The 63,251-nt window shown below is 40.1% G+C and overlaps 2 protein-coding genes across 4 annotated transcripts in view; both read right to left on the bottom strand.

Annotated features, from left to right (window-relative positions):
• Positions 1-10,986: 10,986 nt before the first annotated feature.
• On the bottom strand, positions 10,987-30,316 carry LOC306988918 (bactericidal permeability-increasing protein-like). Its single transcript, XM_079594129.1, has 8 exons — positions 30,236-30,316; positions 17,824-17,936; positions 13,576-13,672; positions 13,344-13,457; positions 12,700-12,840; positions 12,404-12,467; positions 12,259-12,319; positions 10,987-11,657 (listed from the first exon to the last, which is right to left on the bottom strand). Exons 2-8 carry the CDS (start codon positions 17,924-17,926, stop codon positions 11,512-11,514), a joined length of 726 nt encoding a protein of 241 aa, XP_079450255.1. The 5' UTR covers positions 17,927-17,936; positions 30,236-30,316; the 3' UTR covers positions 10,987-11,511.
• Positions 30,317-60,062: 29,746 nt separating this feature from the next.
• LOC306988641 (bactericidal permeability-increasing protein-like) overlaps positions 60,063-63,251 on the bottom strand; it is a 10,779-nt gene continuing 7,590 nt past the window's right edge. Inside the window, exons 3-8 of one of the 3 annotated variants that reach the window (XM_079593733.1) lie at positions 62,356-62,452; positions 62,123-62,233; positions 61,144-61,290; positions 60,849-60,909; positions 60,700-60,760; positions 60,063-60,584 (exon numbers count right to left, since the gene is read on the bottom strand). In XM_079593733.1, the coding sequence (XP_079449859.1) occupies positions 60,469-60,584; positions 60,700-60,760; positions 60,849-60,909; positions 61,144-61,290; positions 62,123-62,233; positions 62,356-62,452 (593 nt within the window). In that variant the 3' untranslated portion in view covers positions 60,063-60,468. The remainder of the gene's footprint in view (positions 60,585-60,699; positions 60,761-60,848; positions 60,910-61,143; positions 61,291-62,122; positions 62,234-62,355; positions 62,453-63,251) is intronic. The other 2 variants (XM_079593734.1, XM_079593735.1) reach the window with 2 other exon arrangements.

The following is a 63,251-nucleotide window of genomic DNA, read 5'->3' as shown; positions in this document are numbered from 1 at the left end:
GATAAAAGAGGAGAAAAATGTTGTTTGGAGGGCACAGTGTGGGCATAACTAATGCCAAAAAGGCACTTGAGTGGCAAAAGGTTGTAGACGCCGTAAATGCTGTAGCTCGGACCGTGGCCAAAATAAAAAAGAAATGGTTGGACAAGATCAGCCATTGTGCGTCATTACGCATTGAGATGGGGCATTTTATTTCCATCCATTTATTGCATCTGACAAGCTACAGATGTCGGTTATAATCTACGTGGAAATGGGAAATAGTTCAGTGCAAATGTCATTTCTTGCAGCTTTCTGAATGGTTGAGACATATACGTCATATTATTTTATCAAAAATAAAACAAACTAAAGGCATGTGCATGATAGGCTATCTATCTATCTATCTATCTATCTATCTATCTATCTATCTATCTATCTATCTATCTATCTATCTATCTATCTACCATATTATTTATGAGGATGAATTGCATAACATGCCAATATTATTGCAGAACATATTTCACTTTTTTGCAAATATGTGTTAATTTGCATTTCTTTTGTAATTTTCGTTTGATTTTGTTTGTTTTACACTACAGATCGATCAAACGGGTGTTCGTGTAGGCTACAGTTAATTGTAGGACTTGCGAGGTCTCATGTTATTTATGAGAGGCAATATTGCCATTTCTTTTACACAACGGTCTACAGTTTCACACACTTTCACGTGTTTCTTCTGCTGACGGTGTCGCCATATCTCATTTCACCCGTTTTTGTGCGTACGCCTGGGTCAGAGCTTGCGTGAAGGACCGCACATTTTCCTGTGAAGTTTGCTTTTTATAAATACCAATTATTGCGTAGAGAGCGGCGTACGCCTTCTTTTGTGCGTACGCAACGTTTATAAATGAGGCCCCAGGTCTGTAAATACGCTGTCTCGATTCAGCATAGTCTTCTTCTGTATAGCCAGCATCCCTCAGTGTCTGATGGTCGCTGAAAGGAGAGGGTGTCATCTTGGTTGCTCCCTCCTCATGCGAATATAACTCCTCTTCTTGCCCATGCCTACTGATTCTTGATTCAGATGAATGTCGTGGCGGCGTAATTATATACATGGAGAGTAATGACAATAAACGAGGTGATTAGCACAATAACTCTCTCATATAACACACAAACACGATTATCTTAAACATTAAATAACAGATGAAGACAGATACACTTACTATTCAGCAGTGACACACACAATATTAGTATAAACACTTTCCAAATGGTGAATAATCTCAGCAGTGTCGTCCTGTCACACACTTGCTTCCCCATCGTCCTTGATTTTTTTTTAAACATTTGTTTATGCTTTATTTGAACACTCTGTTCAGTTTACAGTGTGAAACAACATAATTAGAACACAGCAATAATTATTAAGAATAACAAAAATATAAAGAATAGTGAAAGAAAACACTTCAACAACATCAGCTCAAAACAAAAAACAGTTAGACAGTGATATAAACAAAAAAGGAAGAAAGAAAGAGGGCATTACTTAAATGAAAAGAAATCTAAACATTTATTAAGATAAAAAGTTTGTAGGTCTTGCAAATTGTTCTGAGTGCTTTTGGGTTAAGAGGGGATGACATTGTAATCAAGTAATGTTTTATCTCATAAGAATACCAAAATAATTGGTTTACAATTTGAAAACTTACATTTGTGAATATGAAATCTACATAGGAAAATAATTAGATTTATTAGAAAGCAGAGATTTATAAGATTTATAAATCCGCTAAAAAAAAATCTGAAGTTTTGGGATTCATAGAGAAATTTTGCAAGATATTGCTTGAGATAAACCAACTAACATCTTTCAAAAGTTGCAGAGTATAACTGCACGACAAACAAGTGAAGAAGAGGTTAATTCTGACAGAAAGAGGAATTAGTGTCAAAATTAAATGACTGGGTAAATACTATGAATTAATTTAAAATATATTTATTTTGCTTTGTTTGTGAGTATGGACCATATATTTTTTCCAATTTAAATGATCAAAAAGTTCATTCCAATATGAGATTGCAGCAGGAACAGAAATAATGTTCTCAAGGAATAGAACTCTTACTTTATAATTTCTTCCTTTTTTTCAGTGAAACATATCTCACCAATAGGAGTGTTGAAAAGCATGAGTATGGAATAGCATCCATAACTGTGGCAAACTCTTTGGGAGTTACCATAGGCTATATTATATTCTGAAAGAAACTCTGCATACATAAAAAGCACACCTTCATTATTAAAGAGCTGTCTAACATGAAATATTCCATTACTGAACCAGTGATTATAGAACAAAGACTTATTCTTGAATAAAATGTTCGGTCACACTTTACTTTAAGGTGTCTGTGTTACAGTGTAAGTACTGAGAAATATTAATTAACTACATGCACTTACTATAAGGTTAGGGTAGGATTAGGATTTGGTTGAGGGTTAGTTACATGTAATTATGCATAATTTTTAGGGCCCAAGCCTTGAAAAGGCGAAGGCCCTATTGTTTTCCTTCGGATTATTAGGGCCCAAGCCTTGAAAAGGCGAAGGCCCTATTGTTTTCCTTCGGATTATTCTTCTTTATTATTTATTATTTATTATTATTATTATATTACTACCTTTTGGGCACTTTTGGGGGCCTTAACGTGCTCAAAAACTCTTGAAACTTTGCACAAATGTCAGAACCCGCGGCCATTAGAGCCGGACTGAAGCTGGGACCCGGGCGTGGCAGGGGGGCTCGACAGCGCCCCCTGGAACGCGGTCCGAAAACTTGGTCCATAAATCAAACACGCTTGCGTGTAATAATATGAAACTCGGTACACTTATAGATCTCATCGGTTCATATATCCTTCGTGCTCTGACTTTTTACCCCAGCCCAACAGGAAGTCGGCTATTTGGCGTAGTTTAAAAAACACATGCAATGGAATTTAAAATACTCCTCCTAGACGATTCAACCAATCACCACGAAACTCGGTGTGCATGAAGTCAAGACATGGAGGATGAAAAATTGCGAGGGGATTTTTGATATCTCGAACGGTTTGGCCGTGGCGAGGAAACGAATTTATGGCGAATATTGGAAACAGGAAGTGTGTTATAACATCCTCATACATTAATTGATCTTGATGAAACTTCAGCAGTGTGTTCGCTGTAAGAGGCCGATCACATGGATGTGACTATTGTGAGTCAAAGTTATAGCGCCACCAACTGGCAGCAGGAAGTGTGTCACTTTCAAAATGCTTTGAATTCACCCTCTTATTTTTACCCGATTTGCTTCAAACTTTATGTGTATAATGTAAACACACGGCAGATGTAGACCTGTGAAAGAATTATTGATATCTTAAATACTGTTGCCATGGCAACGCTTTAAACTGTTATATTCTTTTTGGGTGCATTTGAGGCTCTTAACATGCTTCAAATTGCATGAAACTCAACATGCATATCAGATTTATTAGGTACTAGGTATGTGTGAAGTTTCAGAAACGGGCGCGGTGGAGGGGCTCAGTAGCGCCACCTTTAGTCAAAAATGGGGTATTAGTTTTACCTACAGTAACAAAAATCGGTATCTATATTTATCTCCCCGAGCCGGACAACTTTCTAATTTACAGTCATTAGCTCCGACCAACAGGAAGTCAGATATTTTGGTTTGAATGTGATTTGATGGGAATTTTGCCAGTCTCTCTCAGTGTCTGTGTGTGTGAGAGAGGAGGGGGGCTTTATTTTAACCCTTTCTCTGCTGTGTGGGACTTCTCGGGCACTTTTGGGGCCCTTAACGTGCTCGAAAACTCTTGAAACTTTGCACACAGGTCAGAACCTGCGGCCATCAGGGCTGGGCTGAAGCTGGTACCCGGGCGTGGCAGGGGAGCTCAACAGCGCCCCCTTGAACGTGGTCCGAAAAACTTGGTCCATATATCAAACACGTTTGCATGTAATAATATGAAACTCGGTACACATATAGATTTAATCGGGCCGAACAACTTTCGTGCTCTAAGTTTTACGCCAGTCCAACAGGAAGTCGGCTATTATGGGCTGTATGAAAATGCATGCCCCTGGAATTTGATATACTCGTCCAAGAAAAATTATCCTATCGCCACCAAACTCGGTCAGCATGAAGTCAAGACATTGAGGACGGTAAATTGCGGACGGATTTTTGATATCTCGAACGGTTTGGCCGTGGCGAGGAAACGAAGTTATGGCGAGAAAAGAAAAACACATTGTGTTATAACGTCTTCATACATTTATTGATCTTGATGAAACTTCAGCAGTGTGTTTGTTGTAAGAGGGCGATCACATGGATGTGACTATTGTGAGTCAAAGTTATAGCGCCACCAACTGGCAGCAGGAAGTGTGTTACTTTCAAGATACTTTTGACTAAAGTGGGTGGGTTATTTTTACCTACAGTCACAAAACTCGGTATGTAAATTGTGCTTATCGATCCGGACAACTTTCTCATTTACAGTCATTAGCTCCGACCAACAGGAAGTCAGATATTTTGGTTTGAATGTGGTTTTGTCTCTCTCTGACAGAGTTCCCCCTGCCATTCTCTGTGTGTGTGTGTGTGTGTGTGTGTGTGTGTGTGTGTGTGTGTGTGTGTGTGGGGAGGGAGGGAGGGCACACACACAGACAGCCCCCCCCCCTTTTCTGTGTGTGTTTGGAGGGGAGCAGAAAGACTCACACTGATGCAAGCTCTAAAGCAGACTTCTTCTCGACAGTCAAAGCGGGGTTACGTTATTGCCCGTCGTGCACAGGAACCCGAAAGGCAACGGGGTGGCGGCTTTTTATATATATATATATATATATATATATATATATATATATATATATATATATATAAATAAATATAGCTGCAAGCAGCGATGGAGGGCCCAAGCCGGTGGCAGCGCCAGCCCGGTGCCTTTAGTGTAACTAAAGGCACCAGGGTGGCGGTGCCACCGGCTTGGGCCCGTAATCGCTGCTTGCAGCTATATTTATTTATATTTCTTCTTCTTCTTCTTTATTATTATTATTATTTTACTACCTTTTGGGCACTTTTGGGGGCCTTAACGTGCTCAAAAACTCTTGAAACTTTGCACAAATGTCAGAACTCGCGGCCATCAGAGCCGGACTGAAGCTGGTACCCGGGCGTGGCAGGGGGGCTCGCCAGCGCCCCCTGGAATGGGATTCAAAAACATGTCCATATATCAAACACGCTTGCATGTAATAATATGAAACTCGGTACACATATAGATCTCATCGGGCCGAACAACTTTCGTGCTCTAAGTTTTACGCCAGTCCAACAGGAAGTCGGCTATTATGGGTTGTATGGAAACTCATGTTCTGGCATTTGAAACACTTCTCCTAGAGAATTCATCGGATGACCACGAAACTCGGTCAGCATGAAGCCAAGACATGGAGGATGCTAAATTGCGAGGGGATTTTTGATATCTCGAACGGTTTGGCCGTGGCGAGGAAACAAATTTATGGCGAATATTGGAAACAGGAAGTGTGTTATAACATCCTCATACATTAATTGATCTTGATGAAACTTCAGCAGTGTGTTCGCTGTAAGAGGCCGATCACATGGATGTGACTATTGTGAGTCAAAGTTATAGCGCCACCAACTGGCAGCAGGAAGTGTGTCACTTTCAAAATGCTTTGAAATCACCCTCTTATTTTTACCGATTTGCTTCAAACTTCATCTGTATAATGTAAACACACGACAGATGTAGACCTGTGAAAGGATTATTGATATCTTAAATACTGTTGCCATGGCAACGCATCAAACTTTAATATTCTTTTTTAAAGTTTTTGAGACTCTTAGCATACTTGAAATTGCATGAAACTCAACAGACACTTTACATGTATTGCCTAGTACACTTGTGCAAAGTTTCAGAAACGGGCGTGGTAAGGGGCTCAGTAGCGCCACCTTTAGTCAAAAATGAGGTATTAGTTTTACCTACAGTAACAAAAATCGGTATTTATATTTATCTCCCCGAGCCGGACAACTTTCTAATTTACAGTCATTAGCTCCGACCAACAGGAAGTCAGATATTTTGGTTTGAATGTGATTTGATGGGAATTTTGCCAGTCTCTCTCAGTGTCTGTGTGTGTGAGAGAGGAGGGGGGCTTTATTTTAACCCTTTCTCTGCTGTGTGGGACTTCTCGGGCACTTTTGGGGCCCTTAACGTGCTCGAAAACTCTTGAAACTTTGCACACAGGTCAGAACCTGCGGCCGTCAGGGCCGGCCTGAAGCTGGTACCCGGGCGTGGCAGGGGAGCTCAACAGCGCCCCCTTGAACGTGGTCCGAAAACTTGGTCCATATATCAAACACGTTTGCATGTAATAATATGAAACTCGGTACACATATAGATTTAATCGGGCCGAACAACTTTCGTGCTCTAAGTTTTACGCCAGTCCAACAGGAAGTCGGCTATTATGGGTTGTTTAAAAAATGAATCCCCCCGGAATTTTATATACTCATCCTAAAAAATTCTTTTGGTCGCCACCAAACTCAGTCAACATGAAGTCAAGACATGGAGGATGCTAAATTGCGGACGGATTTTTGATATCTCGAACGGTTTGGCCGTGGCGAGGAAACGAATTTATGGCGAGAAAAGAGAAACACGATGTGTTATAACGTCTTCATACATTAACTGATCTTGATGAAACTTCAGTAGTGTGTTTTTTGTAAGAGGCCGATCACATGGATGTAACTAATGTGAGTCAAAGTTATAGCGCCACCAACTGGCAGCAGGAAGTGTGTTACTTTCAAGATGCTTTTGACTAAAGTGGGGGGGTTATTTTTACCTACAGTCACAAAACTCGGTCTGTATTTTGTGCACATCGAGCCGGACAACTTTCTCATTTACAGTCATTAGCTCCGACCAACAGGAAGTCAGATATTTTGGTTTGAATGTGGTTTTGTCTCTCTCCGACAGAGTTCCCCCTGCCATTCTGTGTGTGTGTGTGCGTGTGTGCGTGTGTCTGTCTGTCTGTCTGACACCCCCCCCCCCCCCCCCCCGTGTGTGTCTGTGTGGGGAGGGGAGGGAGGGCACACACACAGACAGCCCCCCTGTCTCTGTGTGTGTGGGGAGGGGGGCAGAAAGACTCTATTAAAAATAGGTATATTGTGCCATCTTGTTTTATACTATGTATACATGTGTTTTTTCTTTTAAACAAGTGTTTTAAAGTACAGTAATTTCAATGAATATATATACCACACTTCATATGAATTTTTGGTCTTGTGTACTTACAATGGCTGCTGATTTCATGTGTCCGTTAAGTCCATGAGACTGTAGGGTGTCTAATTTTTCATTTTAGGTTTCAGAAGGGTGCTCACGCATACTTTGTGGTTGATATGTGCCCTCGATGTGTACTTTTGCAGATCCCACACTGATGCAAGCTCTAAAGCAGACTTCTTCTCGACAGTCAAAGCGGAGTTACGTTATTGCCCGTAATGCACAGGAACCCTAAAGGCACCGGGGTGGCGGTTTTTTTTATATATATATATATATATATTATATATATATAAATAAATATAGCTGCAAGCAGCGATGGAGGGCCCAAGCCGGTGGCACCGCCACCTCGGTGCCTTTAGTGCCACTAAAGGCACCGGGGTGGCGGTGCCACCGGCTTGGGCCCGTAATCGCTGCTTGCAGCTATATTTCTTCATTATTATTATATTACTACCTTTTGGGCACTTTTGGGGGCCTTAACGTGCTCAAAAACTCTTGAAACTTTGCACAAATGTCAGAAGCCGCGGCCATTAGAGCCGGACTGAAGCTGGTACCCGGGCGTGGCAGGGGGGCTCGACAGCGCCCCCTGGAACGTGGTCCGAAAACTTGGTCCATAAATCAAACACGCTTGCGTGTAATAATATGAAACTCGGTACACTTATAGATCTCATCGGTTCATATATCCTTCGTGCTCTGACTTTTTACCCCAGCCCAACAGGAAGTCGGCTATTTGGCGTAGTTTAAAAAACACATGCAATGGAATTTAAAATACTCCTCCTAGACGATTCAACCAATCACCACGAAACTCGGTGTGCATGAAGTCAAGACATGGAGGATGATAAATTGCGAGGGGATTTTTGATATCTCGAACGGTTTGGCCGTGGCGAGGAAACGAATTTATGGCGAATATTGGAAACAGGAAGTGTGTTATAACATCCTCATACATTAATTGATCTTGATGAAACTTCAGCAGTGTGTTCGTTGTAAGAGGCCGATCGCATGGATGTGACTATTGTGAGTCAAAGTTATAGCGCCACCAACTGGCAGCAGGAAGTGTGTCACTTTCAAAATGCTTTGAATTCACCCTCTTATTTTTACCCGATTTGCTTCAAACTTTATGTGTATAATGTAAACACACGGCAGATGTAGACCTGTGAAAGAATTATTGATATCTTAAATACTGTTGCCATGGCAACGCTTTAAACTTTTATATTCTTTTTGGGTGCATTTGAGGCTCTTAACATGCTTCAAATTGCATGAAACTCAACATGCATATCAGATTTATTAGGTACTAGGCATGTGTGAAGTTTCAGAAACGGGCGTGGTAAGGGGCTCAGTAGTGCCACCTTTAGTCAAAAATGGGGTATTAGTTTTACCTACAGTAACAAAAATCGGTATTTATATTTATCTCCCCGAGCCGGACAACTTTCTAATTTACAGTCATTAGCTCCGACCAACAGGAAGTCAGATATTTTGGTTTGAATGTGATTTGATGGGAATTTTGCCAGTCTCTCTCAGTGTCTGTGTGTGTGAGAGAGGAGGGGGGCTTTATTTTAACCCTTTCTCTGCTGTGTGGGACTTCTCTGGCACATTTGGGGCCCTTAACGTGCTCGAAAACTCTTGAAACTTTGCACACAGGTCAGAACCTGCGACCATCAGGGCTGGGCTGAAGCTGGTACCCGGGCGTGGCAGGGGAGCTCAACAGCGCCCCCTTGAACGTGGTCCGAAAAACTTGGTCCATATATCAAACACGTTTGCATGTAATAATATGAAACTCGGTACACATATAGATTTAATCGGGCCGAACAACTTTCGTGCTCTAAGTTTTACGCCAGTCCAACAGGAAGTCGGCTATCATGGGCTGTATGAAAATGCATGCCCCTGGAATTTGATATACTCCTCCAAGAAAAATTATCCTATCGCCACCAAACTCGGTCAGCATGAAGTCAAGACATTGAGGACGCTAAATTGCAGACGGATTTTTGATATCTCGAACGGTTTGGCTGTGGCGAGGAAACGAAGTTATGGCGAGAAAAGAAAAACACAATGTGTTATAACGTCTTCATACATTTATTGATCTTGATGAAACTTCAGCAGTGTGTTTGTTGTAAGAGGGCGATCACATGGATGTGACTATTGTGAGTCAAAGTTATAGCGCCACCAACTGGCAGCAGGAAGTGTGTTACTTTCAAGATACTTTTGACTAAAGTGGGTGGGTTATTTTTACCTACAGTCACAAAACTCGGTCTCTATATTGTGCTTATCGATCCGGACAACTTTCTCATTTACAGTCATAAGCTCCGACCAACAGGAAGTCAGATATTTTGGTTTGAATTTGGTTTTGTCTCTCTCTGACAGAGTTCCCCCTGCCATTCTCTGTGTGTGTGTGTGTGTGTGTGTGTGTGTGTGTGTGTGGGTGTGTGTGTGGGTGTGTGTGTGGGTGTGGGTGTGGGGGGTGTGGGGGAGGGGGGGGGGGAGGGAGGGAGGGCACACACACAGACAGCCCCCCCCTTTTCTGTGTGTGTTTGAAGGGGAGCAGAAAGACTCACACTGATGCAAGCTCTAAAGCAGACTTCTTCTCGACAGTCAAAGCGGGGTTACGTTATTGCCCGTCGTGCACAGGAACCCGAAAGGCAACGGGGTGGCGGCTTTTTATATATATATATATATATATATATATATATAAATAAATATAGCTGCAAGCAGCGATGGAGGGCCCAAGCCGGTGGCAGCGCCAGCCCGGTGCCTTTAGTGTAACTAAAGGCACCAGGGTGGCGGTGCCACCGGCTTGGGCCCGTAATCGCTGCTTGCAGCTATATTTGTTATTACTATTGTAAGTACATGTAATATATGTAACAAGGACACTGTAAAATAAAGTGTTACCAAATATTCCTATTGTTCCATATGTGTAACGTCCCTGAATCTGCAAAGAGCAGAGCGCTGCTCGATGCGGCAAACACGCCTAGAATTTGGTTTAAATAACCTCTTATGATGACGTTATCTGTAGGTTACAAAAACCCTAAATATTATAGCCTATTTTATTATTTTTTATTTATTTTTGGTACATTGTTCAGTATTATATTGAGAGCACTTCTTGATAAACTTCTGTGAATAAAATACTTCAAGTAGGCAACAGGATGTCTACCAGTTGTGAAGTTGTGTGACAGTTTTATCATTTTTATTTGCACTAAAGAGTGTATGTATATATTTATTTATTATTATTTATTAATTTGTGGAAGAAATTTAAGAAGCATAATTTATTTTTAGACTTAATTGTTGGCCAGTTGTGGTCTGTGCAATAAATATAAAAAGTTCTAAACCATATATTGTGTTTTATTGTTCCACTGTAGTAATGATAATATTAACAATATACAGTATATTGAATTTAATAGGTGTCTCTTACAATGTCCCACAGCAACATTAAAATAGTGTAGTGTACAATGTTTTATAATTATTCTATTTAGTGTCCATTTCATTAATTGAACATATATTTAATATATTTAAATCAATATTTAATATTGGGGGCATCCTAGTTATTTGACATATTTGAACATACAACAACAACAAAAAAAAGTAACACAATAGTTACTTTCCCAGATAATTAGTTATAATTATGTCATTATTACTGAGTTACTTGTTAACAACTCAGTTATTTGTGAGAAGTAACTAGTAACTATAACTAATTACTTTTGTAAAGTAACATGCCCAACACTGCTAGTATGTAACCCTGGACGCAGCTTTGCGGTAACAATACATACAACATAAACTACTAAAGTTAATAATTTCAGAGTAAGTCAGAATAAATCCAAATGTAACAATTTATTATTAGTCAGGTAAATGTATCATGCCAATTACATAATCAGCTCAAAGATAATCAATACAATAACATCAAACGCTCAGAGATAAAGAGTAAAGGATGCATTCCTGACATTAGATAAAATACATAATGCTGAGCGTCCAATTACGGACTGATCCGACTACAAAATCACACTGAGCCTCTTGCAACATCTCTTTAAATAATCAGCCCGAGACAGAAACCTCTTTCAAATAAACGTGCTAACAATGGGGATGCAATGCAACAACTGCTTTGCTTCTGTGGGGATGAGACCGTTGTACCAGTCGCACTGAGATATTTTAAAATACCAAACATGTGTAGTGTTGTATGATAATTGTTCACATGAAACCATATCGATTTTGGGGTGGATTTCAGGGTATCCCAGTATGAGGAGAGAAGGGAGATGAGGAGACTGTAAGGGTGAGCTGTGAACTGCTCGGTGTGGTTCGCCTCGGATGCCGTTGGTATTTGTGTAAGAGAGTGTTTAAATGTTAATTCCCCGGAGAGTCCTTTGTTTCTTCAATGAGTCGTCGTTTCTTCCGTCGTTCAAGGCTTATCAAACTTAGCTCAATGCTGTCACCAGAGATGACAGGAGGCTCCATGGAGAATTCAATCCCAATAAATTCACGTATACTGTCTAAAATGAAACAGTCACAACAGAAAGAACAATTATTTTGAATGGATGATTTTGAATTATGATTTGGTGGATAAATTAAAAACCTGTCCAAATATAATTCATTTCAAATATCGGTTTAATTATTATTATTTTTTTTTTGAAATATGTACAGGACAGAGAATCCTGCCTCAGCATGAAGCCAGTGGTGAGAGGGTGTAGGGGCAGAGAGTGTTTGGGCCAGTGTCTTTTGTAAGTGTGTGTGTTGTGTGTGCGTTGGTTTGTCTTGTCTGTCTTATACCATTTTGACAATTGTTCTACTGTATGTATTGTGCAAGAATTTGTTGTTCTTGAATTATTTTGTTTGTATATTTTTTGTATTTTGTTTGTATTGTATTTTGTGTTGAATGTGAGGGGGTTTGGAATCATATAAGCGTTTGCTTCGTCCACCTCCTTTTCAAACCATGCACTTATTTGTTTGTTATGTTGCCTGTGATGTTGATTTGTGAGAAAATTAGAGTGCAGGTTTGAAATAAACATCATCATCATCAATGTCATGAATGCTGTCACGAAATTATTTTTGTAATCATCGCAGTCAGTGGTTAATAGTGTTTATTCATAGTACCATGTAATGTTGCCAGCCGGGGGTTCAGATCAGCAAGTTGGGTTTTCATCTTGGAGCAGATCTGAAACAGCAGATAGTTAATACTGACATGGAATGAGACTCTTGGTTTCTGTTGTGAACGGTGAAGGTTCAGTGATTGTCTTACCGTACTGCTAGCAAAGGGGCTCAAAAATGAAAAAATCTTGGCACCTACATCCAATGACGTCGATCTGTAAATTCAATATTTTAAAGTGTTTAGTTATCATGAACTGTACACTAATTTGTTGAAAATTCTTTGACATACACTCTGGGAACATAATCCAGAATAAATAGGTTATGTGATATTTGCAGAACATGCAACTCAATGGATAAACATAGACTTTATTATTGAACATACTAATCCTGATTCAGCCAGTTATTAGCCAGCTGCTATTTGTGATGTGGTGAGCTGAACAAAATTACCCGGTGTCGAAATGGAAAGGTCCCATTTTTGTTTTACATTTTTTTATTTTGAGTTTTAGGTGGCCAGCATCAACTTTGACTGCAACAGTGGCACTGATGGCCAGTGTCTCCAAATCCATGTTCGACGGACTACTGCTTTTTCTGTGGAATAGAGTTCAGGGCATTATTTCCTCTTCAGAATCTTCATTTAACTCACTCTGTATTATCCTCTATATATGTGTCTTTCAGACTTGTTGAGGCTGCTCTGAGCAGGCACTGTGTTGGCTCCAGATACTTGAGACATTCACAATAACCCAGGTAGGTTTAATAGTATTTTGTATAGTTGATGTATCATGGACGTAACCAAAATGACAAGGCAGTTATTTAAAAAAAAAGGGTATTAAAAAGTATTAAATTGGAAGTGCGGATACCCTAAAAATAACATGAGGAAGACATTCAAAATCGTTTGCACCTTCCACATTAACCAGTTTATTTTTTTTTTCATGTGTTAAATTAAGCAAACAAATTTTTGTTGTTGTTGTTGTCTGTTTATTGTGTTTTTATTAAAAATAGAATTGTGTGAGGAATTTTACCAGTTTGTTACTACTATTCTTTTTTCTAATGATTTCTTTGATGAAAATGTGTGATATGAGCATTATACTAACCCCGATAATGTGTTTCCAGTCACATGAATGTTGGCACTCTTCATTTTTATACGGACTCCAGTGTTTGGAACAAACTTCTGCTCCGAATGAAGTGTATCTATATGCATCTTCATTCTGTCAAGAAAATATACACAATTTATTATAAAATATACATCCATAAAACAATTATATGAAGTAATATAAAATATCAATTTTATTTAGCAGGAGGATATTGTGGGAACACTGGACTCACCCTGTGACTGTATACTTTTTGAGAATCCTAAAGGTTAGGTCTGGAATATCCATTTGTTCGATAAGCGGTTTGAACATCTCAGTAGCCTTACCTGCAACTGTCAAAACAAACAAACTTTTGTACTGCTTATACTTAAAGATGAGGGTTTTGGATCTGTTCCTTTATTTTTATGACATGAAAGATGCAAACCCATCAGGGATCTATATTCTTATTCAATGAAAATGTGTAGCCATGTGATCGATCTCCATGTCCATGTAGTGTTTTGACCCGGGGCCGGGGGTTCCCTTTTGTTTCCAACGTGCGGGTGATTTGACTGCGGCTGTACGCCAGCTTTTTCGTGCTCCTGAAATGACGATTTCTTTCGGTAAGCTGTTACTGTAGTAAGTTGTAGGAACTGTGTTTAGGCAATAATCTGACGACTGGGTATGATTTTAGCTTTTTTCAGGCATATGTAAATCAGTTTATGCAATGCTGCAGGATCAAAACGAGACCAAGCGATCTAGAAGTGTTACGGTTCAGAGTGCTTGACTTATTTTATCGTCGGGTAAGTCTTTATCATAGGAAATTACGGGTACTGTGTGTTTAGGCATTAATCTGGAATATGGGTATGGTTTTAGCTTGTTTCAGGCATATGGACACCAGTTCATGTAGCGCTGCAGGATTAAAACGAAACCGAACCTGATTCTATCGTCGGGTAAGTTTTTCCTGATTGGGTTGAGAACATTGGTTCATTCCTGCGGGTGTTTAACCATTGTGTTCCCCTTTTTAAGGTGTTCGAGATTCTTCCCCTCTGCCTTTTTGTCAGTATTTAATGCGAGGAATCACCGTTGTTCTCCAGAAATCCGATTACAATACATCTTTTCTTTTTTTCTTTTATGTAGATCACAAGCAAGAAGAACAATTAATAAAGCAAAAAGGGAGCAAAGAAAAATGTATAAGAAAAAATCAGCCGCCTTCCTGCCTTTCAAACCTTTCTGAAAAACAAAGGAAATGGTTAACTTTTTTAAAATATGGAACCATATACAGTAATCAGCCTTTATCCATAAAAGACGAGCCAGAAAAAGTCCGCAATAAGCTTTTTAAAGAATCTACCTCACACTATTTTAATAATTGTTCTTCAAATGTTTACCTGTAACTGGATATTGGGAAAATTCCACTCTCTTGGCAGGAAGCAGAAATTATACATATTCCAAAGCCAAAGAAAGATCATAATGATCCTAACCTTTGATGTGCCCGGTCAAAAATCAGCCTTTTAAAATTGTCTATAATCACTCATGTCATTATCACAAAATATTGCTTTCAGTCTATTTGTTAACTTTTTATTCACTTTTTTTATTAGCACCGGTTTTGTATTTATTTTTGGAACTGATTTATTGTTGGCCTCTAACTTGAACTTATGCACCTTATATTAATATAATTTTTTTTATTAAAAAACGCCTGACTCCACGCTCGACACCACGCTCTACACTTTATACACAGGATGCATAGTCAGGATACTCTGCAACCTGATAAAGTTCCCTTGGTCTTTGGAATTATAGCTGCACATCATCACATACCCTTCATCATACCTTGATTGGCATGGTTTTATTTCAGTTTGCCTATTTGCTGGTTTGATTTGCATTGAGAGATGATCGTTGGGAAAGTACCCCATGCCAATATCTAGGTATGGTGAAGGGTGTGTGATGATGTGGGGCTATTTTAATTCTAGTGGCCAAGGGAACTTTATCAGGATGCATAGTATCCTGCATCCATGACATAACTGCCTATAAAAATAAAAATATGCCTCTATGGGAATTTAACATAGGGGTGTCCTGACTTATGCACCCTGTATTTTAAGGAAGAACATTTGTGACCGGTCACGGAAAGTAGGGACACAAGTCGGTTCTGGAGCATTTTGAGTTATTCACAGATTCTGAAAGTGTAGTCTCAATAGGGCTCATTTACATCTCATTTAGATAAGCCATACCCCCTGTAAAGCTGTAAAGCACATGTTGTTTTATTAACATTAAATGGATAATTCTCCCCAAATGTTTAGTTGTCATCATTTACTCTCTCAAGTTGTTTTAAACCTGAATATGTTTCTTTATTCTGTTGAAGTTATTTGGAAGAATGTGGGTAACCAAACAGTTGATGTTCCCCAGTGACTTCTATATTTATTTCCTATGGAAGTCAATGGGGACCAACAACTGTCTGGTTACCCACATTCTTCCAAATATCTTCTTTTGTGTTCAGCACAAGAAATAAATAAATACAGGTTTGGAACAACATTAGAGTGAGTAAAGAATGACGAAATGTTTATTTTTGGGTGAACAATCCCTTTAAGGACAAGCGGCTGCATGTTTACTATAAGGTCTACTGTCTATTTAAGACCTGAAAGCAACGCGTCTAATATGTACGCATAATATGACACGCAGATTTCTCTCAATTTAGACATAACCAACTTTCTTTATGTAAACCTTGAGTGTATTTGACAGTATTAGCTCAAAAAGACTCGAAAGATAACTTAGTCCAGTATCCAGGCGCTGTTAGACAGTAGTGCATGCGCGCATCGGGTGTTTGTGCTCAGAAAAGCGCATTAGAACAGCGCTTCAGCAGCGAATGACATGTTTAACCGGCAAGGCTTTAAAGCACATGCAAATAATGAACTTTTGAGAACTGCAGTGTCCTGTTCCTCTGCGTAAACATTTAATGTGAGTATTTGTCGCGTTGTACACTGGGCTGTTGAGACGCAGACTGCTTCAAAAGCACGCAGCAGCTTGCTTGCATCAAGGATCACAGCGCAACTTTGAACTATATCGATGCGATATGGTCTAATTCCATATCCCATTTAAAAAATATATCAATATATTTTTTATATCGATATTATATCGCCCAGTCCTACCACGCTGTTCCCTTGGAGGGCGGGGGCAATAACAAAAGAAACAAAAGCCGGCTTATCCAGTATGGAAATACACACAGACAATGACACGCCCCTACTGCGAGCTAGAATCTCACAAAACAAGCCGATTTCAACCTAAAAATGTACGATTTTAAATATACCAATATTGATATCTAAAACATGGAGAGGCTTCTTCGTGATCTCAACTAACAGATTCTGCAAAAAAGCGAAAATCACCAGTTTTGAAAAAAAACGCTTCTTTCTCATTTTGCTCAAAAGTTGTGCTGCCGACTTGTGTCCTTACTTTCCGTGGCGGGTCACATTTATTTATTTACGATACATTATTCATTCACAAAGAAAATTGGTGTCCTTAAAGGTTGGATTTTTCCTCATATTTTAAATTAAGGCATTAAGATCAATTTCCAAAAGATTTTTTTTTTTCTCTTTTTAGGCAACTTTAGCATGGGTGTCCATACTTATTCACATCACTATATCAAAAGAAAGAAAATCGAAGGACATCAGCACTTTATCAACACTTGGATGTGGAATGCTTTCATAAAAAATAAATAAAAAAAACGTTTTTGTCAAAGACTACCCGGACCGGATTCGAAAGATGATCAAAACATAGATTGAGTAGATCAAGTCCATCAACACACCCAACGCTTGTGCTGTGTCTTACTACTTTGTGGGTTTGACATTTCATTTAGTAACTTTAGGCAGTTTTGATTTTTATGCTGTTTTATGTTTAAAGATCACATTAGCTTACATGTGCGTAAACAATGCTTCTATCGCTTGTTTCTAATTAGCTTTATGCACAGCTGCACTACTTCCTGAACTTCAGGCAGCTCCTTTGTTTCCTGTCTGCCATTATTGGACAAACTGATTAATCCAGGTGTGTCTGATTATTGTTATTGGTCAAGCACACCTGTATTAATCAGTTTGTTCAATAATGGCAGACAGGAAACAAAAGAGCTGCCTGAAGTTCAGGAAGTAGTGCAGCTGTGCATAAAGCCCATTCTTCTTTGATTGGATTAGGTAGGCTACTATTTCAGAAAATGCGTAATAGTGCCCCCTTACTGTAAAACAGTGAAAACATAGATTACCCGGAAATTCAATCAACAAGTGTCATAAAGTATGGTACATTCCGTCAACCATAGGGAAAGAGTTAATAAAACTGCATTTTGATCACAGCAGTACCACTGCTAACTCACAGCATATCACTATGAGAGCACGATAAAAGGATGCGACGTTACATTGTTGCAATGCCATTATAAGAACCGTTACGGACAGTGACATAACCTCTACCAAAATCATACTTTCAGATTTATTTGAAATATCACAGGGCACAGTTATATTTTGCTCACACTTACCTATATCAAGTCCCCTCTGGGTTAGTTTGACTTTAACTCCAGAATTGTCACCTGTGACCACTGGAACCAGAGTCAACAGCACTAGAGTACACGTATAGAACATCCTCACAGACCTATAAGAGAGACACATGAGTATTTGGTAAGACAAAATAATATGTTTTTCCTTGACAGGATACAAGACACAAGTAATATTTTTCAGTCTAACTGTTTTCTCTTGAAATCATCTGCAGACTTGTTTTTTGCATTCCACCATGTAGCACTGTTTCGACGTGGGGACAAGACAATGGTGACAAATTTGTTGTCAAAACCACATAAGCTGTAGAGATTGCCTTGACAATCCACCTACTGATTGTACGTTTGGAAGCTGGGGACCCCTTCTTGGGTGACCCGAAGCATTCCAGCAACTGGTCAGACTTCCTTCCACTGGGAAGATCTGAGGACATACATCTTAAGAGCCTTCACAGGGCAAAGTAAGTGAAGCCTCTCTTGGTCTGCCGACACATGTAAAAACAGGGAAAGCCTGAAAAACTATAGCTACATTAGTTGGTACTTTAGGCACATACCTCAGTCTCAGGTGTAAGAAGGATTTTACTGCAACTGGGGCAAACTCCAAGCAGGAGGAGGCAACTGACAGGGCCTGCAAATCTCTTACTCTCTTTAGGGAGGGTAATTGCCAAAAGGAATGCAATTTTGAGCGTGGATATTTTGAATGGAGCCAGGGACAGCCTTTCCAGAACCATAATGTTGTGTTGGCTTAAAATTTTATGCTGGGTTAATATGCTCTGCCCACTAGGGGTCGCTACTATCCTGGAGTGTTGAGGGAAAGGAGTAGAATAAAAAGATGGAGTGTTGAGCTACTGAACGCTTGTTACTGCTGCATTTTCTTTTATAAATACAAATGTAAGATACAACACATGGTCAAATCCCAGGCCAGGACCTTCTCGTAAGCTGAAGGCCTCATCCTCAAAATGCAAGCAGGAAACAAATAACCAAGTGGTGTCTATCCAAAGACCCATAGCTTAGAATAAAAAAAATGTATTCACTTTGGTACTATTTTCACAAGAAAAGTGTACTGTGGCAAGGAGGGTGTGGTTCAACGAGGTCTGTGACAGGAGAGAGAGAAAGGAGACGAGTGGTGCAAGTAGGTCAAGTGCAAATAACAAACACCTGTGTCTCGATTCAGTAATTAGCGTGAGGAGACCGGATAAAAGCCAACTAGGAAACGTGAAGCGGCAGAGAGGGACTGCCTGAGACTCGCGGGCGAAAGACAGCGGAATGAGTTTAACTGTTTTTCATGAGTTGAGCACCTCCGACATCCGCTAATTTTGGATACAAATTGGCCTTCTTTTAGTGAATTAATGAGGTATTTATGTGTGGATGTCTCTTGTGGAGATAAAAAGCAGGAAAGGGGCGTGGCAGTGCAGCTTGGAGAGGCAGAGCCAGGACCACTGCCATCTGATTCAGGGGAACCGAACGCCATAGAGAGGCTGATCCTCTTGGAGCGTGATGACTTTCCCCTGGAGCAGTCGCAGGATGAGTCATTAAAACATGCATTTGAACAGGTCCATTCTATTGACGGTCAACCCCTCCAACCTGCTCGTCCACTCTCTTATCCATATTTAGCTATTTTAAAAGATCGGTTGTATCGCGTGACACAAGACGCTCAGACTAAACAAGATACAATCCAGTTATTAGTAACAAAAAGCCATCGGGAAATGCATCCTGAGCCGGGAAATGACCAACAGCTTGGTCGAAAGATTCAATCGCACGTTAAAGACCATGATTCGTAAGTTCGTTCACGAAGACGGCAAAAATTGGGATAAGTTGCTGGAACCCCTCTTGTCTGCGGTACGCGAGGTTCCACATGCCTCCACGGGATTTTTCCCCTTCGAGCTATTTTATGGACGTCAGCCCCGCGGGGTGCTAGATGTCCTGAAGGAAACTTGGGAGGAGGAACCTTCGGAAAGTTGAAATGAAATTCAATATGTCCTGGACCTAAGAACAAAACTTTGGGGCAGCTCTCCAACGAGAATTTGTTACAGGCCGAGGACAGACAGTCCTGGTTATACAACAGGGGAACCAGACTGAGAGAATTTTCACCGGGAGATAAAGTCCTTGTATTTCTCCCTACATCGAGTTCAAATTACTTGCGAAGTGGCAAGGGCCCATTGAGGTCACACAGCGAGTCGGGGATCTCAATTATGAGGTAATTCGAACAGATAGAAAACGGGTCACATCAAATTTACTACCTTAACCTCCTTAAAAAATGGTGTGAGTCGGAATCAGTGATGCTGGCGACGGTAATTGGTACCATATTGAGACCGAGCCAGGCATGGTGGTGCGCAGCCAGCCGTATAGATTACCTGAACACAAGAAAAAAGTGGTTTTGACGCGTATCCAATGCCGCGGGTTGATGAACTGCTTGATCGGCTAGGCACCGCTCGTTTTTATTCAACACTGGATTTAACTAAAGGTTATTGGCAGATACCCTTATCGCCTCTATGCAAAGAAAAGACAGCCTTCACAACGTTGTTTGGATTACACCAATTCGTAACACTTTCTTTCGGGTTGTTCGGGGCTCCGGCCACGTTTCAGCGCCTCATGGACCGAATTCTCCGGCCGCATGCTACTGTAGTGAAGTGCTGCTGGTTGGTGGCGTCCTCTCTGCGTGTGTTGACTCCGCCCTCGATGCACGCAGGTAATCAGCGTCTCATTCCAGCGGGTATGTTACGGTGGCTGTTTTGCCACCAGACATGGCGTCAATGGGCGACCGGCTCTTTTGGAGCATCATTATTCTTCCGTCTCTCTGGTGACCAAACAAGACCAAAAAAGGCTCCTCGTCCTGAGTCAATGGGGGTATCCCAGCAAACACATTTACGTTGTGGCAACGTCTGTGGCACGTTGCATTTCTACTAATGGCAACGTCGCTGTCTACGTGCTCGCAACATTGTAACAACATATAATTGTAAGACGCACCAGGGCTGTAGCAACGTTGTTGCGTGACGTTCAGCAACTGAGAGACGATCGGCGTTCTGACAATTACATTTTTTAATATGCTATACAGATATCCCCCATTTAGCATGTTATGTTTTATGGTTAATTTTTAATTAGTCATATGTTAGATAATTGTATACTTTTAAAATATTGTGTATCCTTATTATTTACGAGCCTAACAGTAGGCCTACATTCATTATAATCAACACCTGTAGGTATACTCTTTGAAGAGTAAAAATTACGTAGAAGGTTATAATTCAACTTTATTAAAACTGCATATGGTAATCAAATTGCACTTCCAAAAGTCATACATTTGTGAGAAGAAAAAATATATATACAGGGAGTGACTAACGTTAACTAGCATGAGGAGACATAAGAAAATCTAGCAAAGAAACTAATGATACGACAAATCAAAGGAAAAATAAACAGGTGCGCAGTTACAAAAAATAAAAAGAAGATATTTAAAAGGCTGATTTTCGTGCCTCAGGGCAGTGACAAGTACCAAGTGTAATCAGTTTGGAATTTGGTACTAAGAGTTTTGAAAATGTACATGTAAGTTCAGTTCAATATGTGAAGGAAGAAGATGGGGTTGACTTGTCTGAGACTCGTTATGTTTATTGATAATAACAGTAGATCCACAAAATAACATATATCCGCTCTGCAGGTGCTTCTCAAACCACAAAATCACTCTTTCCAACAGCATAAAAAGAATTCAACTAATTCCGCTGTCTTTCACCCACGAGTCTCAGGCAGTCCCACTCTGCCGCTTCACGTTTCCCAGGTGGCTTTTATTTAGGCAATTACTGAAACGAGACATTTGTCATTTGCACTTGACCTACTTACACCACTCGTCTGCTTTCTCTCTCTCCCGTCACAGACCTCGTTGAACCACACCCCCCTTGCCACATCCCAGCAAACACAGAACGTTGGCACAACGTAACCAACCTTCTAACAACGTTTTAACAACATGGCCAAAAGGTTGCTATAACTACGTTGTGTGGTAAAGGTTGTTACAGCGTTGTCACAATGTTGACATTGAACCACGGTTCAGGGCCATTCTTCACACATGTCTTTTCAAAGTATATAATACAAAAATTCAGATGAGCAGTTTGCGGTTCTCTGTCTTGAACATTAAACTCCAGCTGGTCCTTTTTGCAACCTGATTCAGTTAAAATCACAACGCTATGGCATGCTGCAGACCTTTTACCATTATGAATGCATCCAGATATTATTTAATAATATCTGAAGTAATTCATCCAGTAGCTTTTTTTTCTCTGTGATAACAAAAGTAGACTACTCTACAGTTGTAGAACTAGCACGAAGCATTATCAACAAGACAGGGTGGGGCTCTGGTGAGGGGCTAAGTAAATTAAGATATCTTAAAATATAATTGTAACTAGTCGAAACTAAATTCGAGATCTTTAATTATCTTTGCGTATATGATGTGTCAATTGAAGAAATCAATGACATCATTACAGATATCTTTAATGGAGTTTTGACTAGTCAAAATGTATTTAGAAATATCTCAAATCAAATTTCTTATTATAGCAAATATAATTGCAGATATCTCTAACTATCATTCTGACCACTGATCTATATTAATGACTGGATTGCTCATAGCATGCTGAACGGCCAGCAGGAACACCGGATGTGTTTGATTACCATTCCCTACCGACAGAGGGAATCATTGACTTACAGCCAAAACATTGACCTAAAATCATACAAATTGTATTTAAATTTTCGACCAAGGTGAATCAGGGGAACGAGGGAGCCTGCCGGAACTGGTGACCTGATGGGCCACGGTGGAGCTGAGGGAGGTAGGAACCAAGGGGACGTTATTGGACCGTCGGGCTGAGGCGGAGTCCAGGTTGCGGAGGTTTGAGGTGGAGAACGGGGATCCACCGACCAGGCTGAAGCTGTAGGCCGGAAGACTAACGGCGACTCCACCTCCCTGAAGGTGGTAGGAGGAGCTGAGGGGCTGACAGGCAGTGGTGGAAGAAGGGTTGAGAGGTGGTAGATGGGAGGAGGTGGTAGATGGTAGATGGGAGGAGGTGGGAGAGGGAGGCTGGGTGGAAATTCGGAGACAGGCTCGGGGACAGAAGATTTGGGTTCGGCGGGACTGACGTGAAGCGCAGGCTCGGCAGGACTGATGTGAACAGTCTCTGGCTCGGCGGGCATATCGTGAACAGTCTCTGGCTCGGAGGGCATGACGTGAAGATCAGGCTGGTCAGGCATGGCGTGAAGATCAGGCTGGTCAGGCATGACGTGAAGAACAGGCTGGTCAGGCATGACGTGAAGATGCTCAGGCTCAGTAGACACGACGTGAAGATTCTCAGGTTTGGCAGACATGACGTGACGTGAAGCATCTAAGGCTCGGTAGACTTGATGTGAAGAAACTCAGGTTGAGCGGTCTCGATGGAACGAGTTTCATGAGTGAAAGAGGTGACTGTGGTTGAGTGGTGGTGGTGTCTTCTCTTCTTGGAGGTTGGGCGCATGCGTACGCAGCGACCGGCAGTAGTAGGAAGCATGTCTGTTTTGTTTGTCAGAGTTTTTAAAGTCTGTTAAGTAGTTTGTTTTATTTATTTATTTATTCATTTTTGTACTGATCAAATATTTACTCCGGCTTGTTAAAACTCAGCGACATGGATCCGACTTTGTTCCTTTTTTTGGCGTCCGTATGGCACCTGGGTTCACTATGGCCGATTCAATACTCCAAAGACTATCTGCTAACATTTGAAAAATCTGTGATCAGCGGACCACCAGTGGACCTGATCATACCTGATCTGGAGGAATTGGCCGGTCTCGGGAAAGGCGATCACTTCAGAACTTTAGAACGGAGGCCAAGGAGGCGAGGAAGAAGAAGCGGGGTGCGGGAGCGTATGAGACGGCAACATCCGTCTCGCATTCCCCTGCCTTCAATTATCCTGTCCAACGCCCGTTCTCTCCGTAATAAAACTGACGAACTCCAGGCTCTTGTTCGCCATCAACACGCATTTAAAGACGCCTGTATCCTGGCCTTTTCAGAGACCTGGCTCGGGGAAAGGGACGCTGACGGTGATTTGGTTATAGACGGGTTTGGGATCCCGTTCCGCACCGACAGAACGTCCGCGACTACCGGGAAATCATGCGGAGGTGGAGTATGCGCATACATAAATGAACGCTGGTGTAAAAATGTTATAGTGAGAGAGAGACTTTGTACCAAGGACGTGGAGCTGCTTTCTTTGTCCATGCACCCTATGTATTTGCCACGTGAATTCCCACAGATTTTCGTTACTGTCGTTTATGTTCATCCAAAGGCGAATGAAAAAAACGCCTCAGAACTTATCTCTCAGTCTGTGCATAAACTTCAGTCTTTATCTCCTGATGCTCCTAACCTGGTTTTAGGAGATTTTAATCACTGCTCCTTGGACAAATCTCTCAGGAGTTTTTATCAGTACGTTTCCTGCCCCACTAGGAAAGACAGGATTTTGGACAAGTGTTATGGGCCCATTAAAAATGCATATAAATCAATTTCATTCCCCCCTCTCGGCTCAGCCGATCATAACTGTGTGTACTTGGTTCCATCCTATCGGACATGTCTTCAGAGGGGGAAGGTGACAACTAGAAACATCAAAGTGTGGTCAGAAGAGGCCACCCTCACCCTCCAGGGCTGTCTGGAGAGCACAGACTGGGAGGTGTTTATCGAATCTTCTAGAGACATTCACGAACTCACTGATGTGGTCAGTTCATGGATAACTTACTGTGAGGACATTGTTGTTCCTATAAAGACTGTCAGAACCTACCCAAATAGTAAGCCGTGGGCAAGCAGACACCTTAAAGTGCTACTAAATAAAAAGAAACAGGCTTTTAAACAGGGAGATCCTACTGAGCTAATGTCTGTACATAAGGAAATTAAACGGGAAATTAGGAGAGCTAAATTATCTTATAAAAGAAAACTAGAAGACAAGCTTAGCAATAATAATATGGGTTCAGCATGGGACAGTATCAGGTCTATGGTTGGTTTGACTGATAATGTAAAGAAAAGGGTCTCATTAGATGGGTTCACTTCTGATCTGGTCCTGGCACAAGAGCTAAACAAATTTTACTCCAGATTCGATGTGCATTTTTTCAATAATGAAATAATGACGCTGAGAAATACAGCACTGGAATCAAAACAAGTTTCTCCTCTTTTTGATGAACATTCTGTTGTCAAAACTTTTAAACACTGTAAACTAAGAAAAAGTGCTGGTCCAGATAATATCAGTAGTCGATTACTCTCCAACTGTGCTGAACAACTAGGCCCGATTTTTACTTATATTTTTAATTTATCCTTGTCTCACCAGAAGGTGCCTAATCTGTGGAAACAGTCTATTATAGTCCCTGTTGGTAAATCTAAACATCCCAAATCATTAAATGACTTTAGGCCTATAGCCCTAACCTCATTAGTTATGAAGTCACTGGAAAAACTGATCAAAGCTGAACTGTTGAAAACTACTGAACACCTGATGGACCCCCTGCAGTTCGCGTACAGGACCAAGAGAGGGGTTCAGGATGCCACCATAACTCTGTTGAATTACATCTGCAAGCACCTTGACAGTCCAAACAATCATGTCAGATTGATGTTTGTTGATTTTTCTTCTGCCTTCAACACTATTCAGCCTCATCTACTAATCCAGAGACTAAGGGATAACTTTGGTCTGGAAGGTAGTATTGTTGGCTGGATTTTGGACTTTCTTACAGGCAGAACACAAAGAGTCAGAGTAAATGGCCAATTTTCTGATCTATATGTAACATCTACTGGCTCTCCACAAGGGTGCGTTCTCTCTCCTTTGTTGTATATATTGTACACAAATGACTGTCGTAGCATTTTTGAAAACCGTCATATATTGAAGTTTGCGGATGATACAGTTATAGTGAGCCTGTTGAATAGCACTGAAACCTCGCATGGTCCCGTGATCGATTACTTTTTAAAATGGTGTCAGGAATCTTTTTTATCATTAAACGTTTTAAAGACAAAGGACATGTGCATTGATTTTAGACGTGTTCAGCCTTCCCCTGACATCATAGTGATTGATGGTCAGACAGTCGAATCGGTAGAGTGTTATAAATACTTAGGCACTTTTCTCGATAACAAGTTGACATTTAAGAAAAATACTGACTCGATTTATAAGAAAAGCCAGCAGCGTCTTTTTTGTCTTAGAAAACTATCTAAATTCCAGGTTGACTCTACTTTGATGACTTTGTTTTATCGTTCTTTTATTGAGTCTATTATTACGTTCTCCTCTGTTTGTTGGTTTCAATCCTTGAGGGTAAAAGAGAGGAACTTACTGAACAAGGTCGTTAGTTTCAGTAGTAAAATTATTGGGCTTCCACAAGAAACTTTACAGGATCTTTACAAAAAACAGCTGTCTAGGAAAGCAAACTCCATCTTGACTGACTGTTCTCATCCCTTATATCAACAGTTTCAGTTTCTACCATCAGGTTCACTGCTCAGACTCCCGTTTGCTAAAACAAACAGATTTAAATACTCCTTTGTTCCGTCTGCTGTCTCTCTCCTAAATGCCAGGAGGGAAAGGTAGCTTACACATTATTGAACTTGATCAGAATGTGTATTATGTTTTTTATTTTTTTTTATTTATCATATTATGTGTATTTGTGTTTGTAAGTTTGTGTGCTCCTATGCTGTGAAACTAATTGCCCCACTGGGGGACAAATAAAGGTATTGAACTTGAACTTGAACCTAGGGCTGGGCGATATGGCCAAAAAAAAATATCACGATATTTTTTTTTATATCAGTCGATATCGATAATTATCGATAAATGTCAAATCTTTATTTATTTCAAGTTCAAAGACAGATTTTTACTCCTAAGTGAAAGCTGTAGAAACCAGAGCGTTGTGTTTTTAAACTACTCTTTATTGTCAGAACATATCATGACAAACACTTGCCAAACAGGTGAACATTCACAAATCCGAGGTAGAACATTCAAACATTTGTCATTTTTCCTTAACAAAATAAATATCTTTATTTCAGTAGTATTAGCTTGAGTTAGGATGCAGATTTACTATACATTTTATGTTCATTAACAAAAACAGTAACATCTGTTAAAAAAAGTAACAACATTATTTTTATTTGGTAAAATGTAATATTCTTTAGTTTTATTAAAATTAACCATTGGTCATCCAGCATCATGCATTTAGATCATGATAACCACAGATAAAATTTAACTTTATGGTTCTATGGTATTTATGAAAACCAGTAGCCTAAATACATTATTAAAAACTGTAATTATATTCCATTAGTCCTTTGATACATTGTCTACATTAATAATATTATACAATTCAATATATATATATACCACATTTCATGGTGGAGTTAATATTACTAGGCTAACGTTACAGTAACGTTAAATCCGTGGTAAATGATGGGAATGTGTCGACGGAGAAGCTTCTGACTGTATCGTTGGGCACAGTGCTTCTCCTGTTCGTCGGTGCGGTTTCATCTGCCTTTAAACTGGTTTAAATCACTGGGACATTTGTGTTCCTCGCTGAATTCAAGCGCTTCTCACTGGATCTCGTGACCGAGGCCGATCAGAGTAAACGCATCTGCTCTAGTGAACTCGCGCTGCGCTGCCGTTTGGACTTTGAGCCGAGCGGATAAACGGTCCGTGTGGCGCGCGGTTCAAATGAGATTCGTTCCGCTTTTGGCGCAAAAACCTTATCGAACATTTATCGAACTCTTGATATCGTTTTATCGAGAAAAATTATATCGCGATAATTATCGTTATCGTTTTATCGCCCAGCCCTACTTGAACCTCACCAACAGTGAGGAAAAACCACTCAACCATAGCACATAATCCATATAATGGGCCAGGGAACATGTGGTAGCAGCCGCAGGAACTTTCTGATAGATGTAATTGTCCAAACCACACCAACAAATGTTTTTTAGTGTGTCCTCCTTCCAGGGTCTTTGATATGAGAGCTCAAGGTACTCTTCTACATAGTCCTCAATCGGGTGGCCATCTTGAAAGAGAGTGAAAAGTGGGTCTGCAGGGATGAGGAGTTTGCTCATCTTTAGGTCCGTTCTTCTGTCACGGTGTAGTGCAGGCAGAAGGAGACGAAGGAGAATTAAAGATCTAATACAAACTTTTACTTACTTAACCCTCTGGGGACGGCAAACGCGCCGACGCGTTTTGCTGTTTTTTTTTTTACATAGCAGCAAAATAGATTTAAAATATTTAAAAGACTTAAGAAATATGAAAAAATAAGCTGTTAAATGTCTACTTTTTTACATGTCCACTTACAATCGAAATAAAACGTTGTGCTTTTGTAAAATAAAGAAAATAAACAGGGTGTGCTTTCTGCCTCCTATATCTTTATAATCATTTAAGTGTGTACTTTTAAATTATCTAATTCAAAACTAAAACAAATATTCTCTGTTTATATAATCTATATAAAAAGAGCGAGTTCTCATTTCAGCTCATTATAGCTAGTTATCTTTTAATGTGACCACGCCCACGGAGAGCGCGCGCTATTCAAAACGCAAATTATCTGAGGCAATACATGCAAACATTCAAACCGGCCACATCAGCTCGATAAAACACACCAAGTTTAATCAGATGAATGTACTTTCATCTTGCGAGGAATAATCCTTGGAAACTTACCTCAGAAGTGCTGGTTTTACTTCGAGGAGCAATGGATCCAGTTGAGGATTAGTAGTATGTTTTTTTTATTCTTATATGCTTTGTTCTAATCGCGATATTGAATAGTGTATGTTTTTTTGTTGACCAACATCCACACAGACTCTTGGAGTTCTTGGAAACTGTTACAAAGCCAGAGGTCAGGTCAAATGCTTTACAAAGCATACATCTGCATTCATAAATCGTATAATTTGCAATGTAAATTAGGAGGTGTTTCGTCTGTCAGCTGATCTGATATTTGCTACTGTTATGAAGATGAAAATATATTTTAATAAGCAGGGGAATTTATTGACTTTAAACAAATAAAAATGTAAAATGTTTAGGAAGTTTGCATTGTAAGAATATACAGGGAGACTTCAGATAAAAACACTGACTCGTTAGGTAATGTTTTCTCATTAAAATCAGATGATTTTGTATTAATTCAATAGAATGTGTGGGAATACTAGGGAATACCAATATGGCGGCAATCCAGTCATTTATATTGATCAGTGATTCTGACTTGTCAAATTATAACTCGTTGAAATACAATTGCAACTATCTAAAAAATATTTATGCATAGTCCAATCATAGTTATATGTCAATTCTCCAAAGTGTCGTCATCCACGCAGTGAGAGTTCCCTTGAAAGGGAACTTTTTTTCAATGAACTTCCAAAGAGCGTATTCTTTATGCTTTAAAGAGTTAGAAATAATAAACTTTGCAATTACATGTCAACTACCACTAATTGGAGTATTAGTAGACTTTCTGCTTAATATCTGCTAACACTTTATTTTCTCTCTTGGGAATTATTTATAAGTAACTTTTCAAGTACTTTCAGAGGTGGGTAGAGTATCCAAAAACTGTACTCAAGTAAAAGTACAAGTACTTATAGAAATATTTACTCAAAGTAAAAGTAATAATCTTAATAGTTACTTGAGTAAGAGTAAAAAGTATCCAATGAAAAAAACGACTCAAGTAGCTAGTTACTAGTTACTTTGGATAGGCCTATGTATGTATGTGTGTGTGTGTGTATATAATATGTGGCGGGCCGTGCATTTCACACCTAGGCCTTCAGTGGTGTCCAACCTGAATTAATAACTTTTAATAGTGTAGCAGCGCACGGACTCTCTATAATTGTTGTGAAATGTATGTTTTATTTTGCACCAGCAGTTAATAGGTTAATGTGGGGAATTCGGAAAAGGCAGGGTAGAGATACGAGCGAGTGAGTTCGGCTTGTGTTAGTGTTCCTTGCGTTCCGATTATAAATTCAGAAACGGAGACTCCCTTGTCTTGTCCTTCAAGGGTTACAATAGTATTAATGTTTGAAAAAAAAAAACATTTCGATTATAAATTTACAAGAAAAATTAAGAAGAAAATCAAATTCACCACAGAAAAAAACGAGGGCAAAACACACATTACCGCGGGATGGCGGACCGAACAAAATCATTCAAACTGATTCGTGAAACGATTTAGACAGTTCTGCCCATAGTAACATTGTGTTTTAATGGTGCATGTACTTTTTAAATAGCCATAACTTTATCAATTTTCTACTGATTTTCAAACGGGTTGGTTTGTTATAAACGTCAGAGATGTAGTTATGATACTGCATTCATACTTATGAATAATTATAATATTATATATTTCAACATGTTTAAGCATCCAGAATTATAGCCACGTTAATAATGTTTGTAAGAAACCAAACCGTTTGTAAATCCGTCAAGATTTCAGCAAGATAAGAGGATTTGTGTTCGTGCAGATCACTCACCTTACTTCAAATACCACAGAGCTCGCCAGAAAGCTTCTCTGTGGCAAGATGGCCACCGGTGATGCCGTTCGAGAATCCGCCTTAAGACATGTAGCCTTATATGGATATCTATGGTTCTCCCAAATTATTTGATGAAGTCTTACAGAATCGACTCAAAAGAGTGATTCATTTGTGAATTAAGCATCGCTCAGGTCATGCCCCAGAAAAAAAATACATGGAATAGGCTAAACTACGCATTTAACTACATGTATTGCATTAAAATAAAGTACCGAGAGGAACGTTGCCCATAACTAAGTAAAAGTACAGTTTTTTTCATTAGAAATGTACTCGAGGTAAAGTAAAAGTAACCACATTTAGATCTACTCCTAAAATTTTTTTTTTTTTAATTTTATTTGTTAATTAACTCAAGTAAATGTAACGAAGTAAATGTACGATCGTTACTACCCACCTCTGAGTACTTTATATGTCAGCTTATTCTACTAACCACAACCTAACAATCTACCAATAATGTAATGAGAGTTAGTTGACATGTAGTTGCAACGTTACTTATAGTTAGTAGAATGTGGACTATTAAAATACAATGTTATACTGTATAAGTTATACACCGTGGCCAGAAGCAACAGTGCAGAAGTTTTAAAAGGTTTTAAACAGATTTCAAAAAGTTTTAAACATTATCTAAAATAACAAGCAACTGCCAAATAATTGTATTAATTTTAACTAAATCATTATGTTTAACTTATATATATATATATATATATATATATATATATATATATATATATATATATATCAATGCTACAACATTTCAAAATAAAATAGACACTGAAGAAAGCAAACCCATACCTGAGGAGACTTGCACTGGAATGACAGCACCTATAAGAAAACTGCTGTCCTGCATGAATGTTGGAAGTTTTATTATAGGTCAGGATGTTAAGATAAGCACTGCTCCCATCTTCAGGTTTTTCATTATAGCCCAAATGGATCTTTGCACATTGTATATCTTTGCATATTTGCATGCTGTGTCTACAGTCCATGTAAATCAAGTAATTTAACCTAAACGGTCATTGCCAAAAGTTTGTACAGGAATAGTTTAAGTTTTAATTGGTTTGGTTGGTAAAATAAGCCCTGCTCCTGTCTTCATGTATTTTGTATTTCGGGTTTCAGTAGCTCAGTATAATATGAAGTGATCAAGTTAAAAAAAAGCTCATGAACACCTTATTTGTTAATGAAAAATATCTGCATGTTCACAAGCAATTTTTCAAAACTCTTATTACTAATATCAATACTGATCATCAAAAGTGCACTTTTTTCCAAACGTTTCAGCATATTTTCTTGTTTTAGTACAATACACAAAATCACAAAGTATCTTTTCACAACACAAAATAAGTGTTTAATCTAAATGCTTCATTCACAATAACTGCCTTTCATAAAGCTCTTACTATAAGTTTTTTAATTTGCATCTCTTCTCGTTAAGTTTAATACATTTGTATATTGTTTAATCCAATTAAACTTAATCAATTCATCATTTTGTACACCTATAGGCCGGTCAAAGATGAGACGACACCATTTTGGTGTCAAATTAAATTTACAACAAAAATTGTATATACACAAAAAAACATACGAGTAAAGTGTCTACTTTAATATTTCAAATAACATTTGTGACCCTGGATCACAAAACCAGTCACAAGTAGCACAGGTATATTTGTGGCAAAAGCCAACAATATGGTTCAAAATATGGAACCAATATGAAAAAAAGTACAAAACTGTACCTTTTATGGTACAAGTGGCCGTCACTGGGGTGGTATCCTGAAAGGTACCCTTTTGTACCTTTAATGCGTAAAACTTTGTACCATTTAAGGGGCAATTTTGTACCTCAAGGAATGATTGTGCATATTGCAATAAAAGTACAAAATTGTACCTTTTAAAATAATTCCCAGTGTAAAACAATATAGAATTCATAGACAATTGGAAAAGTTTTTGGGGCAGACCTGACCTGTTGAAGAGAGACGTTCCGGGTTACTTGACTGTAACCCTGTTCCCTGAAAAAGCGGAACGAGATGCTGCGCTGCTTAGCGCATTGGGAACGTCTTTAATCGTGACCTGCTGTGAATATAGTGTGTAAACACGTCGATGGAATCGACCGGAAGTAATATAGCCTCGGTCGGTGACGTCATCGGCGCGCACCCGCGACGCGAGGCTATAATTAGATGAGCCGCAGGTGCATCGTCAGGATATTTTGTCTGAAGAGCAGTCCTGGGACATCATCAGCACGGCAAAGTAGCGCAGCATCTCGTTCCGCTTTTTCAGGGAACAGGGTTACAGTCAAGTAACCCGGAACGTTCCCTTTCAAAAGCTACAATCGATGCTGCGCTGCTTAGCGCATTGGGAACGAGAATACCCACGCCGCCGTGCTTGAAGGTGTCTGGACTCCCTACGGCTGTGTAGGTGTGCTCACAAGAAACGCAGGAAAGCCCTAGACATTAGCTTGCGATGTCGGCTCAAGGACGTGAGAGCCCGGAGTGGTATGAACATCCAAACTATAAAATCTTATGAATGTGTGCGGAGAGGACCAGCCTGCCGCATCACAAACAAACTGCAAGGGGGCACCTCTTGCCAAGGCAGCAGAGGAGGCGACCCCTCTGGTGGAGTGAGCCCTTAGACCCGTTGGCGAAGCTTGGCCGCGCGCCTCATAGGCAAGAGCAATAGCATCCCTGACCCAATGTGACATGGTCTGTTTAGTGGCGGTGGCAGCACCCCTGTTGCTGCCCCCATAACAAACGAATAGTTGCTCTGACTTACGTCACTGGCTAGTGCGGTGGACGTAGGCCTGAAGAGCACGGACTGGACACAGTCTGTGAGATCTCTCCTGCTCCGGCATTATGAACGGTGGAGGGCAGAAGGCCTCTAGAGTGACCGGATGTACAGCCGAGAATGGTACCTTAGGCAGGTAATCAGGATGAGGATGCAAAATCACTTTCACCATTCCTGGGGCAAAGTCTAAGCAGGATGACGATATTGACAGAGCCTGCATGTGCCCGATTCTTTTTAGAGAGGTTATAGCCATAAGAAAAAACATCTTTATGGTCAGAAGTTTATCAGACGCTGACTCTAGAGGTTCAAAAGGGGGTCTCAACCAGACCCTCTAGGACTATTGCTAAGTCCCACGAAGGGATCTTTGGTTCTTACGGGAAGCCTCAGTCATCTGGCCCCAATATTGAAGCGAGCGAGCAGAGGATGTCTCCCGAGTGGCACCCCGTCAACCAAGGCGTGGCAAGCCAAAGAGCGACCACATAAACCTTGAGAGTGGCGGGGCATGTACCTGTTGATAATTTTTCCTACAGGAAATCCAGAACTGAAGCAATCTGGCAGTTGACCGGATCTGCATTATGTACAACACACCACCTTTCAAAGACACCCCATTTGTTGGCATAACTCTTTCTAGTGGAGGGAGTCCTAACACTTAGAATGGTCTTAATAACGGCAGGCAAAAGCCCAGTGTCCCTCAGTTGGTACCCATCAGGGGCCAAACATGAAGATTCCACAGGTTGGGCTTGGGATGGAATATCGTACCCTCCGCCTGAGAAGATCCCTCCTCTCCGGAATCGCCCATGGCGAGCCGTTGAGGAGAGAAATATCTCCAAGAACCATACTCTGTTCGGCCAACGCAGCGCTATCAGTAAGAGGCAAGACCCTTGCTGGCGAACTCTGGCTAGAACTCCTGGGAGCAGAGCCACTGGAGGAAACGCATACAGGCGCATTTTGGGCCATGTGTGCGCAATCGCATCCAGACCCAGGGGGCTGGGTGACTCAGAGAGAAGAGGAGACATTGCGCTGTCCGCTGGGCGGCGAAGAAGTCCACCTCCGCTTCATAAAATCTGGTCCAGATCTGTTTTACTACATCTGGGTGGAATTTCCACTCCCCCATTGGTAATTTCTGTCCGGACAGTAAATTTGCTCCCACATTCAGATGCCCTGGAAATGTACACTGCCCTGAGTGACAGGAACTTTTCCGGGCCCCAGAGAAAATCTGCCTCACTATTCTGTACAGATTGCGTGAGCGTAGACCTCCCTGGTGATTTAAGTAAGAGGCTGCCGCTCTAGCACTAGAACATGACAGCCTCTCAACTGAGGGAGAAAGTGTTTCAGGGCCAGAAATACATATTCCATCAACTTGAGGCAATTGATTTGCTAGTCAAGATGATGCCTCCCCAAACCCTTGGGCTGGACGATCACTTAAGACCGCTACCCAGCCCGACAGGCAGGCGTCTGTCGTTAGCATTATGCGACGAGAAGACGCACCAAGAGTGGGACCCAAGGTGAGGAACCGGGGTCTGAACCACGTAGAAAGGGAACGAAGCTACAGCGCGTAACCCTTACCATAAACATGGATTTTTAGAAAGGACACAAAGCACCCAATGCGTGCTCTTGCCTCTATTTGCCCTTGGGGAATTTGAGCCACAAATGAAGTGGTCTCATGTGCAAAAGGCCCAGAGGGATCCCTGTGGACGCAGCTGCCATGAGACCTATCCTGACCTAGCCAGATGTTGCTTTAGGGTGTTTAAAAATGGTCTTGACAAGCGGGGGACAGTTGTGCCCCCGATGGTGACAGAGTCCCATTTAAACCCCAAGCACGTTGGAGAGTGAACGCTCTTCTTAGCGTTGCAACTCAACCCCATAGAGAGAAGCGTGGATCGATATTAATGTCGAAAGCGCAAGCTCCTGAACTGTGCCAGTATCAGTCAATCGTCTATGTAACATGGCTAGGTCGAATGGAAGAACCCGATATTGGTAGGCTTCGCCCCCAAAAGCAAACCTCGGGAACTTCCTGTGTTGTGGCAATATTTCTGTGAAAACATGCGTCTTTAAGATCGACCGTGAAGATCCAATCATGATGTTGAATTTGCAACACGATCTATTTGATAGTTAGCATCTTGAACTTGAGCGTTCTGACGGAACGGTTCAAGCCTCAAAGATCTAAAAACGGACGCAGTCCCCCATTTCTTCTTGTGACAGCAGATGCGCCTACTTCTGTTTTATGGTAGTGGGAACACACCGTTAAAACGAGGAGGGCAACATATTCCTTTTACTGTCTTTAGGACACAAAAAGAGATACTCGGCAGTAGCTTTCACGCTGCCAAAGTCTCTTTAAAGGGTACCAAATTTAATACTTCGAATTGGGGGAATGTTAACTGTTCTGTGTCCTGGGCGATAACAGGAAACAACAGAACCTTCAACATTTCGCTGGAAACCGCTACCCCCTGAATCACCAAAGGTGGCAGGGATGTAACAGTGGTTTCGTGAGGGTGTCAGGTAGGAGCTGATTGATGTATTTTACATGCCCTATCCCGAAGGGGCACACCCCCACAGACCTGGGACAAAAAACTCAGGATTTCTGTCTCTGGTATATATGAGGCTGCTGAGCGCGACAAACCGGTCCCCAGTCATTACGAGGGGGAACGCAACTCGCCACACTCTGCTTTTGAGCCCTCTTTTTTTTTAAATCAGATCAGCCTGGTACGCCTGCAACACTGCCATAGTGTGCAGAGCAGCACCAGTCTGACCCCCACCAGCGTGGATGTCCTTATACACAGCATGGTGGGGAGTGCTGACTCCTTAAATGACGATGAGCCACAGAGAAGAGATAGCCAGCGAGCGTCTCTTCGGACTGGCGCATCATCGTATGCACATGCCCCCATGATAGTCTAATAAATTGACGTCAAGGGCACAAAGAATAAGGTTTTCCCCATGCACGAGTTAACGTCATGGAGATCCTCAAGGAGGACAGTCTAGCTGTAATCTGGCCACTGCACGAGTCACCAACTCGAGTAACCTCTCACACGCTTATCATAACGAGAGAAGTGCTCGGAGTCAGTACTCTCAAAGTCCATCATAATATATATATACATTTTTTTAGATGGCTTTTACAATATTTAATCCCTCAGAATTAAATGTGGCCAAAGAACAGCCAGACAATAAATTATTACAAGCATTTGATATATTGCATTGAATATCTGATTTCTCATCATCATTCAATTCATCAGCAATAAATACAGCCAAATATCAATCAGACACGGTCTGGATGACAGGCTGTATTTAAATCCTTCATAGGATCAGCCTGGTATGCCTGTAGTGTACAGCGCAGTAGCCTGACCCGCTGAAAATGCATGTGATAATACGATCCCAGGGGAGAGAAAGCTCGCGCGCGTCTCTCCAATCTGAGACAGCATCATATAATCGCGTGCCTTTGCACCCGCGATAGTCGAATTGATCGACGTCGAGGGCACAAAGACACGTCATGTATAAATATATATATTATATTTACATATTTATTTATAATCGTTGAGTGTCTTTTTGTTGTGATCAGTGTAGTCTGGCCACTGCACGAACGATCGCCCCGAGCAGTTCTCCTTTTATTATCACGGGAGGAACGCTCGTAGGCGGCAAACTCACGAGATTAAATGTCCTCTGCCCGAGCCGAAGAAGCGCCGAGGCACGCTTCGGTAGTCAGGCAAAAAGGACATCGCGATCTGGAGAGAGAGGAAGCGAAAAGGACGCACCCGTCTCTCGCTCCTCAGCCAGATCGACACGCGAGCCCCACAATCGCATTGTAGGTGCCACCCCTTTGAAATAAGCAAAGCGAACGCGAAGCACTTTAACTGTGAACATTCCACTGTGCTCGAATTCACCATGCTCAAACGCAAGGGCAGCATGCTCTTTCCCAAACAAACAAAGCAGTAAGCGTGTGTATCCAGTTCTGAATAGGACGAAAACATGGAGGGACACAGCGCTTACTCCCTTGACACATTTCTCTTTCTCCTTTACTTTTTCTAAACTCCTTTTTAGATCGTAGAGAGATGAGAAAGAGAAAATCTGCACACTGTCAGTGTTAAACTAAATAACTCCTAACAAAGATCTGTAGTAGATAGAGAGGAGATAAATGCTTGCACACCAAACACAGAGAGATCTCTGAAGACAAAAGACCTGACGATGCACCTGCGGCTCATCTAATTATAGCCTCGCGTCGCGGGTGCGCGCCGATGACGTCACCGACCGAGGCTATATTACTTCCGGTCGATTCCATCGACGTGTTTACACACTATATTCACAGCAGGTCACGATTAAAGACGTTCCCAATGCGCTAAGCAGCGCAGCATCGATTGTAGCTTTTGAAAGGGAACGGTATTCATTCCTCCTGGGATGGTGCTGCTCTTCTCTCTAGAAATAGGGCTCATAGTCTGCACTGTCAGAAAAAAAAGTACAAAACTGTACCTTTTAGGGTACAAGTGGCCGTCACTGGGGTGGTATCCTGAAGGGTACCCTTTTGTACCTTTAATGCGAGGTACAAACTTGTACCTTATAACTTTGAACCATTTAAGGGGCAATTTTGTACCCCAAGGAACTATTGTGCATACTGCAATAAAAGTACAAAATTGTACCTTTTAAAATAATTCCCAGGGTACGCCCCAATGACAAAGAAGTTTTGATCCTAGCAAAAAGTATCTTAAAGGGCACCTATTATGGAATTTTGAAATGTACCTTTCATGTAGTGTGTAACATAGATCTAAGTGAACAAAAACATCCTGCAAAGTTTGAAATATGAAAGTGCACCGTATATAAAGTTATAGTCTTTCAAAAGTAAGAGTCGACTCGGAGTCATTTTTATGAATCGGTAGAAGACCGAAGCTTTTTCTCTCACTAGATGACGTCAACTTGTCAAGTTATTTGAATACGATACGCCCACTTATTGCGCTCCAAGGCCAGGGAAACATCATGGCGACGAGACGCTGTGTTCTGAACTTTTTTCATCTGCCCAAGGAGGAGCATTTGAAGACTAAGTGGCTACAATTCATATATACAACTATACCACAGAAGTATAGTCCGAGCCTTGTGCTTTGTTCGCGCCATTTTGAAGACGATTGCTTTACCAACTTAAATGCAATCAAACTTGGATTCGCGAGCTGGCTGATATTGAAGGAAGGTTCAGTTCCAAGTGTATTTGCATCAGCTTCCTCCTCCGTATCACAACCTGTAAGTGTTATTAATAATTGTTGCTTTTATGTTTTATGTAATATGCTTAATAATGATTTTGTTTGTTGTGTAAGCACCGTTTAGCTTCTAGGTCTTCAATGACAATTGTATTGAGATATGTGAAGTTTTTGTCGTTGTTTTCGGAGTTGTCTTAAAGAATAGAGTAATACCTCGTAGTAACGTAACTGCATTTTTTTTTTTTTTTTTTTACGTTATGTTTATGCATCGGGCTAACGCAAACAAAGACTGATTGTGCTTTTACAATATGAACTCTGGGCTATGCTCGCTAACATAACATTAAATTCTTTATCTTATTTTTAATTTTTTACTACAAACTACAAAGCAGTGGACTATAATCATTATTATAACACAATTTAATTGATAAAAGCATTTGTACTCAGTGTTAATCAATAAGTATTATCTCTGTAAACACTGCTGGGTCATCTGACCAATCAACGCAGATTAGCGTCGCGCAAAGGAGGGGTTTGGAAAAACGAGTCGTTGAACGAATCATTTGGGAGTCGGTGAGCAAATCAGGTAAAAATAAATGCATATTATACGACAACAAAAGTGTTTTTTGTCATTGCATGCACGTAAAACTGTTGTTGGGGACTCCCTAAACAACATTAGGAACATTTTAAATGTCGTAATAGGTGCCCTTTAAATAAACTGGCATACAGATATACAGATTTAATTTATAAACTTTATTTTACAAAGATAATTATTACATCATCTCATAAGCATCAGGTGTGAGTCGACACAATTAATTGTTAATCGCACATAAAAGCTCACCAGACATTACTCAGCAAAATATAATCAGTTATGAAAAAGTCATTTAAAACAGTAACGCCTTCAAACAAAGTAACAGGAATATAAGAAATTGTCAATACTGTAGAATCCTTACAAATCAGGAATTGTTATAATTAAAAGTACTGTTATAAATTGATATCCAGCTAATTAAACACAGGCTATCATGTGCTGCACATAGGGCAGTTGTTCTTCAGCAAGAATACCTAGTGCTAATACATATTTTGTCATCAACACCGTAGGCATCTAGTGCCTGGTAATCAACCTCCTCACCTGGTGAGAGGACAGTCCATTCATTCTCATATTTCACACAGTATGAATAATAATGACGACAAAAGGATTCAGGAATGAACAGCTTGCCACACAATAACCATTCTGTGTCCATGTTTAAGGGTTAGTTCACCCAAAAGTGAAAATTCTGTCAGTAATTACTCACCCTCATGTTGTTCCAACCATGTAAGTCTTTCGTTCATCTTCGGATCACAAATTAAGATATTTTTGATGAAATCTGAAGGCAGTCTCACTCCTCCATAGGCTTTCAGAGGGACCCAAACTCGCCGGCCCAGAATAGTTATTAAAACATCGTTACAATAGTCCAAGTGACTATAGTGGCTCTGCATTAAGTTTATCATGCGACGTCAATACTTTATATGCGGAAAAACAACAAAAATAACGACTTTATTCCACTATTCATTTCCTTCTCTCTGGGCCTCGAGTTAGTTCACGTAGTGTTTTTGCGCAGCGCGTCTGTGTTGCACGACGATGAGTAAGTTTCAAAACATACCGATGAAGAAACACCAGGGTGTTCTTAAAGTGAGATGGATATGTCAAATTGAAGACAAAAAAGACACAAAATGCAGCAAGAGCCCCTTCATCCACACCGCTAGCCCGACAGATCTCTATCCCATCAACTCTGACGACTGCAGGGACTCTTCTTATAAGCACATTCTTCCAGCCTTGTATGTTAGCAGTAAATATATTAAAATAATCATAAAATGCATTTATGATAGACATTCAAGTCAAAGACAGAGAAACATATGCACACCTCCCCAAGCACAATTAAGTGTTCAAGCTTCTCTCTGAACAAGGCTGGCAACATGAGAAGTGCTGCTTTGAAATCAATTCCTGAAACAAAAGAGATCAAATGATATTGACATATTACTACCTCTCGGGCCTTGAAAGTGGTAGTTCAGTAGCGGTCAATGGAGGGACAGAAAGCTCTCAGACTTCATTAAAAAATATCTTAATTTGTGCTACAAAGATGAACAAAAGTCGTACAGGTTGGGAACGACATGAGGGTGAATAATCATTGTGTTTGTGGGGCTTTGCTAAAAGAGATTTCCCTTGAGCAAGTTGTAGCACACTGGATGCAATGTTTCCAAAATGTTCATGAAAGTGCCGGGAGATTGACAGACTTACACAGGAAACCAATTTCTTGATAAAGCTGAAATTAGTTTTTTTTTTTTTTTTTTAAACACAAGCATAGGGAAAATCATGGTTTTATACAGTTTCTGTGTCCTACATGTTATTTGTGTACTTTTATCATTTGAACACTAACCCCTGATGGACTCTTCAAGAACGGATATTTGTTGATAGCATCTTCAACAGTCATCCCACCAGTAATCTCCTTCCTCCTTCAGGCAAAGGTCCTCGTCATTTGCTCTTCAACAATGCGAGTATCTGGCTGTGTCTTTCGATATTGGTCCTGTAGGACTTTCACATGTCCCTCTATTGAGATAGCATCCTCCCCAACAACATCCATGTCCTTGTGCACAGAAAAAAACAATCAGGTAGAATATTATTTCTAAATTCTAGGCAAGCAAATCATTTAAATGTTTGTATATTGTCACTTGTTATAATGATACGTTTGAGAACAATACACTGGTAACATGTAACATTGTAAAAATATGCTCTCACCACAGGAGCTGTTATTTGTTTGCAAGTGCTTTTTTCAGGTTGCAAATATTTTTTTGAATGACCAAACTTCTGTTTAAAGATATGATTCATTAGGGTCTAAATGAAAAGTAGTTTGTAATATACTTGAATTCTCATTAGTATTGTAAAAAAACACTAATTTTACCTGGCCAAAAACAAGTGCATGGGTCTTTAAATGATAATGAGCTTTGCTCACCCCGCCCCTCTGTTCTGTGGGGCGTTTTGACACCATGTGAATGGTTGTTTCATGACTGAATGGTTGGTTAACGTAATGTCACTTTGATCTATCTTTGTATGTACTGGCAGATACGAACGCTATTGTCATGAATTGCGTGGAAGCAAAGACGGTAGTCGGATCTAAATGCAAGTAGTAGACTTTAATCACTCAGAACAGGATAAACTTATAACAAGGAACCGGAACACTCACATGGAACGTACATACAATAACTGACAAGGAACAAGAGAGAACACAGGGTTTAAATACACAGAGGGGAACAGGGATCAAACACACAGAAACATGAATGAAATGAAACAAAGTTCAAACACACAGAAACATGACAAAAACAGAACCTGGTCATCACATAATTCCCCCCTTCCGAAAGGCGTGACCTCACGCCGTTCAAGATCAAGGCGATGACCTGGGGGGGGGGGGGGAGCAGGTTGTGGAGTCCCAGACAGGGTAGCTAGGGACCATGAATTCCAGGACGGCCTCGGAGCCGGTGGCCACGGCGGAGCAGGTCGTGCGGGTGGCCACGGCGGAGCAGGTCGTGCGGGTGGCCACGGCGGAGCAGACTTAGACGGGGACCAGGGCGGAGCAGACTTAGACGGGGACCAGGGTGGAGCAGACTTAGACGGGGACCAGGGTGGAGCAGACTTAGACGGGGACCAGGGTGGAGCAGACTTAGACGGGGACCAGGGCTGAGCAGACTTAGACGGGGACCAGGGTGGAGCAGACTTAGACGGGGACCAGGGTGGAGCAGACTTAGACAGGGACCAGGGTGGACACGGGGACCAGGGTGGAGCAGACTTAGACGGGGACCAGGGTGGAGCAGACTTAGACGGGGACCAGGGTGGAGCAGACTTAGACGGGGACCAGGGTGTATGAAGCACAGAACTGGACGGAACCAGCAGCATAGGAAATTCAGGTGGTACAGGAAGCTCAGGCATGTTAAGCCGTGCAAGGATCCATGTAGGCGCCGCCTCCATGGCCCTCTCAGGGTACCTCCTGCCCCCCCCAAAAAAATACTTGGGGAAATTTACGGGAGGAACCTCTGGGCTGTAACCGGGTTCAACAGAAGCCTCCCGGAACTTGAAGGCCGCAGGTAGGGCGAGGCGCAGAGGCGGGTGGCCGGCAGGGTGAGGCGCAGAGGCGGGGCCGGCAGGGCGAGGCGCAGAGGCGGGGCCGGCAGGGCGAGGCGCAGAGGCGGGGCCGGAAGGGCGAGGCGCAGAGGCGGGGCCGGAAGGGCGAGGCGCAGAGGCGGGGCCGGAAGGGCGATGTGCCTGGGAACGCCCTCCGGAGCCTGGTGAGCCAAACGAGTCCTCTTCTTCCTTCTGCGACGGCGCTTCACTGGGCTTGACTCACTCACTTGGCTAAATTCACTTCTGGACGTACTTGACTCGGCACTTAACTCGTCGAGGCTGACGTAAAGCTCAGGTTCGTCACTGGATTTCGCGGCAAATCCGACCCGGAGACTTCTAACTAATCCTGTAACTCCGAGTTTGTGCTACCTTCATGGTACAGGCCCCTGGTCTGTCTTGAGCTCCTCAAGTTTTTGGAAGACAGCACTGTACAGGCCATGGTAAGCTTGACCAGAAAGTCCTGAAGAGTAGCCTAAAAATCAAATTGGGATATACAATAAAAAAGTATTTTACCAATACATCAATATGGCAGTTTCTATGAATTATCATCTCTAAAGCAGTTTAATATAACTATATGAAGTAAACTTTAAACATTAATAAATTAGTACTCACTCTGTGTGGCCAGGTCATCTGATACACTAGCCTGTACACTAGCCTGGTCCTTCAAGGCCCTGCAGGTTCTTGTAAGATGGGTCCAATGTTGTTTCATTTCTTATATTAAGTATAGATTCTTCCTCAATCAGTCTCTCCAGCTGCATCACCTTGTCAAAAACCTTCTTCTTCATGCCTAAGGAAGTGTCAGGTTCTTTGAAGACAAATGACCAATTGAATTAGCCACCATATTACAATACTACCTCTTAATGCCTTTTGGGAGTAAAATCCAATAGTGGTACAATTATCTGTCCCTACAACATAGGCAACAAGTGATTGGTGTTGAATTTACAGTGTGGGAAAAGAAAAGGGGCGAACCGCCTTGACACGTTAATCTGAGGAATCAGACATTTACTCACTTCCTTTAGAGTGTAGTTTGAGTGGGCAAAAAAACAAAACAAAAGTATTGTCTGTCTTCGATGTTCTGAAACAAATGAAAAGCACATGGGCCTCTTTCCTTTGAAAGTCGGAGTTTAATGAAGTAGCCTAAGTGTTTAAATAAGGATTCACTAAAATGGTTAATGTCAAACTTAACAAATACCAGAATCCCAAGGCCAGGCTTTCTGTTGCCAGAAGGTCTTCCGTTGAATCTACAGATTCTGTGGTGGTTGGAAGATCATTGTTTTGGGATATTGCATTAAACAGCTTTTTCTTGACCTCTCTAATCCGTCTTCGGGTCTTGTGTTGCTGTTTGTTATACGGTCTGCCGCAAAAAAAACACAGCAAAAAGATGTTTAAGGAGGATACGCATAAAGTTGGTCATTGTGCTAATGGACATCCAAAAGGCGCATAAAGCTCACATAACATCAGCGATTAAAAATGCAATTGTAGATTATTTTGACAACACCTCTGGTAATTTAACCATAATAAATAATCTGGAATGTGGCCAATGTTCAAGTAATGCAGGGAGTTGGGTGATGGTAACATTGGACATATAGGAAGGCAGGACTGTTCACTCAATATAAACCACGAGTGTCTCAAATTTTGTCACGCTAACATAAAAACAGATATCATTCCAATTTTTTGTAAAAAAAAATTTGTAGATCTAGAAAGTGTTGAAAGCCATAGAAGGTTTCATACCATTTGGACAAAGGGATTTTTTTTTTTTTTTTTTTGAGCAAAAGTCATTTGCGGGTCAAAAAGACCCCGCAGACCATCAGAGGTCAGGTGTTAAAACACAAACCAGCAAGGAAAAATTTTTAAATTTATTATAATTTTCTATCGATAGGAGACAGCAACAAGTACATACTTACTGTCAACTGCCCACTGTCTCACATCAGTGACCCACTTTTGCAGTTCCTCATCAGAACTGTCAGGGGGGGTCAGACCTTTGTATGCACTTCTTTATAGCCTCAATGTCCTCTTTGACATCCTTTGTCTTTTGGATAGTCTCAAAAATATAATTAATGGAAAGTCACACAAACCTTCGGCAATACTGAAAGTATTAGAAACTAAGTATGTACAACTTATCATTGGACTTTGAAATTTAACCTTGATTGATGAAATCGTTCTTTTTACTTACCTTCAAGTACCGTGTAGACAAGTACTTGTGCAGGTTTCTTTTATTTCGCTCATTCCATCCTCTGGCATGCAATGGGATCATATCTACTCGTGCTGTAATGATGAAAGGATTAAATGTGCTTTTCTAGTGGTTAGTCACCAAGTATGATGAATGAAAGAAAACAATAAAAAAGCAAGCGGTTTTAACAATTATAATGCTACCAAAGCACAATACATGAGAACTGTAAAAAAAGGACCACTCGCCAGCCTTACTCGTGTATTTTGTAGTTAGAGCCACACGGGACAAAAAGCTGTTTACTTGTTCAACTTCTTCACCAATTGTTGTGCCTGCCCCTGTTTGGTTTTTGCCACCCCACTGCACCTACAGCATACACACCAGATGTCCAAAATAAAAAAATTAAGTTCAAGGACGTCAAAATGGTAAAGGACTAACCATATTGATAGAGAATATACATTTACCTCACATTTTGTAGAGTGCCCATTTGCATGCAAAACTCGGAGAAATGGCTTCATCTGAGTTAAGTTTTGCATTTCTGGTAATGCTTGAGCCACCTTTTGCAGATAAGGCCAATATCGACACATTATGTCAGTGCAGAAGAACTTGCAGTTTGCTTTTGTGGCCAGTTCATATTGCAGAAACAGAGGGTATGCAAATATCTCCCCCCTAAACATGTTCAGACCTCTAAGCAATATGCATTGTCTGCAAACTGCCACCTCTAGGCCCTCTTTATCACATTTGGTGTTTGTCATTTTAGAGGTCTCCCTGGCTGCAGCCAATGTTGATGTTCCACAGATGCCTTTTCACAGTGTTTCACCTGTAACACAGTGTCTCAGTGTATAAAATATATACAAACTAAATCCTGATTCACTGTGTACTTTTGTATCCCAAGTCTTTTGACAAACATCTTACTGGATTGGTCTTCTCACAAACACAATCAAATGTTGCTACATCTTTGTCATTGGCCAGAAAAACTCAATCAAAAAATGGTTGTTCCTCTGCCCTACATAAATAAAATATATTAATAAAAAATAAAAAAAATCACATGTTTGTTTTTCCTGATTAAAAAAATACAAAAATAATAACTTGCTATGTGTACTGTGCTAGACTAACTGAGACTTGTTACAGCACTTGTATACTGTTGCCCTCTTGTTGGTCTGATTGCTTATGAAAGCTTTAGCATAAGTTCTGCCAGGAAGACTCAATTGTTACGTCACTTATCATATTCTCATCTATCCAATCATATTCTTATACTCGTGGTATAAAAGATTGGTACTTACACAGGTCTGAGTTTGCAGATGCAGACGCTCCATTCACCTCCACCCTCCCCACCAACACCAAGACGGTCTCTTCCCTCCATCCACCCCACCACCACCAGGACGGTCTCTTCCCTCCATCCACCCCACCACCACCAGGACGGTCTCTTCCCTCCATCCACCCCACCACCACCAGGACGGTCTCTTCCCTCCATCCACCCCACCACCACCAGGACGGTCTCTTCCCTCCATCCACCCCACCACCACCAGGACGGTCTCTTCCCTCCATCCACCCCACCACCACCAGGACGGTCTCTTCCCTCCATCCACCCACCCCACCACCACCACCAGGACGGTCTCTTCCCTCCATCCACCCCACCACCACCAGGACGGTCTCTTCCCTCCATCCACCCCACCACCACCAGGACGGTCTCTTCCCTCCATCCACCCCACCACCACCAGGATGGTCTCTTCCCTCCATCCACCCCACCACCACCAGGATGGTCTCTTCCCATACCTCACAGGGGGTCGGCTGCGCCCCTGCCTTCGTCTTCAGGCAAGATATGCAGAGTCCGGACCCTCGGATTGTAAGCTACGGACGGGGCCTGCCTACACCAAAGAACTTGATTGCTTGCTGGGCTTTTAATAAATGTTTAATTGTCACAGTATTTATTCTCCTGAGTCTTTCTGGTAGAACTATTGTTCTTCTCATTTGTAAGTCTCTTTGGATAAAAGCGTCTGCTAAATGATTAAATGTAAATGTAATAATATACCCCTTTGTTTTGTTAAATCAATATAATTTTCTGTTTCCATCTGCAGACACAGCAACTGTATCTGCGGTGCAAGCCGGGCTAGAGAAGTGATCAATGCCGCAGAGATATTCTCTTTCATGACGACAATATGTCCATTCAAGGAAAGCTTTTAGGACGACGTTGCCACAAATGTTACCACTCTGGAATTATGAAAATTTGAATACAGTGACATGCCAGTAAGACTTGCATAAATGCTGAAAGCAAATGACTTTCCAAGTCTTACCCTTCCAAATTGTTGTGAGCGCTGTTGTAACATTTTCACAAATGCTTGTCTTGAAAGGAGGTGCAGTGATCTTCAGGTCCTCAAACAATGTGAAAAGGTCAACCTGGTATATGGTTTGAAACCCGACAGTGCCTGGCCAGTAACCACTACAGGTCCACCACCTCAGGTGTCCATGATGCAAGACATGTTCTTCAATTTATAACTGTCAGGAAGATGTCATAGCGACCTGCACAGATTTCAATGGAAAATAAATAAATGGTAAACACACATTGATAGATACTCTTCAGACACCTGTTTGCAGGTTAAGCCAACAGACAAATACAATGCAAAACATTGCAAGTCATACCATTTACAGATGAGTACAACTGATCGTCCAGCTACAACAGACAGGTTTTGAGGGTGACAATCACAAATTTTGTCAGGTTGTGTAATGGGCAGCAAACACGCTCGATGAAAGGAAATATATATTAACTATAAAAAAAGAAATAAATAACAACATGGTATTACGCTTTCAAGTACTTCTTACCTTGCTCATTGTAGCACCATCGCCAGATGTTGATAGATAAAGCATACATGTTCTATTTTGTTGACTTATTGCAGGACTAAAAGGTTTCTTGACATTTTGCTAAACTCAGACAAACACAGACTGTGTGATTTAATGCATTCCAAATTGTCTTCTCACCTTTTGCCAGAAACATTAACGTTTGCTGAATGCTTTTAGCTGATTCTGTGCTTAGATAAAGTGAAGTATCCGGGGGCTTTAATTTAATTTATCGTGGGGTGAGGACGTACACCCCGCGTCTGTTTTATTTCACGGGGACGCCCCGCAGTGAAATTTCCTTTCATGTATTGTTCTAAAGCCAAACGCACAAACACAGACATATGTTTTACACCGTGTGAGGTCAAAAAATCAATATAGTTATTTTAACATTAGCTAAACAATAGCGAATTTGGTATGGTTTTAAATCAGGAAATTAGACGAATTCGAATCTGTTTTGAGAAACAAATTATTATGCATTATGAAACATTTATTGAAGTGTAGAATAATGTCAGAATAAAACTCCGGCCCCTCCCCACGCGCGGAATGGGTATACCATCACAGACAAAGAGATCTTGGCGCCAACAGGGTCCCACTCGTGATTGGCTCCCAGACTCAGAATGGGCGTGCTCCGGTTTCATTCATATTTCGAGACGCAAGCCAAGAAGTTTGTTCCTCATCGTTCCAGCTTCTTCGTCTTCCGCTCTTCAATTCTAGTTTACCACTCTAGTCTCTCTAACTCTTAGCTTTAACTCAACTTCAAGAGAGCCTTGCTCTCCGTTTACTTTCCGTTTCTAAGACTAAGTCTTTATTTTTATACAAGTTTAAAGCTACTTCCTTGATCCAGCGTTTTAACGAACGAAAGCTTAGCGTTTCCACCCTGCGTCAAAACGACCACGTGACGCCACCCGGAAGCCCGCGAGGTTCCAAAAAGAAACAACACGAGCACCAGACGACTTTTCCAACGACAACACAGTAGGCTAATTCTGATCTGATCTTTGAAACAAAGCTAGTTAAGGTTGTCTGAGCATCCTCTGGTCTCTTGATTATTGAAAGTATTCCTTAAACCGTGTAATCTCTCTCTCTCTCTCTCTCTCATCTCGCTCATATCTCTCTCTCTCTCTCTCCATCTCTTGGTTAATCTCGTGTTACTATATATATACACGCTACGTAATCGTTTTATAATCATTTGTTTTGTTTATGCATATTGTTATACTCCTGATCGTGTAACCTACGTACTTTTAAAGTGTCTCTTATTAAACTTCATTTTAATCTTCGTCTGAATTTGTGTTCTATGAATCCATAATCTGAAATCCCTGAAAATCAGATCTTCTATGCTACCTTCTTAAAAACGCTCTACCATACTTTTAAACATTGCATAGTTTAAATATTTCCGATCCGATCACTTGGGAGGTAAATTCTCTCCATTATGGCCAGATGGATGTGATTTTGCTTGCCAAGAGCTAGACGGATCGAAGTGTTGAGGTAAATATTATATGTATACGCCTTAGTGCTTAAGAGTTGTATTTCCAAGTACGACTGATTAAGATCATTCATTTTCTCTGTATGAATATTGTCCGGAGTGATCCGGATACATATTCTTATGGTCAAAACGGTATAAGCCCATATTTGGGAACCATTTTAGAGCGTATGCAAATAATATTCATCAAAACCATGATTATTTAATTTCCCATTTGAGTGCTAATTTCCCCAATTTATACTCAAAGTCAGTATTGCTACATCATATATGACATTTTGGTCACTGAGGTCTTGAGGTCTTCACTTCCTGAAGGGTTTGACGTCCATGGTTAAGGTGGGAATCTTTATTGATGAGGTTTCTTTTCCTAGGAAGCAGTGCTCAAATTATACCATGAGCTTCGGGGGTACAGCTATTTCGACTGGTGACACAGAGCTTCAGGAACTGCGTGAGCTTTTAGCTAGCTAGCCAGCTAGACTATGACTTCATTATAGATGAGAGAAACACTATGAACAACCAAATTAAGACAGTTCTGAAAACCTGTTTAGATGACGAGCTGCTCATAACATTTACCACAATGCATGATGATATACATGAAAGTCAAAACCATAGGCAGAGATTCAAGTTGATTCAGCCATTTTACTCTTAATTTTTCGCTGACACACCAGCACCTGTGCCTGTACCCGGTAGTACGTTTTGACAGCTAGTGATATCAAATAACCATAGCAAAGAACACAGTCTGAACATACCAGAGAAATGGTACAGCCCAATGGGGAGTGAGGGTTTGAAAATCGTATTTCATTAGATTATTTCCTGAATTGTTGGTATGTGATGGAAATATTGCATTTAAATACATAAGATTTTGGATAGGCTAACATTATATTTTATGACATTTTTTCTTAATTTTTAAAACCAATACATTTATAAGACAATGCATTTACAATCTGAAACCAAATCAGCATATTTCAGCAAGGGAACTGTCACCATGTTGCTATATAAACCATAGAAACTCCCGGCAAAGTAGGCTCACAAAGCCAAGAGCAACAATTGTTAGAGCTTGTTGTGCTTGGCTAGCGTATAGCGTAGCGTAAATATATGTAGTAATACGCACTCATATGCAATCATGGCTATGGCACAAGTTGGTGCTACAAGGAAAGACTAACCTGCTGTTCCTTGATAGGCTTAAAAAACATCACTCTTCTTCCTCTAATTGATGTGGCTGGTACCTGTAAGCACATGTAAAATTGTTTGGTGATGTAAGGCATTTGGCTACACAGAGTTTCTTACTGTACAAACAAAATTAACACCATGTTGTGCATACATTTTATTTGTACACGCCGTATTCTGGCAAAACACACACTAAATTGGTCGACAGTTTCATGGGATCTGTAGTTCTTAAGGTATAGGCCTAGCCCCAGTTTGACCTCTACATTGTTCTACATTTGTTTGCACATATTTGTTGAATGTGTGTATGTGCAAATATATATCGTTCAGACAGTACAGGGTTAGCTCACTAATGTTATCCACCTAACATTAACTAAAAAACATATTACAGGATACGTAATTGAAGGGCATTGGTTTCAGAGCGCTCACACATGATTCTAATGTCACATTTCCAGCAAACATATCCCTAAAAAATAACTTAGCAAGCGCTAGCTCACTGGCTACAAACATACCTACTTTGCCGGGGTTCTGGAAATGTATGCGGATGTAACTTTATGAACTTCAGCTAAATCACCCAGGCATTCACTTATCTACTGTCGTCATGATCGTCATGGTTCTAACAATACTGTACATTTACCATGTACATGGTTCTAACAATACATTTACCATTACAGCAAACATGATTCAGTAAACCAACATGTACCACTTAACATTTATCACTAAAATAACACAGTTTTAGGATAATGGGATAGACTAGCCTATATGGCTGCCTTTATTGATTTACTAATAAAAAACTAATACTAAATTAAATTTAAAACTAATAGAATATTATAATGAAAATCTAATGAGTAAACAGTCTAGTCTATATTATAACCTTATCTGCAAGACCCATATCAGCATTGCTTAAAATGACTGTTAATTTAGCATGCATATTAATAGAACAGTATAATATAGAGTTAACTATATCGGCTAAAACTATTCTTACCAGAGTAAGGCTGTGCTGTGGGATTTGAAGTTCTGTTTGTGCATTTATCAGCTCTTTCTTTTTCTTCCAGCTCTGAGAGAAAGCGCTCACTATGGTCCAACATAGACCAAGAGCTCGGCCGGTTCGGGCAGCGTCACTGTTTACACCGCTGGTAACAGCCGATGCAAATTATGTCCAAAACAATCTAGCCACGGCCATCCTAATTGCCTTACTGCAGCAACAATGTTCATTATCGGTAGTGATACACGACAGCTTCTTTTCCTCCAGACCCCAGTCGTGCAGCCCTACCTGCAGGCGTTCGGACAGGTGTTCTGCTGTGTGGCTTTCAGGCGTGTGGCTGGTTTCCAAACACCTGGATTTCAGTGACCAGTCTTTTGCGAGGTAGTGAACGGTCAGGCTCATCTATGGGGTCATATTCACGCTTGACCACATATCTGTTGTCAGCGCAAAATGACTGATTTCCTGGAGTTCTCTTTGCCAGTCATCCTTTACCTTATTATACAAGGCCGGAACAGCTGTTTGTGAGAAGTACTTTCTCCCAGGCAACTCGTAGTGTTTGTCGAAAGTATTCAACATTTTTTTAAATGAACTTTTTTCCACTGTCCAAAAGGGTACCATTCCTAACACCAAACATCGAGTCACACTATCTGTTAGTACTCTCCATTTGTCGCTGTCTTTTTTATATTTCGTCGCCTTGGAAAATGTCTCTGCCATATAGGGCTGCAACAACGAATCGATAAAATCTATAAAAATCGATTATCAAAATAGTTGGCAACGAATTTCATTATCAATTCATTGTCGCGCGACGCGGAGATGTTAAAAAAAAGAGCTATGAGGCGCCGGAGTCCGGACTGGACAAAAGCGAAGCGAACTCCGCGAGCGACACTGCGCTTGAGACACGTGTGTTTGCACGCGAGTGTGTCTGCACGCGCAAGAGAGACCGAGTGTGTCCGAGATACTTGCATACTTTTGATGCTGCTATGACTGAACTGTTTTTGCACTAAAATGCCATTTGCACACTTCTATGACCGAAACTGTCTTTCCACTATCATGTCTCTTGCAGACTTAATTTAAATGTCTATTTTATTGATGTCTATATATAGCGATAGTTATATAGTTTTTAGCTATGTCTAGTTTTTTTTACTTTAGTCTAGTTTTTAACTACATGTTTTTGTCTTCACCGTGGGATGGAGGGAAACGTAATTTCGATTGCTTTGTATGTCTGGAACATGTGAAGAATCGACAATAAAGCTGACTTTGACTTTGAGAGCGCGCGATATAGAGTGAGTATTATGGCAAGCCATGAGGGTCAGAAATACGCCATAGATTAATCGCGTTTAAAGCCAAACTCCGTCAAATACGGCGTTTTAAACCGTATCGGACGCCGTAAAATACGGCGTTGTAATTACAAACGCCGTAAAAGACGCGCGAAATACGTCAATGACGCCGTATTTGACGGCGTTTTAGTGTACATGGAAAGCGCCGCTTTTTACGCCGCTCATCTCACCATATGACGCCGTAAAAAACGCCATTTTGGTTGCACAGAGCGCGCGTTATTTTACGGCGTTTTGCTTGTATTATAATGAGCCACGCCCACTGATTTCCACAGCCACTAAGTTTGAACTAATCTCCCAATCAATGATGAACTGAGTCAGACCAGACCAATTCAGCACGGATCATCATTATAGCAAAGGATCATTCAAATCTGTGAATGTTTGTGTGTGTGTGTGTGTGTGTGTGTGTGTGTGTGTGTGTGTGTGTGTGTGTGTGTGTGTGTGTGTGTGTGTGTGTGTGTGTGTGTGTGTGTGTGTGTGTGTGTGTATGAATATACTGTTATATTATCTGTGAGTATAGATAATATAGATTTTAATAGCTTGATGCGTTGTTGCATTGTAAAAAGTTTCGGTGCATAGAACGGACCGATCCACGATCGCTCTCCATGGTTCTGACCAAAGAATAGCGCTTTGGAATCTCCCTACGCATCATACGCATCTTGCTGGCGTTGTCTCTTAAAAGTGCGCTACGAAGACACAAGATATAGCCTAACTTAACTAAAGGTATACCATTGCTAGGCGTCTTCAGGGCTATTATCCACTCGCGAGGCAGAGGCGCTGGCACCCTAGCAACGGCGCTGTTCGCCGAGAAAGATATGACATGGAGTGGGTAGACATGATTTTGACCACTTCATTGAGTTTTTTTTTTTTTTTTTTTTTTAGAAAGACTCTTTTTAAAAGATTTTCGTTTTGTATAAATTGTATCTTAATTTTGATCAATGTTTTTATCAACCAATTACCTGTATTTAATGAATAAGAAGCAAATATAGGCCTATAGCAGACAATGTAAGGCGGCGGCACAATCACTTGCATTGCAGTGAACTGAAGGGCGCCGAAACTCAGCTTGTGGCTCACAGATTTGAGAAATATAACTATATCTATTATAGAAAGCTTGAAATGGCTCACAGGCTCATCAAGATTTTCTGGTTTTCCGTTGCCATCTGGTTTAAACCCGAAATGTGCCCATATAGGCGATGTAACATTTTGTTTCGCAACGAGATCCATCGGTTTTAGCTACCTTACTTCACGAAGTTTTAATTTGAGCCGGAACATGGTTTCGTCACCTCCGACGTTGGATCCGGAACCTTTTTTATTGGATCCGGCACATCCTGTCACTATGGGGAATTAATCGCTTAAACTTTTTTTTAAATTCATATTTGTGTAGTGTTCAATGTTGTTATCGATAGAGATATGCAGATGGGGTATTATTTCATCCGCAACCGCATAACAAAACTCATCATCCGCACCAACGTTTTTTGACCAAATTTCAAAGCCGCACCTGCCTAGAAAGGATGTAGCAAAGATATTTATCGCTAATGCATGAGGCATAGGCATAGTTTCATTCATTTACGATGAGATGCGCCCTAGCCCATATTATATATATATATAATATAATTTTCCCCCTAGAATTTATATAATATAATATAATTTTCCTCCGGCCTAGAAAATCGCAACTTTTCATTTTCTGTCGGCCTATGCTAAGCTATGCTAAAAGTGCTACCTCCAGACCCGGAGATCGGCTGAATGGATTAAAAAATGGTAAAACTCAAAAAGTGGAGTGTTCCTTTAACTAGTCGAGGTTGCTGGCCGCTAGCTTGTTAGCAAAGTCCATGCAAAAGCACGAGCCACTAAGTCAGCAGTTAACTTAAAGGGCACCTATTATGGAATTTTGAAATTTACCTTTCATGTAGTGTGTAACATAGATCTAAGTGAACAAAAACATCCTGCAAAGTTTGAAATATGAAAGTGCACCGTATATAAAGTTATTGTCTTTCAAAAGTAAGAGTCGACTCTGAGTCATTTTTATGAATCGTTAGAAGACCGAAGCTTTTTCTCTGACTAGATGACGTCAACTTGTCAAGTTATTTGAATACGATACGCCCACTTATTGCTCTCCAAGGCCAGGGAAAACTTGAAAACATCAGGGCGACGAGACACTGTGTTCTGAAGTGCGACACAAAAGACAACTTTTTTAATCTGCCCAAGGAGGAGCATTTGAAGACTAAGTGGCTACAATTCACTATACCACAGAAGTATAGTCCGAGCCTTGTGCTTTGTTCGCGCCATTTTGAAGACGATTGCTTTTTAAATGCAATCAAACTTGGATTCGAAGGAAGGAATATTGAAGGAAGGTTCAGTTCCAAGTGTATTTGCATCAGCTTCCTCCTCCGTATCACAACACAACCTGTAAGTGTTATTAATCATTTTTGCTTTTATATTTTATGTAGCATGCTTAATAATTATTTTGTTTGTTGTGTAGGCTAAGCACCGTTTAGCTTCTAGGTCTCCAATGGCAATTGTATTGAGATGTGAAGTGTTTGTCGTTGTTTTCGGAGTTGTCTAAAGAATAGAGTAATACCTCGTAGTAACGTAAATCTGCATTTTTTGTGTGTAAAACGTTATGTTTATGCATCGGGCTAACGCAAACAAAGACTGATTGTGCTTTTACAATATGAACTCTGGGCTATCGCTAACATAACATTAAATTAGGGGAGAGTGGGGTAAGATGAGCCAGTTTTTACTTATGTGGATCTCAAGGCAAGGGAAATTGAGACAGAAGTACAATGAAGACATCCACTGTTAATTTGGGATGTTGCCTATAAACTGAAAATTAAAAAATGCACCTATGACAAAGAGCCTTGAAAATATGACCTCAGAAAAAAAAGTGTACATGTGAATCAACTTACCCCAGGTTAGGGGTAAGTTGATTCCAGTCAGTGGGTAAATTGAGCCGTCTGGGGGTAAATTGACCATCCTATCTTTCACTTTTTTATGCAAGCATAATAATAAAAAAGACTTGCCTCTTTAAAATAATAATTTAATAACACACTTACCTTTCTAAACAATGTTAACCCTCTGGGGTCTGAGGTGTTTTTGGGGCCCTTGGGATGTTTTGAAATGCCCTGACATTTGTGCTTTTTTCAGTTGCTTATACACATATTAATGGCAAAGGTGGAAATGCACTATTTAGCACAAAACAGGGCTACCATAATATGTGAGCAACATGTATGTACATGTTTGTATTTTTGAGAGAATAATGTTTATGCATGGTTATTAAAAAAATAAAATCTTCTCCCCAAATGTGTCACTCATATAAAGCAAATAATTTAAAGAGAAGGCTTATATTGACCTTTTAAGATTTAGCTTACATCTACCTTGTAAATATATGTTTTGCTATTTTATTAAAAAGATTACAATTACAACAACAGTTACAATTTCAACAATATTTCAAGTGTACTCTTTCTTTGTAAAAAATAAATTATAGGCCTACATTTTAGTATATGTATTAATTTATTTGAATATAGCCTACATTGGAACAAATAGGCTACTATAGTAACATCTTAGTTGATGACTTTATTTTGACAAAAAAAAAATACTGTGTGTGTATATATATATATATATATATATATATATATATATATATATATATATATATATATATATATATAATATAGGCTATATATATTGTATATATAGGCATATGAGCAGAAATTGCTAACCTTATTTGATGTAGCAGTAGTCTATTTTTAAAAAACTTTATAATTTATCCAAAACTAGTCAACAAAATATTGTCTTTCATATTTCGGCCGACTGTAGGCTATCGTTTTTATGAAATATTAGGGCATATAAATGTTAATTGCAGTTTAATATGTTGCTTATACAAAGACATTTTATTTCAACACATTTCAGTCGATTTTCTCCATTTCAAAAAGGTTGAACCACTGGTTCAATTTACCCCACATCATCTGGCTCACTTTGCCCCATAGTCACCATTTTTGGTAAAAACGACCTAGCTTAGCAATTCAGGATAACCTTTAGCTTAATGATTCACATGGTTTTAAATGTTGTCAAATCACTAACATGTACCATACACAACTTTAGACCTAGATCAATTTGCTGTGGCAAAACGGCTAATATACCTGAAATGCAGAAAATTTACTTTATCAAGCAAAAAAGGTGTTTTTGTGGAAAAGACAACTTCCCTTTTGTCCCATGTGCTTCACATCTTCACAGCAACATATAAATGATGGAGCCTTTCAAAATGTATGGTCCCATGACACCAAATGTGCATAGTTGCCTAGAAACAGGGGGTGGGTCAACTTACCCACTGGCTCATTTTACCCCACTCTCCCCTATTTATCTTATTTTTCGTTTTTTACTACAAACTATAAAGCAGTGGACTATAATCATTATTATAACACAATTTAATTGATAAAAGCATCATTTGTACTCCGTGTTAAAAATAAGTATTATCTATGTAAACACTGCTGGGTCATCTGACCAATCAACGCAGATTAGCGTCGCGCAAAGGAGGGGTTTGAAAAAACGAGTCGTTGAACGAATCATTTGGGAGTCGGTGAGCAAATCAGGTAAAAATAAATGCATATTATACGAAAACAAAAGTGTTTTTTGTCATTGCATGCATGTAAAACTGTTGTTGGGGACTCCCACAACAATATTAGGAACATTTTAAATGTCATAATAGGTGCCCTTTAAACATATTTCTGTCTTCTTGTGCTGAGTAGTCCACTCAAACAGACAGAACTATCACCATTAAAACAGTATAAGATTCAGTATAAGATTCAGAGTCCTGGTTGAACACTTTCATTAAATTTTTTTTTCTTCTTATTCGTTCGTCGCTCTCTCTCAACTCCCTCGTTTCATACGCAGGGCTCTCAAGTTTTGAAGACAGGCAAGAGTGACTAAAAGACTGAAATGAGTGACTGTCACGCTCAATGCTTCTTCACGTTTCTCTCCACTCACTTTCTTGTCTTTTGAACTCAAATGTGATTGGCTTTCAAGGGTAACTAAACCCTAAAACAATTTTTTTTGTGTGTTAATGATCTGTAAGATTAGTGCTGTTCATTGATTCGATGCCTACTCACGAACCAGTTCTTTGTGTTTCGACAGCCAAAGAACCGGTTGTCAGTCAGGAAAATTGGTTCCAAAGCGGCACCAACTCTTTGCTGGACTAGAACCATTCTTTTACCACGTCATGTTATGTCGGGGGCTGGGGGCGGGGTTATTGTGACCAACAACACGACGGGAAAGGTTGTGACTGTCATTGCTAAAAACACAGCACTAGTAGAAAGATAGTACAAGGATTGAAGAAAAGAATCGCCAGGAGAAACATTTGCAGAAAGTCGATGTAGTCCACCATTGTAATTGTTATGCTTGAAGTTGGGAAATAGTAGCTAGTTCCGCATGTTTTCAACCCGCCCATAGAGGGTGGGATCTCACTCACAGAATGTACAAATAGTGTCAGCCATCTTTTTTTGGAAGCTAAGCTAACAGGCTCTTATTCTGTAAAGAAAGCTGAGTAGTAGGGGTTACCATACATCCTTTTTCCCGGACATGTCCGGCCGTCGAGATCGTCCAAAATGTCCTTTTGTTTCAATCTAACTGAATTTATTCCGATTGGTGAATCTGAATGTAGTGTTTACATGAACGCTAAACAAGTGATCGGTTGATGTGCGTTTTAGCATTGCTAAGAAAATTCCCGCTCCTCCGTGAGAGAAAGCCTATGAGACCGGTGCGTCTCACAGGTGTCGCTCATCAGTAATCACGCTACCGGCCTCGCGTCGTTCTCCCCCGGCCCCTTAGCCTTGTCCTGCTCGCCACAGTAAACATAATGAATGGCGACTGTAGAACGCAAAAGCCGAATCCCGGATATTTTGGACCAATGCCGGACAATCCCGGGCAGACTTGTCACGGAGACTCACGATAAAACGGCGTCTTTTAAGTTTTGAGTCAACTAGTAGCCTAGCCTAGTTGTTTAACTGCGCTCTTACCGATAGGCGTGGCTTGAGAGTGGCCTTGTAGGGCAGTGAAGCAAGTGCATTCTGGGAGTTGTTGTCTTTCATCCACATGAGACAAAAAAAAAATTCTGGCTTATCTCAGTCTAGAAGGCTTCAAATTCAAAAATAATTTCACATTTCTTTTACATGAATGACCCATTTTAATTACACATTCATCTTTACAGAGGTGAAGTATCCCTTGAATGACAGTAGGTATGTTTACACCAGTGGTTCTCAACTCCAGTCCTGGGGACTCATTGTGCCAATGCGACTGTCATGTAAACAGCCAGATCGGATTTTCTGAGGCAATAGGCTAAGTCTCCGAGGTTTAATGACAAGAGCAATCTCGACGTGCATCTGCAAAAGGGAATGTGGACAAACGTTGACACAACATATCAAAGGTTGGCTTGCTCATCCTAAAATTTAGGACCCACTGCTCTTCGTTAAAGCCTGCCACGATCTCATGAAAGTGCATATCTATAGCACAAATTGTATTTATTGTGCCGTTTATAACTGTCATCTGGCCTGTCAAGTGATACACACTTTATGGCGTGTAATACGCACGCACTCCACACCCCTAATCCTACCCAAGGGGTTTACAGTGCGTATCATATACATGCAAAAACACTAGTTTAAGTGCACTTGTGCCTTGGGCTTTAGACAGTGTGCTTAAAACAATAAAATAGGGCCCCGAGTGTGTCCGAGAGCGAGCAACATTGCGCGAGAGAGACAAAGTGTGTCCGAGCATTATATAGTTTTTATCAATAAATTACACATTTCAGCATTAGAATAATCTCTGTAGCATATTGGTATCATCTGCAACGTTTGAATTAGTTTACTTATAAAATAAAACCCGAAAATAATCTGCAGGGAACATTCCCAGAAAACATCTTTGTTTGACCGGTTGCAAACACATATGCGGCAAACACGCCTAGAATTTGGCTTAAATAATCTCTAATGATGACGTTCTCTGTAGGTTATAAAAACAAAAACCCAAAATATTATATTTTATTCTTTTTTTGTTTGTTTTTGGTACATTGCAGTATTATATTGAGAGCACTTCTTGTTAAACTGTTTACTTTTGTGAGGAAGAAAATACTTCAAGTAGGCTACAGGATGTCTACCAGTTGTGAAGTTGTGTGACAGTTTTATGCACTACAAAGAGTGTATGTATATTTTTATTATTATAATTTATTCATTTTTGGCACATTTCTTAAGAAGCATGATTTATTTTTAGACTTATTTGTTGGCCAGTTGTGGTCTGTGCAATAAATATAAAAAGTTCTAAACCATATATTGAGTTTTATTGTATAGTAATGATAATATTAACAATATATATTGAATTGAATAGCTGTCTCTTACATTGTCCCACAGCAACATTAAAATAGTGTAGATTAGTGTACAATGTGTTATAATGATAATGTATTTTATCAAGTGTCCATTTCATTAATTTAACATATTTAATATTGGGGGCAAGTTATTTGACATATTTGATTTTTAAGTAACTCAATAGTTGATTTCACAGATAATTAGTTACTTTTATAATGATGTAATTCAGTTTCTAACTCAGTTAATATTTGTGAGAAGTAACTAGTAACTATAACTAATTACTTTTTTAAAGTAACATGCCCAACACTGCTAGTATGTAGTTAACCCTGGACACAGCTTTGCGGTAACAATTGATTCATAAACCAAGTTATTAATTTCAGAGTAAGTCAGAATAAATCCAAATGTAACAATTTATTATTAGTCAGGTAAATGTATCATGCCAATTACATAATCAGGTCAAAGATAATCAATACAATAAAATCCAATGCTCAGAGATAAAGAGTAAAAGATGCATTCCTGACATTAGATCAAATACATGAGCGTCCAGTTACTGACTGATCCGACTACAAAATCACACTGAGCCTCTTGCAACATCTCTTTAAATAATCAGCCCAAGACAGAAACCTCTTTCAAATGGAAACATGTGCTAACAATGGGAATTTGCATTAATCACAGTCTTTCGAGTTTACACCTTTTGTGGGCAGGATTTAATTTGCATCTCTAAACTCCTAAAAGCTTTATGAGCTTTTGCTTTGCTTCTGTGGGGATGAGCCCGTTGTACCAGTCGAGCTGAGATATTTTAATATCGTCGTTGAGTCCATCCTTCCAGGCTTACCAAACTTAGCTCAATGCTGTCACTAGAGATGACAGCAGGCTCCATGGAGAAGTCAAATCCAGAAAGTGTACGTATATCGTCTAAAATTAAACGGTCACAACAGAAAGAAAAATTATTTTGAATGTCATGAATGCTGTCATGAATTGATTTTTGTAATCATCGCAGTCAGTGGTTAATAGTGTTTATTCATAGCACCATGTAATGTTGCCAGCCGGGGGTTCAAATCAGCAAGACTGGTTGTCATCATGGAGCAGATCTGAAACAGCAGATAGTTAATATTGACATGGGATGAGACTCTTGGTTTCTGTAAGTTGTGAACAGTGAATGTTCAGTGATTGTCTCACATAATTGTCAAGATAGCTGGGGAAACGTGAATTAAGCCCAGAAAGTAGAGCAGACACCAGTCTGTAAATACAATATTTTAAAGTGTTTAGTTCTCATGAGCTGTAGTTTGTTTAAAATTCTATGACACACACTCTGGGAACCTAATCCAGTAAAAAATGGGTTTCCTTTTAAATGTTATGTGATATTTGCAAAACATACAACCCAATGGATAAACATATATTTGATTATTGAACATACAAATCCTGATTTAGCCAGTTATTAGCCAGCTGCTATTTGTGATGTGAACAAAATTACCTGAGAGGGTCGAATCTGAAACGTCCAATTTCTGTTTTACATTTTTTTATGTTGAGTTTTAGGTTGCCAGCTCCATCAACATCGAGTGCAACAGTGGCACTAATGGCCAGTGTATCCACCTCCACGTTAAACGATATCATGAATATTCTGTGGAATAGAGTTCAGGGCATTATTTCCTCTTCAGAAGCCTCATTTAACTCACTGTGTATTATCCTCTATATGTGTCTTTCCACAGACTTGTTGAGGCTGCTCTGAACAGGCACTGTGTTGGCTCCAGATACTTGAAAAGACATATTCACATTAAAGCCACTTTTTCATTGTAAAGATCAATGCAAATAAGTTGTATATAGTCTCTGAACCACCAGGTTCAGAAGTAAGTTTAATACTAGTATATTTTGTAGTTGATGTATCCTGCACATAACCAAAATGGCATGCAGTTATTTTTTAAGGGTATTAAAACGTATTACACTGGGAGTGCTAAAACCCTGCAAATAACACTGTAAAAAAAATGTAACCTCTCCAAGTCAAAATATTCTAGTGACTGGTCACATCAACATTTTTAAATTGGCCCAAGTGAAATTCTGTAAAATAAATTGAATTAATTGTTGCAATAGTCTGTTAACATTGGCTCAATGAGAAATAATATGTCAGACTAATTGAAAAATGTAGATGTTATCAGTCACTAGAAAATTTTGACTTGGGGATGTATTTTTTTTTTTACAGTGAGGGAGACATTCAAAAACTGTTGCACCTGCCATATTTACCATTTTCTTTTTTTCCATCTGTTTAACTAAGCAAACAAATATTTGCACATTATTTAGTTTTGCGTCATCCAAAAGTGATTTGTATCCCCTTTGTCTGTTTATGTTTTTATTAAAAATAGAATTGTGTGAAGAATTGTGTGAATAATTTTGTTAATACTATTATTTTTTCTATTGATTTCTTTGATGGAAATTTGTGATATTAACATATTACTAACCCTGTTCCCAGGTTTCCAGTCACTTGAATGTTGGCACTCTTAATTGCTAAATCGACTCCAGCAGGAAGAAACTTCTGCACTGAGTTAAGTTCATTGATATGAATCTGCAGTCTGTCAAGAAAATATATACATTTTAATATAAAATATACATTTATACAGTATAAAATTCAATGAAGTAATATAAAATATACATTTTATTTAGCAGGAGGACATTGTTGGAACACTGGTCTCACCTTGTAACAGACGGATTGAAGAGCACTGGAAGAGTTTGGTCTGGAATAACATTGTTGTGGATAAGCTGTTTGAACTTCTCAATAGCCTTACCTGCAACTGTCAAAACAAACAAACGTTTGTACTGCTTATACTTAAAGAGGAGGGTTTTGGATCTGTTCCTTTCTTTTTTTTATGACATGAAAGATGCAAACCCATCAGGGATCTATATTCAATGAAAATGTGTAGCCTACATGTGATCTCCATGTCCATGTAGTGATTTGATTTGATTTTTGAACCATATATGTGACCCTGGATCACAAAACCAGTCGCACGGGTATATTTGTGGCAAAAGCCAACGATGCATTGTATGTGTCAAAATGATCGATTTTTCTTTTGTGCCAAAAATCATTCGGATATGAAGTAAAGATCATGTTCCATAAAGATATTTTGTAAATGTATACTGTAAATATATAAAACATTTATTTTTGTGAGTGAATGCAGCACAATCGTGAACATTAATGGACAAATTTAAAGGCAATTTGTCTATATTTTTTGCACCCTCACATTCCAGATTTTCAAATAGTTAAATTGTCCTATCCTAACAAAACCATACATCAATGGAAAGCTTATTTATTCATCTTTCAGTTGATGTATAAATCTCAATTTAAATAATTTTACCCATGTGACTGGTTTTGTGGTCCAGGGTCACATATTATAAAGATTTTAGTCACATGTTAGTCAGTCACAGGTCAAAAGTCAGTAAATGATGGTCAGTCACAAAATAGAATAAAAGTCCAAACGTTTTTATTTACAGTAAAAAAAAAAAAAAAAAAAAACGCATATGGACCCATATAACATGGCAGAGCTACTCCCTTCTCTATTTACTCATGGGAGATTTTAATAGTCATTTATTGTC

This window comes from Phoxinus phoxinus, assembly GCF_949152265.1.
Source record: "Phoxinus phoxinus genome assembly, chromosome: 20".
NCBI lineage: Eukaryota > Metazoa > Chordata > Actinopteri > Cypriniformes > Leuciscidae > Phoxinus > Phoxinus phoxinus.
The sequence above is the reverse complement of the archived record's forward strand: the minus strand, read 5'-3'. Positions and strand labels throughout refer to the sequence as shown.

Bases quoted from the DNA above. Each gene is read 5' to 3' on its own strand.
- LOC306988918 (XM_079594129.1), bottom strand. From the start codon at position 17,926: ATGTTCTATACGTGTACTCTAGTGCTGTTGACTCTGGTTCCAGTGGTC. The intron at 12,841-13,343 runs GTTAGTATAATG...TCTATTCCACAG, and splicing joins ACTGGAAACACATTATCGGG to AAAAAGCAGTAGTCCGTCGA. The intron at 12,320-12,403 runs GTAAGACAATCA...CTGCTGTTTCAG, and splicing joins GCCCCTTTGCTAGCAGTACG to ATCTGCTCCAAGATGAAAAC.